The sequence below is a fragment of the Melanotaenia boesemani genome, chromosome 5 (assembly GCF_017639745.1).
Source record: "Melanotaenia boesemani isolate fMelBoe1 chromosome 5, fMelBoe1.pri, whole genome shotgun sequence".
NCBI classification, from domain to species: Eukaryota; Metazoa; Chordata; class Actinopteri; order Atheriniformes; family Melanotaeniidae; genus Melanotaenia; species Melanotaenia boesemani.
The window spans coordinates 37,520,845-37,592,933 of record NC_055686.1 but is presented as its reverse complement, the minus strand read 5'-3'; the positions used below and the strand labels follow the sequence as shown (position 1 = coordinate 37,592,933).

The window sequence follows — 72,089 nt, the reverse complement described above, 5'->3', positions numbered from 1 at the left end:
TCTTTATGAAAAAATGATATGAGCTTATCAGATGAAGCAGTCACTAAAATCTGTGACTGCATTAAAGATTCCGATTTGTTCTCAGCCTGTCATCAGGGACATTTAAGAACAACACACTCCAGAAATCAGACATTCAGAAAAATTTTGAAATACACCAAACCTCAAAAGTGTCTCTGGGATCGAATGAAAACATGACACAAAAACATGCTTACTACATACCAGTGGCAGAAACACTGAAGAACGTTTTACAGTCACATTTATGGAAGAACACACAGTCACAGCAGTTTGGAGATCCTGATGTGGAGGTTTTTACGGATTTATATGATGGACAAACTTTCAAATGTCACCCGTTCTTTAATGAAAACCCCGACAGCCTTAAACTGATTTTGTACCAAGACACATGTGAAATTGTGAATCCCCTGGGTTCTGCTAAAAAGACACACAAAATTCTTGCAGTCTATCTTTCATTAGCAAACTTACCCATTCATTTACGTTCAAATACTGATAATATGTTTTTAGTCTTGTTGTGTCTTGAGAGTGACTTTAAGCATTTTGGAAAAACCAAAGTTTTCTCAGAGTTGTTGGCAGATGTGAAATCCTTGGAGACAGATGAATGAATGTAGATGGAGAAACAGTAAAAGGAGGTCTTTACTGCATTGTGGGGATAACTTGGGTTCTCATTTCATAGGCTGGTTTACAGAGAACTTCAGTCGCTCTCAATATTTTTGCAGGTACTTCAGTTTGAGGCTGATCCAGATGCTGCGGTCCTCCACGCACCACAGAGACGTATGACGCAGCTGTTGCTGATCTCCAGGCTGATAACATCCAAGACGTTAGAGGAATAAAGGTGAACTCTATCTTTAATATCCTTGAGTCTTTTCACGTATCCCAGCCTGGCCTCCCACCTTGTTTAGGTCATGACCTCTTTGAGGGAGTCTTGTCATATGATGTAGCACTGTACCTGAAGACCTTTATAAAAAAGAAAAAATGGTTCACATACTCACTCTTAAACAGGCGCATCAAACAGTTTAAGTATAAAGGATCTGAAGCTCTCACAAAGCCATGTGCTGTCAACCCTGACGGAGTCAAGTTATCAGGACAAGCTGTTCAAAACTGGAACCTTTGGAGAACGCTACCAGTTTTGATTGGTGACAAAGTGCAGAACCATGAGGATGAAGTATGGCAGTTAGCTCTTCAGCTGAAAGACATTGTCCATCTTATTTGTGCTCAAAAGATTTCCTTGTCCCAGATCGCACATCTTGACACTTTGATCCAAGAACATTTGGAGTTGAGAAAGAAGCTCAAACCCAAGCACCACTTTTTAGCTCCATTATTCAGCACTGTTGTTGAAATTTGGTCCACTGATGAGGTTATGGACGCTTGGTTTGAAAGTAAACACAGTTATTTTAAAAGATGTGCTAGTGTCACGGCCCCTTCTTCTCGGTGGCCGTGCTGGTTAATTATGTGTGTGTGCAGGTGAAGCTGGAGTGGACCTGGAGGTGCGTGCGTGCGTCAAGGGCCCGACGCACTGTGCGTATAAAAGACCCGCCTACGGCCGGCATCGGGTCTTTCTTTTCCTCTCTCCGCTCCCAGGCCGGACCTGCGCCCGTTGCGCCCTGTTTCTTATTTTATTTTTAGTTAGCGTTATTCCATCCAACACGGCACTCATTACATTCTACACACAACCATGCACGCACTTACACTTCTGATTCTACAGACAGTCACACTCTATGGTTATCTTGTTTTGCTTTTGATTTTGGTTAAATCTTTCATTAATAAATATTCTTAAATTGGCCTTCTTCGCTGTTTGGCGTTGTTGTGTTGTAGCCGTGAGCCGGGTTATAACAGCTAGACACTTGAAAAACTTGAAAAATATTTGTCAGACCTTGTCAGAGCGTCATCAGATGTATCAGGCATATCTTTTAGCTGGGCAGGAAGGCAGTAAAGTGCTGCAAGTGAAGGACAGCTGTGTGTTTTATCCCAACCTTTACAGTGATACTATTAAACATACAGTCAAGGAGTTAGCCTTTTCAGAAAGAAATACCACAGTTACAACAGACATTCAGTACAAAAGCACTGCATATAAAAAAGGACAGTTTCTTGTGTACAGTAATGATGAGTATGTGGAGTTTGGTGAACTTCTTCTTATTATTATTAAAAATGACACATGTGTGTGTGTTTTGATAGATATCCACAAAGGCATCTTCCTCACAGAACACCATCTGTATTGTGTGACCAAGGACAGTCTTGGGTTACAGTGTGTTAACATTCATGACCTGCACGATTTCTATCCTTTGGTATCGTACGTTCTTAAAGGATACCAAGTCATTCCACTGAAACACAGTATTGTGGCAAAATAAAGTCCAAGTGAACTTACTTAGTTCTCACTGTAAATACTTTGATATTAAGTGTTACTTGATGCATATTCCAGCTCTGTTAAATCCATGGACTGTATATTTCTGCTGTTCGGGTTGAAGGTGGCATTTCTTCATTGCAGATATGAGTGACTCAGAGCAAACCTTCCTAGATGTTTCCATCATTGAAGTCCTACCAGAACTTCCAGCAGTAAACATCCTGGTAGGGCTCTTGCAGTCCATTGGAGTTGAGACGTATGATGATCTACGCTTGGTAACGGAGGCCGATGTGATGACAGCATTAAAGCCTGTACAAGCTAGAAAGCTTCTTCCTGCTTGGAAATGGAAATGTAAGTAAAATGCCACACAATGTATTTCAACATATAAACATATGTAATCTATTCAAAATCAAAAGCCGACATGGATATTTTGTAATAGTGGACAGTGGGAATCATAATATTATTTTGTTCTTTCAAGACCAAACTCCTGAGAACAGCTCACCATCATCTGTGGAAGCCTTACCGACCCAATCTCTGTCATCGCTCTCGGTTTCACCCCAAAGTTCATCGTCAGCCTCTGCCAGCAGCCCAGGACTGGACACACAGTGGGACGACAGCTTTGAAATTCCATGGAGTAAATTTCCTGAGGAAGTGATGCATGCTTTGGAGAGAGGAAAAAGGCCAGGCCCGGAACTGAGGAGGCAAATGGTCCGGATTGTTGTGGCTGAGGTGATGGGAAAATGCCCTCATGGAGGTAAAAAGCACTCGACTGATGTTGCAAAAAAAAATGGTTGCAAAATATCCCATTTCTCTGCAAGATGCTATAGAGGACGATGTTGTTGGAACAGGCTACCATTCTCTTGGTAAACAGTTGCAAAACATAACTGAAAATGTGAGGCGCATTTCAACACCCAAAATCAGAAAAAGAAACCATCAGACTGAAGAGTCAGACCACACAGATGAGACGCCATTAGAACAGAGAGCAAGCCATGCAGGACACTCTACGGATGCTTTAAATGGAACGTAAAATTTCTGCCCCGTGAAGAAACTCCAGACAGCCAGCAGCAAAAGATGGAAAGACTCAAAGTGATGTTCCAACATTCTGCTGCCAATCCAGAGGAGGTAAAATGTCTAATGAAGTCCACGTTTTACACACAGCGCCAACATGTTTATATGTTGAAATGCAAATTTACTTGTTAAAAAACTTTTGATGCTGCCTGTTGAATAATTTTTTAAAAAGTGATATTTTCCCCTTTTTCTTTTCTGAAGATGTATTTTTGCATACTTTGGTGTAGTAGTAGTATTCATTTGGTAGGGTTATAGTAAATTTTCTATTATAGACTTGATTATTAAAACAAATACAGCATATTTATAAATAGATTTTGTGTAATATACAGAAAACCTTCCATTCACATGCAGATTAAATTAGTTTGTTAGATATTTTCCCGTTAAATTTACCATTTATTGATGCATAATAAGCAATTAATACTTGTAAAAAAATACAGGAAATGGTCTGTTTATATACAACACCATTATGCAAAATGAACACATTTATTTGGTAGACTTAACAGTTTTCTAATGTGATTCAGAGGGTGATTGTATATCAATTTACATATTTGGTCAGTAAAATGATCTACTATGCTGCTGTATTTTTTACAGGTATTCTCTGGTAACCACAGCTGCTTACAGTGTATGATACGTCATGGAACAGTATCATGGGACATGTAGTGATAAAACTACCAGAAACAACTGAAGTGATTTTATTCATTCACCAGTTGACAGTCACCTACCAAACTATCCACTAGCTTTTCATTTATACAGGCCAAAATTAAATGTAAACCTCTATTTGGGTTGACAGGTGTTAAGTTAGAGCTCTGGCACTTAATATAGAAGGAACTGACAAGTTCATTATTTAAACATGAAGGAGTCCCCCACATCCAGTTAGATTTGATTTTCAGCCACCTAAGGACATTCGTAACCTTCTTAAAGCACATCAATCTGCTGTCTGTGTTCAGTTTGCAGAGAAATATGGAAAGTTTTCAGCCTTCGTCTCTGTGGTGGAGGATTGTGATCATTAATGGCTACAAGCATGTGAAAGAGGCCTTGATCCAACGAGGAGAAGACTTTGCAGACCGTCCCAGCATACCGTTCTTTGAAGCCTTACAGGGGAATAAAGGTGTTGCTCTTTTCAGTTTATATCAGGAGTTCAGCAACATTTCAGTGTCGGACTGACACCATACAAAGAAGATTTGCAGCATGTTGTGACTTTTTTCATCTCCAGTTACTCAATCCAATGTTGCTCTGTGTTTTAACAAGGCATCGTGCCTTCCAATGGTTACCAGTGGAAACAGCAGAGGAGATTTGCTCTTCACACGATGAGGAACTTTGGTCTGGGAAAGAAGACTCTGGAGCTAGCCATCCAGCATGAGAGCCAGTACCTCAGAGATGTTTTTGCAGATCAGCAAGGCATGGAAACAAAAAGTGCTATTTTAGCATCACACGTGATTATTAGTATTAACTGTGCTTTTATGATATGGTGTCATTTTTGTTCCCTCCTCTAACAAAAAGACACATTGACATCATATCAATATAACAACCATCATGTTATTAAAGAACTATTTTCTTTTTAAGAATTAAAGTAATTGATCATGTCAGAAAATAATGAAAAATCATGCTAAGTTATGATAAGTGTTAATTAAAAAGTTACAACAATAAGCATATTTAATTTGTTTTGACATGTCACCCTTCATTTGTCATACCAACATTTCCACTTTATTTTACAGGCCATCCCTTTGACGCCCACTGGATTAGAAACAACGCTGTATCCAACATCATTTGCTGTTTAGTGTTTGGGTGTCGATTTGAATACACTGACAAGCAGTTCCAGACTATTCTTAAGAACTTCAGTGAGTCAGTGCACTTAGAGGGAACCATGTCCGTACAGGTAAGCCTCTGTAAACACACTGCAGCCTGCAATAACTCTATTACATCAGGGTTACTGTATACAGAACACTGTAGTGTAAAGTCTCAATATTTTTTTATATAATGACACTTTATACACACATATATATAAAATCAGGGTCGAAGGTGTGGACCCAAATGCAAGCTTACAAGGTGGGAGGCAGACGGGTGCAGGAACAAGGTATTAATAAAAAAAAAAAAACTAAACTACACAGATGAAACATTGCATTTAGACTCGAAGGAACTAAATGTGACATGAAGACTACAATGAACTGGCAAGGTGAGAAGAAAACAAAAGGATACAGAAGGAATAACGAGGAGGAAAAGATGAAGTAAACGAACAAATCAAACCAGGTGAACTAATGAACAGGAAATAAAGCAAAACTGTCAGGAAACTGTGGGCTTGAGGACCCAAGCGAAGGCAGACGAGGCAGGAGGCAGACCGGTGCAGGTAAAAAGGTTTTAATAACAAGAAAAAAACAAAACTTACAAAACAAAACTCTGGAGTCAAAAACACTGACATGGCATGGACTAAGATCTAACAGAAACAAAGACGGCATGGACTACACTAACAAACAGAAAGCAACCAAACAGAAGGCAGTGAACTGGCAAGGAAGAACTGAAACCCATGGACTTAAATAAACAGCAGGCAAACTAGACATAGGTGCAGTACATGAACAATCAGACCAGAGGGGTATTGCACGAAACCAAGATAAGGGATTAAGCCGGGATATGTTGGTTATCCTGGCTGAATTTAGCCCTAAGTCGGTTGCATGAAAGCAGCTCAAACTAAACCCGGCCAAGTTACTGTGGTGATTTATCCGCTGCAGCTAGCCTGCTCCAGACCAGGCTAACTGCCGGAAGATTAATCCTAGCGAGTCACCTGCATGTCCAACGTCAATTCTATGAGGAATTAATGTGTTTTACAGCATGTCCATGGTCTTCCTAAGTATGGCGCGTCATTTTAATCATCCAGTATTAAAATATTACATATACAGTCACTGTACATTTAATCCAAATCTGTTCGTAATCGCAACAGCCTTTTTATATGGATTCGAGTTGCAGTATTATTACTCAGGCCAAGTGTTATATTGCTATGCTAATGAAGACTGCTCGTCAAATTGCTGTCAGAGGTTTTATAAATATGTTTTATTGCATTAATTGAGATTACAAAACACAGCGGATGAGGATACAAAGGTGTATTCAAAGAAATCCGTGACGAGGGCAATGTAGAATATATAGGTCCAACTCCCCTTCACCTGTTCCCTCTTCATAATGGCTTTCCCTTTTTCGGAGGATGTGCTGGACGAGGAAGCCCGCATCCTCAGAAGAGCATTCAGACGTGAACGAGTCTTCAGGGACAGCTCACATCCCCTGGCCTTTGGAGATGACTGTGTCATTGAGAGATACAGATTTTCGGTTACTGGATTTCCAGGTCCAGTTTTCTGAGTGTCCGGCGTTTAATCTCTAGATCCAGCTCTATTTCTTGGAGCTTGCTCTTTTTGAGTCAGCTTTTAACATCTGCCAGCTCTCTCTCTCTCTCCAGGTGTTATGCGCGTGTTGTCGGAGGTGCGGACCCACTTGCAGGCAGTCAAGGCAGGAGACAGGTCGGTGCAGGTGAAAATGAGTTTATTAAACGCAAACTCAGGAGCAGGAAACACACGGTACAGGTGCATGAGCCACACACACAAGGATCTGACAAGGAATAACAGAAAACCAGGAGTACTTATACACAGAGGGAACAACAAGACACAGGTGAAGTGGATGACTAATCAGACCAGGTGAACTAACGAGGCAGGAACAGAAAACCACAGAACATCAGGGAAAAAACTAACTGAATATAACCAGAAAACCAAGAACATGAACATAACACACACCAACACCCAGAAACCATGACAGAACCCCCCCCTCAAGGGCCGGATACCAGACGGCCCAACCAAGTCCAGAAAAAAGAAAAACCCCAAGCAGTCCAGCCAGGGCGGGCGGAGGGGGTCCGGAGGAGGGACCAGACCAAAACAAGACAGGCCCCTCAACAAAGTTCAGGGAGGGCCACCAGGAGGCTGAACAGACGGTAGGATCAGATCAGGAGGCCGGCCAGGGGGCCGGACGGACCGGCGCAGAACCTCCGGCGGACGACCCGGAGGCTGTGCAGACAGCAGGAACAGGTCAGGAGGCCGGCCGGGGGGCCGGATGGACTGAGGCAGGACCTCTGGAGAACGACCCGGAGGACGCACAGACAGTAGGTTCTCAGGTGGACGGGCAGGCTGGATATCTGGCGGCGGACGGGCAGGCTGGATCTCTGGCGGCGGACGGGCAGGCTGGATCTCTGGCGGCGGACGGGCAGGCTGGATCTCTGGCGGCGGACGGGCAGGCTGGATCTCTGGCGGCGGACGGGCAGGCTGGATCTCTGCAGGCAGAGCAGGTTGGACCTCTGCAGGCTGGATCTCTGGGAGGCTCACTGACTGGAATGGACTTTCTGGAGGGTTCAGCAGGCACCATAATGCGACGAGCCCTGGAACCAGAGAACACAGCACAGTCAATTCGTCAACCACTGGCGGCGAAGAAGGGGCAATCTCCTCGGCGCCGGGGACCAGAAGAGGAGGAGGAGCGTCTTGACCAGGGACCTCCTCAGGAACAGGAACCAGAAGAGAGACGTCACCACTGGAGACCCCCTCAGGGACAGGGACCAGAAGAGAGGCGTCACCACTGGAGACCCCCTCAGGGACAGGGACCAGAAGAGGAGCGTCACAACCGTTGACCCCCTCAGGAACAGGAATCAGAAGAGGAGCGTCACAAATGTTGACCCCCTCAGGAACAGGAATCAGAAGAGAGGAGTCACGACTGTTGACCCCCTCAGGAACTGGGACCAGAAGAGAGGTGCCACACCCAGAGACCCCCTCAAGGACAGGGACCAGAAGAGAGGCGTCATCATTGGAGACCCCCTCAGGGACAGGGACCAGAAGAGGAGCGTCACAACCAGAGACCCCCTCAGGGACAGGAACCAGAAGAGAGGGGTTACAACTGGGGACCCCCTCAGGGACAGGGACCAGAAGAGGGGCGTCACCACGGGAGACCCCCTCGGGGACAGGAACCAGAAGAGACGGGCAGGACCTGGGCGCTGGCATAGGCCGCCGAAGAGCTGGGCAGGACCTCGGAGCTGGCGTCAGACGCTGAAAAACTGGAGTAGACCTGGGAGCCGGCGTGGGGTGCTGAGGCACTGGGGCTGGAGGCGACCTCCGTGACGGGAGGTGTGGAGCCGGCGGACAGAGTTCAGCCCTCGCCCTTCGAACAGTGGACTCCAACCCTAGGTCAGCTGCTCCAGGAAAGGTGAGGTACTGAGTCCACAAATTTATCAACCTGGTAGCGGTTGCCTCCCGTACAAGGGGTGGATAAAGCCCCTCCAAACTCCTGATGTAGGAGTCCTCGGCCAGGAATAAACAGTCCTCCAAATGGTCACGTTCCGAGATGTCCCTGTATGGCCAGCTCATTCTGCCTGCTGAGTCCGGTTCTGGTCAGATCCTTCTGTTATGCGCGTGTTGTCGGAGGTGCGGACCCACTTGCAGGCAGTCAAGGCAGGAGACAGGTCGGTGCAGGTGAAAATGAGTTTATTAAACGCAAACTCAGGTGCAGGAAACACACGGTACAGGTGCATGAGCCACACACACAAGGATCTGACAAGGAATAACAGAAAACCAGGAGTACTTATACACAGAGGGAACAACAAGACACAGGTGAAGTGGATGACTAATCAGACCAGGTGAACTAACGAGGCAGGAACAGAAAACCACAGAACATCAGGGAAAAAACTAACTGAATATAACCAGAAAACCAAGAACATGAACATAACACACACCAACACCCAGAAACCATGACACCAGGTGCCCTGAATAAAGCGTTCTGACAGTTTGTGAAGTCTGTAAAGGAAATGTCAGTTAGCACAGCAGGATTTGTGCATAACGTAGATGTACTTTAGCCAATACTCACAATGTTACCAGGCCGCTTAGGAGACTGTGCAGCATCCGGGTCCTGCTACACATTTCTATTAGCACCACATCACTGACTTCATATCCTTCATGGAATAAATAAGCAGGCCAATCCCATAAAACTGACATGTCTCAAACCTTCTGGACTCCACTGACACAGTCTCCTCATCTGCAGACGTGCATTCTGCAGCTGCAGATGTGCCTTCCTCCTGCCGTATACATGCAGCGAGAGGACTCAGATTAAGATTTCACAGAACATACCAAGCCTGTGATTTGGAGACACTGTACTAACCGGATCATCTTCTGGTGGCTCCAAAAGTGTAATTGTGTTCCCAGACACTGCAAGGTTATCCAAAGTCAGACACTATATTATATTTGATTGTGTTCCATGTGCAGTAGAATTGCAGTACTTTGTGTACCTTGTATGAAGCGGACAGTTTCTGTGGCTGGGACAGAGTCAGTTATTGTCCCTCCCTGGATCCCCTCCATCACTGGCCTCCCTTTATTTAAATGGAGGCCAGTTCCTCTGCTGGAGTCACATCCTGGCTTGGTGGGCCGCCCCCTGTGCCAGTTCTATAGGCCTTTTTTTAACTGCTACAATCATACAGACATCGAATATGTCAGCAGACACCTCATCTATTCACCTCATTTGTTCACGGTTATCTACTTTGGAGTCACTTACCAGCCTGCAAAATGTTCTTATATTTAATTTTTTCTTGCTGCCAGGTCCTTTTATGGCCAGACAGGTTTGTCCTTTATGAAGGACAGAAAGATAAAATAGATAAAAACGTTACATGAGGAAAATAGATTAAATGACACATTGTGGATAATTGTTTGCACCTAATCATACTCTACATTTCCTGAGTAACATGCACCTGCTTGTCACTCTTAAAGTATACAACAGTTAGTGGATTTGAAAGTAACTCCTTTAATTGCAGCCTAATTATGACAGTTCCAGTGGAGCACTGTTTATTAATTGTACAGTTTTTGACTACTTACGCATTGAGCCGGTCGGCTATTGTCTGCCAGACTCTCTCGCGTTCTTCACTTATGGCATTGGTATTGCCTTTTTTCCTTATAATATCCTTAACTTCGTCAGAGAACTCTGTCAGGAGCTGTTGTTCAGCGGCCGTGAAGTAGGACGCGCGACTTTTATCCATTTCCCCATCGGTGATTCTGTGAGCGATCGCGAGGTCTGCTTCAGTATGCCGTGCACACGCACTTATCCCAACTATCTTCACCTGGCTTAACCTAGCCGCACCTTCTCATCCTGGCTCAGCAAACGTGCAACCAGTTAAGCCAGGATAGGCCGCGCAAGCTAGGTCAAGCTGGGCTTGTTTAATTATCCTGGATTTCTTTATTCTGGTTTCGTACAATACCCCTCTGGAGTAAACACCTTCATGTGCTGGTGTAAACACCATCATGTGCTGGAGTAAACACCTTCATGTGCTGGAGTAAACACCTGGAGTAAACACCTTCATGTGCTGGATTAACACCTTCATGTGCTGGATTAACACCATCATGTGTTGGAGTAAACACCTTCATGTGCTGGAGTAAACACCATCATGTGTTGGAGTAAACACCTTCATGTGCTGGAGTAAACACCTTCATGTGCAGGAGTAAACACCATCATGTGTTGGAGTAAACACCTTCATGTGCTGGAGTAAACACCATCATGTGCTGGAGTAAACACCTTCATGTGCTGGAGTAAACACCATCATGTGCTGGAGTAAACACCTTCATGTGCTGGAGTAAACACCATCATGTGCTGGAGTAAACACCTTCATGTGCTGGAGTAAATTTAAGTTTATTATAGTGTCAATAACAACACGGTTGTGTAAAGACGCTTCACATGAGCCCCCAGAGCCAGGGGGGCAAGGAAAACTTCAACTGGTGGCATTTTTCATGAAAATGGACAGATCGGGACAAGACATATGCCTGGGGTCAGACAAGGAGCCAGCAGTTTGGTTAACAGGTGGTTAACAGTTCAAGTCAAACTGTTATTCACCTGTTAACTGTTAACTTTAAACCCTATCACCGACAGGGTTTAAAGTCTGCAGTCGAAATCTTATAAAGTATCATCAGGGTCAGCTGTCGAGGTATGCGGTGCTGAATGCTCCTGGTCAGGTGGCCATGACCGGTAGACCCCAGTGGAGGTCAGGAATGGTCACCAGGACAGCGCCAGGACCCCAAAGTGGACCCATAGAGGCATGCAATGACTGAAGAACCGTAACCTCACCGTCATATTGTGGCAGTTTGCTGTACAAACTTTGGTCCCTGGTCAGGTGATACGTGGTAAATAGCTATGAAAAAAGGACTTACGTTGCTGGTAGTTGGCCTGGGCGTCTCCATGTTTTCACTAAAAGTGTTCAAATTATTATTTGAAATTATTTTAAATTATTGGGAGAAAAATGAGTCATTCTAAGTCTTGACCTTAACACTGATGACCAGCCATGGTTTTCCACGAATTTGAGTTTTCCCGCTTTTACACAAAAAGGAAAAGTTTGGTATTTGTGATAAATTCAAAACTTAGGCAAAACAAACTGCAGCCTTCTGTGTTGAACTGATAAACAAGTTCTCAACAGCAACTCTTTTTTTTACCATACAATGCACACGCACTGAAAACTTTCTAATAATGATTTCACATGTTGCACAGCGGTTTAAAAGAGTCTACATGCTAACCACGTTAGCTGTAGCATGAAAGGTCATGAAGTTAGTGTGTTTATAATCATACTGGGGAGGAGGCGGAGAGAGCGACAACCCGTCATTTTTACCTATCAGCTGATTACCGTGAGCGTGTTCCCGTGTCTGCTGGACGCTGGGTTGCTTCAGCACATCTGTTGGGTGGCGGAGGCGTGGCGGAGGAGAGGGCTACGTGGGAACTGGACCTGCTGAACTAAAGGCCTTCATACGCTCCTCCTAGCTGTACTTGTGGATGTGGATGATTTGTGGTCAAATGAATGGGGGCTCCCGTTCTTCACGGAGCTACCTGAATCCCCTCCTCCACATGTTATTCATCTATGCAGAGGCCTGGTAAGGGGGCATTCATGTCATTCTGGTGTGCTGGAGAAGGGATGCATCTAAATGCTGCAGGAGAAGAGATCACAGTGTGGCCCAGGGAAGCAGCTGACATGTTACAGGATTGTTTTGAACGCACAAACTGGCAGCTTTTTAAAGATGCAGCAACATACAATGGAGCAGTTAATCTGGAGGAATATGCATCTACTGTTATGAGCTTTATCAGTGAATGTGCTGATGATGTTTCTGTTCCCAGAACTGTTACCACCTACCCCAACCAAAAACCGTGGTTAGATAAAAATGTTCGTGTACTCCTGAAGGCGCGGGATGCTGCTGTTCGGTCAGGGGACAAAAATGCATTGAAGGCTGCCAGAAGGGATCTGGATGCGGGAATTACAAAAGCCAAAGCCAACTTTGCAAGGGATGTACAGGGAACCTGTACAGACCCCAGAGCCAGTGGGGCAAGGAAAACTCCACCGCAGAAGGTGAAGGTGTCCTCAGCAGACCCTTCCTTACCTGATTCCCTGAACACTTTTTATGCACGCTTTGAGGATCCTAACACCCCCCCTGCACCAGGCTCACCCTACCATCGGGTGAATCTCCACTCAGCGTGTCTCCTGATGAGGTGAGAAAGCTTCTGCTGCGGATAGACCCACGGAAAGCAGCTGGTCCTGATGGTGTTTCTGGGCGAGTCTTAAGGGACGCAGCATACCAGCTGACACCTGCGCTGACAGACATGTTTAACATCTCCCTCCTCCAGGCTGCAGTACCATCATGCCTCAAGACAGCCACCATTATTCCTGTACCCAAGACCTCTACTGTGACCTGCATGAATGACTACCGCCCTGTGGCGTTAACACCCATAGTCATGAAATGCTTTGAGAGGCTGGTAATGACACACATCAGGGACACCATCAGTATTAGTGTGGACCCACACCAGTATGTGTACAGGAATAACAGGAGTACGTCTGATGCAGTAGCAACTGTCATTCATCAGGCTCTCACCCGCCTGGAGAAGAGGGACAAGTATGCCAGGCTCCTCTTTCTGGACTTTAGCTCGGCTTTTAATACCATCATGCCACAAACTCTTGTAAACAAACTGGCTCTGCTTGGACTGAAACCATCACTGTGTAACTGGATACTGGATTTCCTCACAAACAGGAAACAGTCTGTAAGTAAGTAAGTAAGTAAATGTTTATTTATATAGCACCTTTCAAGATAAAAATCACAAAGTGCTTAACAATAAGATAAAACACTAAATAACAGTAATACAGAGAGAATAAAAACAAATAAAACTAAGTAAAAGCAAGTTTAAAAAGATGTGCTTTTAGCTGCTTTTTAAAAGAGATCATGGAGTCCACAGATCTCAGGCTTAGAGGAAGGAGTTCCAGAGGACAGGAGCCACTGCTGCAAAGGCTCTGTCCCCCTTAGTTTTCAGCCGTGTTGGCTTAACAACCAGCAGATCTTGATGACTCGATCTCAGGGACCTGCTGGGCACGTAGAGCTGTAGGAGATCCCTGATGTGTTCAGGTGCCTGGTCATGTAGGGCTCGATAGGTAAAAACCAGAATTTTAAAATGCACCCTGTAATAAATGGGCAGCCAGTGCAGCTGGATTAGTAGAGGAGTGACATGGGTGAATTTGGGGGATTTAGTTATCAGCCTTGCAGCAGCGTTCTGAACCAACTGGAGACGGTCAGTCTGTAAGGATCTCCTCCTCACCAGTGACTCTCCATACGGGCTCTCCTCAGGGATGTGTCCTGAGCCCCCTGCTGTACACGCTGCTGACGTATGACTGCTCGGCTACTCGCCCAGGTTGTCATATTGTGAAGTTTGCAGATGACACGGCTGTAGTGGGTTTAATCTCCCATGATGACGAGTCAGAATACAGACAGGAGGTACAACATCTGGAGGCATGGTGTAAGAAAAACAACCTTTGTCTAAATGTGGCAAAGACGAAGGAGCTGATCGTGGACTTTAGGAAGGGCAGCCACCCTCCTCCCCCACCTTACATTATGGGCTTAGCAGTGGAGATGGTGTCCAGCCTCAAATACCTCGGTTTACATATTACAGACAGCCTCACCTGGTCTACAAACACAGCCAGCATTATTAAGAAGGCCCACCAACGCCTCTACTTCTTGAGGAAACTCAAGGTTGCTGGACTTGGCCTCCAAGCCCTCATCTCTTTTTATAGATGTGGGGTGGAGAGTGTTTTGACACAGTCCATCATGGTGTGATATGGCAACTGCTCTGTCCAGGACAGGAAGCCCTGCAACGCATTGTCAAATCGGCTGGAAAAATCATTGGATGTAGTCTCACATCTGTTGGTGAGATCTACAACAATGGCTGCAGGAGCAGGGCTTCTGGGATTATAAAAGACCCCTCCCACCCTGCCATGGACTGTTTGTCCCCCTGCCCTCGGGGAGAAGTCTGAGGAGCATTACAACCAGAACCTCACGGCTGAGGTCCAGCTTCTTCCCTGAGGCTGTTAGACTGATGAACACAATAACTGCTATTTTACTCTTTTATTTATTTATTACTGTTTTATTTATTATTTCTCTCCTGCACTTTTTTTTTTTTTTTTATTTCAATGGCCCTCGAGTTCTTAATTTCGTTCAGTCATGTTGATGCTGGAATGACAATAAAGCACCTTGAACCTTGAACCTTGATAGTGGACCTCGAGGACCAGACTTGGGCACCCCGGCTCTAAACTAAATGTCCAAAATGTTGGATAGAGCAAGGTATTCTGGGAAATTAAGTGCTGTCTTATAATTATCCACAATGTTAAAGTTTGTGTAATTATGTTTTGTAGAGTATGTTTTAATTTAAATAAATTTGTAGTTAAAAAAAAGCCTATTTACTCTCTTAAAGTATTAGAGCCATAGAATCTGTATGTCATACTCTGTATGAGATTCATCTTGTACACATACGTAATAAATACTTCTTTCGTAAATATACCTCAATTATGTGTCATGAATTTATTTGAATTTAATTGCAGTTCTGCTTCTTGTTTTTATCTAAATTCAAATTTAAAATTCAAATTCAAATCCAAGAATAGAAATTCTAAATTCCATTTGGGACTTTGTACAAGCCTGGTTGTTTCCATCACATCTTCACCCACCACCTGGATGTGAAATGGAAACTCAAACATTTTTCTACCATAAAACACCATGAGGAAATGTTTGAGATCAGGTAACCACGATGAGTCTATATGATCCAGATCTGCCATCAAAGAATCAGATCATATAGAAAGTGTCTCTGTTGTCGTGCTGTTTGATCAATAAGTTTCAGCTTCAACATCTTCAAGAATAACATTTAATTATCATTTCAGATAATTACAACAAAACTAGGTTGGCACAATAGCTCCACTTTTAAACATTAAATAATAAATAGAAACCCAATAAGAACGAGTAGAATACATGATGGTACTTTAAAAGCATTTCATACACACATGTAAACACAAGTTAAGTTAAATGCACAGCATTAAAAACAAGTTAAAGTAACATGAAACCATTTTAAAATGAGCAGTTTTACACACATGATGTTAAACACAGACGTTAAGCTGAGTTTTAACATGTTTTTACTAAATTCTCTGTTTTTTTTACAGTTCTGACTGTTGTGTAAAAGATGTGGCGGTCCTGGTTTGGATTGTTCGGTAACGTCGGCCTGACCGCAGTTCAAGCGCACGGTGAGCAGATGAGTCCTCCAGGATCTTCCTCACCGTTCTGAGGCGGCGTGAGGTGAAGGTCTCATCCAGAGCAGTGTCTCTGTAAAGCCTGCTGATGTCTGCAGATGGAGGCCAGCAGATGTTCAGAGGGTCTTTGTGCTTCATGTGTGCAGCTGTGCTCTTCATCATGGCGGCGGGTTGAAACCCTGGTTTAGGGTCTGGGAGCAGGTTTGGTGCAGGGGTGTGTTCAGGGGACGGCGGTGCTGCTGAAGCTTCCTGGGATGTGTTGACGTCCACCATCAGGAGCTCTGAGGAAAGTGGAAATGAGAAGAAAGATGTAAATTCTCAGGATTTATAAAAACAGAGTTTACAAACTTTTAACCAACATAATGTTGAATTTAACTTCAATACAACTTTATTTTAGTTTGGCATCTTTTTGGTTTAAACAGGAGTTTGTTTCCTCACCGTTTTATCCAGCTGGAGTCTGGTGGATGTCCAGTCAGAGTCATAACCTAAAGTCCAAAAACAGCCATGAATATTTTCAACAATGTCATAAAATGGTTTAAATAGACTTGATGGTGTTATCTTTAGCTCATGGTGACTTTGGACTTACTTCATGCTCTTTCTTTGTCTTAACAGCTGCTGTCATCTGGCTGGAAGCTCTTCATCGCCATGGAAACCTTGGATGTACAACAGGAAGTTGGGTCTCTGTGGTCCACCTTGCTTGTCCTTCAGGCCGACGGCTGTGTGTCATCTCAGTCATGATCACCTCAGTGAAACGAAGAAGTCAAAGAAGAAAAACTGTGTCAGTGACTCTGACAGTAAATGAACAACATTTCCAGCTAGCATACACACTTTCTCTACAGTTTAATCTGAGATTATTGTAGGACACGTTCCGGACAGAATGGCTAACTCACCTTTTTCGCACATCGTGTGAATCCTGGTTCCACCTTCTGTCATGTGGACGGATGTAAAGGAGACAGACTGGAACCAGGATTCACACGTTGGTGGAACCATTTCTGGTCCTCTGGACTGGATCACATGGGTCACCAACTCAAGCTCTGTGGATGTCCACTCAGAATCATGACCTAAAGCAAAAAACAGCCATGAATATTTTCTACAGTGTCACATAAAATGGTTTAAATAGACTTGGTGGTGTTATCTTTAGCTCATGGTGACTTTGGACTTACTTCATGCTCTTTGTCTTAACAGCTGCTGTCATCTGGCTGGGAGCTCTTCATCGCCATGGAAACCTTGGATGTACAACAGGAAGTTGGGTGTCTGTGGTCCACCTTGCTTGTCCTTCCGGCCGACGGCTGTGCGTCATCTCAGTCATGATCACCTCAGTGAAACGAAGGAGTCAAAGAAGAAAAACTGTGTCAGTGACTCTGACAGTAAATGAACAACATTTCCAGCTAGCATACACACTTTCTCTACAGTTTAATCTGAGATTATTGTAGGACACTTTCAGGACAGAATGGCTAACTCACCTTTTTCGCACATCGTGTGAATCCTGGTTCCACCTTCTGTCATGTGGACGGATGTAAAGGAGACAGACTGGAACCAGGATTCACACGTCGGTGGAACCATTTCTGGTCCTCTGGACTGGATCACATGGGTCACCAACTCAAGCTCTGTGGACGTCCACTCAGAATCATGACCTAAAGTCCAAAAACAGCCATGAATATTTTCTACAGTGTCACATAAAATGGTTTTAATAAAGTTTGTAATGTTAAACCAGAAGGCCTTACTTCACACGGTGTCTCTGTCCCTCTTTGGGTCTGGACTTCTCTCTTCTTCCAGCAAAGAGGCTCAACAAAGAGTCTTTTACTGGCCTTTTTGCACATTTTGTGTCCAGCAGTAACTCAGGTGGTAAAGCTGGTCCTCTGTTCATGTCTGGGTTGAGGAGGAATCAGGTCTAGATCATCAGGTCATGCCTCCTCAGCGTAGCATTGGGTCCTCTTCCTACTACACTCACGTCATCAGTAGATTTTACATTATAACATCAACAGGCCTGGTGCAAGGCTCAGGCTCTGACAACCCTTACAGATGCAAGTTTTCAAAAGTTGATCCAGGGACCAGATGAAGGAAAGCCCTGCTGCAAGACCTACCTGAGGCTCACCAGTCCTGAAAGACTCAAAAGGTTAAACATAGAAATATACATGTATACAAATGAAGAAATAATTATCTCCAGATGGAAAACAGTCACATCTGGAGAAGCAACATTCAGCCCCTTCCTGTTGCTGAAGTTCATGACTGATGGTTTATGCAACTAAAGTTGTCTGATCTAAAGTTGTCAGATCCTGCAGCATGAAGGAGTTGACAAGTTTAGTCAGAGTTGCTGCCATCGTCCCACCTCGTTCTCTTCACAGTGAGGTCAATGACGTCACACCTGCTCTTCAAGCCAGAGGTTGAGGGAGTCGAGTCTGGAAAGGACTGCTCCTCTCCAGGGCTCTCCTCACAGCTCTCCCTCGGCCTCTTTGCAGAGGGCCGATCCCCGTCGCTGTCCTCCCTGCTCCTCTTTTGGGAGGAGCTAGGGACGGAAGCTGAGGAATCAGAGTCCTCTGCAAAGCTCTCCTGAAGATCCCAGAGGCCAAATGGAGAGATCCTTCCTAAATAAGCCTCAAACTGTGGCCGGGCAGGAAGGTCTCCCTCTGGGGGTGCAATGAGCTGTTGAGGAGGATGAGGAGGAAACTCATGTGGAATATGGTCGTCATCTTTCTCAGAGTACATGCTGCTGTACCCAGAGTCCTCAGAAACACTTTCATTACTACCTGTCCACTTCTGAACTATAAGCCACCTCATCATACTCCTCAGCATCAGATTGCTCAGCATCCGACTGCTCAGCATCAGATTGCTCAGCATCGGATTGCTCAGCATCGGATTGCTCAACATCCGATTGCTCAACATCGGATTGCTCAGCATCGGATTGCTCAGCATCCGATTGCTCAGCATCCGATTGCTCAGCATCAGATTGCTCAGCATCCGATTGCTCAGCATCAGATTGCTCAGCATCCGATTGCTCAGCATCCGATTGCTCAGCATCCGATTGCTCAACATCCGATTGCTCAGCATCAGATTGCTCAGCATCAGATTGCTCAGCATCCGATTGCTCAGCATCCGATTGCTCAACATCCGATTGCTCAGCATCAGATTGCTCAACATCGGATTGCTCAGCATCAGATTGCTCAGCATCGGATTGCTCAGCATCAGATTGCTCAGCATCCAATTGCTCAACATCAGATTGCTCACTAGTTGAGAATAGGGGGACACCATCACGATCAAGAAACCGAGCAAAAGCAAAGGGGTTACCTTCATGTCCACGGACGATCACCAGCACAGGGACTCCGAGGATGTAGTCTGTGAGGAAGAAAGTCCAGGTATGGAAGTTTCTCTCTCAAATTACAGGTTTTAAAGTCATACATTTCTTTTACTAAAACATGAAATGCAAAACTACTTAATACTAGACTGACTTGTTAAAATCAACTGTTTACAACTAACTCATGTAATTAGTCACCCCAACTAGAATTTCATTAATGGAGACCCAACCACAACCAACCCACTACATCCATCAGTTAATCCCAACCAGTGGTGGCGAAAGCAGTTTTACTACATGATCCACGCAGTTACAAATACTTCTAGGGATAGAAAAGTTGATCCATTTAAGGAGAATGGCTCATTTTTCATCTTAAAGTTTACCGTGATTACGCTTTCGCCACAATAACACTATTTTTTTCTCCAAACAGGGTGTAAATCATATGAGAGACAGAAACAACATGAATTTGTAGCTTTAAACAAAGCGCACATAACCTTTGTAAACTCAGCTGATTGGTGGTTGGAGTTGACGTTCAGAACTTTAGGCTCCGTTCAAAACGTCACGTTCTGAATTTTAAACTTTTAAAAAATCCCATTGTTTCTATGGTGACCAAAAAATGTGTCTTCACTGCATTTTTACACACACTAAATAAATAAAAACAAGAAAGACTGAACACAGTTCACGCTCTCTTTTCAAAACAACTGACTTTTAAATTACTACAATATCCAGACAACGCGATCAAAATTCCCGGGAAATACCATTTTTACCCAGGAAATCATCATTAATTTCCCGCGAATTTTAATATGCACAAACCAACCCTTCATTTATACACCCAAAACAAACTGTCATCAATTTGTTGTTTCTATAACACTAAAGAAAATTTACCCCATCTTTAAATTTAACGGTTTAACATATTTTGGTTAAGAATAAACAATTTTAAACAAACTATTATTGCAAAGAAAAATCAAACATGATTTACTTACCTTCCAGGAGGCGGTCCTCCCGGGAAGACGACATCCTTTCTCGCTTCGGTTCCTGTCACAGGTCCACCAGGTACAGCCGGTCTCTCTGATCCACCAGTTGCAGCTGGTCCGCCGGTCCCTGTGATCCACCAGGTACAGCCGGTCTGCCGGTCTCTCTGATCCACCAGTTGCAGCCGGTCCGCCGGTCCCTGTGATCCACCAGGTACAGCCGGTCTGCCGGTCTCTCTGATCCACCAGTTGCAGCCGGTCCGCCGGTTCCTCTGATCCACCAGCTATTCAAACGGTCCGCCGGTCCTCTTTGATCCACCAAGTCTTCCAGCAGGTCCGGCCTCTCTCTCTTGTCTCGCGCTGATATCAGGGTGCTCTTAAGTTCTCAGGTTTTGTCCACTCTCACCTCAAGTGAAAAGGGGGAATTAAAACTGCCCGCGCGCCTTTTATAGCAGCTGGAACGTTCCGTTTCCATGACGATCTGCTTTTAAATAATATTGATGAACGCTGCGTAAGTAGGCTGCTTGATAACAGCGCCACGAATGAACAAATAAATAACTATAACAGCAATAACTATCCAGGAAACACAGCTCTGCACCTGAAGCGTGAAACACAGGTAGCAGCCAGCGCGTGCCCCACCATCTTCAGTCAGACCTTGAAGGTGTTAAAACAAAGTTACATAATAATATAATAACAATAATAATAATAATATAATAATGATAATAATAATAATAATAATAATAATATTAATAATAATAATATAATAATAATAATAATAATAATAATAATAATAATAATAATAATAATAAAAATAATAATAATGCAGAAACCACGAGCCATGAGAACATTTCCCTGTATGCGGGCAAACATATCTTAATGTTGTAGTCTTTTCACTGCTTTTGGTTTGATGGTGTCGCTTAGGAAACAAAATGGCAATGGGCCATCTTTTGTAAAGTGCTCTGAAGACATAGTTTTGGTTACCATAGAAACAGTAGAATCACTCAAAGTAGCATTAGGAGCGAGACGTTTTCAGCGTACAGGCGTCGTGGACGTACAGATACGGAAGCCGATGGGCTCAAAACTCGGGTTGGCTAAGTGGTTATTTTTATTTTTTCTTTTTAAAACTTTAAGCCCGACGGAGCCGGTGGGTCCAACATGGTTCGGACCATGGACCGGACCACTATAATGACTGGTCCCTGCCAAGGTTCTTACAAAACTAACGAAAAAACGAAAACTAACTGAAACTGTATCGTGTGTTTACAAAACTAAAATTTTAGCAAAAATGTCCTTCGTTTTCGTTTTTTGTAAATTTATTTCATACATAAGCCCTCTGGGTTGATATTAAATCTATTTACTTTGCTGGATTTACGCCAGGTGTCTGCGTCGTACGACACCTGAAGCTCCGTGACGTCACGTGTCAACAGCGTGTCCGCGCGCCGGCTAGCGTGATGCTACGGAGAAAGTTAGGAGAAAGGGAGGAGAGACCATCGTTATGACCATGTCAAAGATAAAGTGCCTTGTAGAAGAAGCAGGTGGTAAAATATGTGGAAGGAAAAACCACGAATCTGAAAATCCATTTGAAAAGCTGCACGAGAAGGTTAACCAGGAGCACCTGGACCAGGTAGCTTTTCTGCCCGCCTCCACGGAAAAAGAAGCTTCAGCCAGGCCGAGCAGCATGGGGAGGGAACGTGAGTCACACACACACTGTCAGTTACACACACACACAGAGTCTCGGACACGCACACACACGCACACGCAAACAGACCTACACACAGTCTCACACAAAATCTTGAAAAGCTGAATTTGAGAGGCTTAAATTAGTTTTTGTTTACAATGTTTACAATGCTGGACAGCAGGTTATGTACGTTTAACATAGAAGGCAGTTTATCTGTACAACACATTGCATGTACAGGACAATTCAGAGTACTTTACATAAAACAAAAACATTACAGATATTAAGAAATATAAAAAAGGCAGCAACACATAATCACAATAAATAAAAAATTACATTAAAAGGATTAAAAGCAAGTTAAAAGGTTAACATGCAGATTTCATGCAGAGACATGAGAAAAGAAATGTTTTTAACCTGGATTTAAAAATGTCTGCATGTTTAGTCTGGACTCTGGTCTGGACTCTGGGCTGGACTCTGGTCTGGACTCTGGGCTGGACTCTGGTCTGGACTCTGGTCTGGACTAGTTGACCAGAGTCTTTGGATCTAAGAGCTCTGCTAGGTTTATATTCTCTGAACATAACAGATGGGCCTAAACCGTTCTGGGATGTAAACAATCAGAAGGGTTTTAAAATCTATTCTGTGACTGGAAACCAGTATAAACTAGAAACCAGTATAAACTGGAAACCAGTGTAAAGATGTTATAACTGGTGTGATGTGTTCAGATCTCTTAGTCCTGGTTAAAACTCTAGCAGCAGCATCTGGATGAGCTGCAGATGTTTACTGGTCTTACTGGGAAGTCCTGTTAAAGACCAGTACAGTAATCCAGCCTACTGGAGATGGATCATGGAGGAGTTTCTACTGGTCTTACTGGGAGACTAAACTTTTAATTGTGAAAAGAAATGAAAAGCACATCATCATCCAGCTGAGATCCATCAGTACGTTAACCAGCTGCTGGTTCTGTGTTCTAACAAACACGTGTACTTTCAGTGTGTAAAATAAGATCATGTCCAGTAAAACATGTTCTGTTAATCAGCTGCAGTTATTTGTACTAAAGCTGCTGAACCTCTAGTTCAATTCTTTATGTACTTAATTATTAATAGTTTCAATAAACGAATTAAAGCTCTGGTCTAGAGTTTGTTGGGTTGTTGTTCATGATGAGTCAGATTGAGCTCCTTTAGACTCCTGAGGGGTTTTGCACGAAACCAAGATAAGGGATTAAGCCGGGATATGTTGGTTATCCTGGCTGAATTTAGCCCTAAGTCGGTTGCATGAAAGCAGCTCAAACTAAACCCGGCCAAGTTACTGTGGTGATTTATCCGCTGCAGCTAGCCTGCTCCAGACCAGGCTAACTGCCGGAAGATTAATCCTAGCGAGTCACCTGCATGTCCAACGTCAATTCTGTGAGGAATTAATGTGTTTTACAGCATGTCCATGGTCTTCCTAAGTATGGCGCGTCATTTTAATCATCCAGTATTAAAATATTACATATACAGTCACTGTACATTTAATCCAAATCTGTTCGTAATCGCAACAGCCTTTTTATATGGATTCGAGTTGTAGTATTATTACTCAGGCCAAGTGTTATATTGCTATGCTAATGAAGACTGCTCGTCAAATTGCTGTCAGAGGTTTTATAAATATGTTTTATTGCATTAATTGATATTACAAAACACAGCGGATGAGGATACAAAGGTGTATTCAAAGAAATCCGTGACGAGGGCAATGTAGAATATATAGGTCCAACTCCCCTTCACCTGTTCCCTCTTCATAATGGCTTTCCCTTTTTCGGAGGATGTGCTGGACGAGGAAGCCCGCATCCTCAGAAGAGCATTCAGACGTGAACGAGTCTTCAGGGACAGCTCACATCCCCTGGCCTTTGGAGATGACTGTGTCATTGAGAGATACAGATTTTCGGTTACTGGATTTCCAGGTCCAGTTTTCTGAGTGTCCGGCGTTTAATCTCAAGATCCAGCTCCATTCCTTGCAGCTTGCTCTTTTTGAGTCAGCTTTTAACATCTGCCAGCTCTCTCTCTCTCTCCAGGTGCCCTGAATAAAGCGTTCTGACAGTTTGTGAAGTCTGTAAAGGAAATGTCAGTTAGCACAGCAGGATTTGTGCATAACGTAGATGTACTTTAGCCAATACTCACAATGTTACCAGGCCGCTTAGGAGACTGTGCAGCATCCGGGTCCTGCTACACATTTTCTATTAGCACCACATCACTGACTTCATATCCTTCATGGAATAAATAAGCAGGCCAATCCCATAAAACTGACATGTCTCAAACCTTCTGGACTCCACTGACACAGTCTCCTCATCTGCAGACGTGCATTCTGCAGCTGCAGATGTGCCTTCCTCCTGCCGTATACATGCAGCGAGAGGACTCAGATTAAGATTTCACAGAACATACCAAGCCTGTGATTTGGAGACACTGTACTAACCGGATCATCTTCTGGTGGCTCCAAAAGTGTAATTGTGTTCCCAGACACTGCAAGGTTATCCAAAGTCAGACACTATATTATATTTGATTGTGTTCCATGTGCAGTAGAATTGCAGTACTTTGTGTACCTTGTATGAAGCGGACAGTTTCTGTGGCTGGGACAGAGTCAGTTATTGTCCCTCCCTGGATCCCCTCCATCACTGGCCTCCCTTTATTTAAATGGAGGCCAGTTCCTCTGCTGGAGTCACATCCTGGCTTGGTGGGCCGCCCCCTGTGCCAGTTCTATAGGCCTTTTTTTAACTGCTACAATCATACAGACATTGAACATGTCAGCAGACACCTCATCTATTCACCTCATTTGTTCACGGTTATCTACTTTGGAGTCACTTACCAGCCTGCAAAATGTTCTTATATTTAATTTTTTCTTGCTGCCAGGTCCTTTTATGGCCAGACAGGTTTGTCCTTTATGAAGGACAGAAAGATAAAATAGATAAAAACGTTACATGAGGAAAATAGATTAAATGACACATTGTGGATGATTGTTTGCACCTAATCATACTCTACATTTCCTGAGTAACATGCACCTGCTTGTCACTCTTAAAGTATACAACAGTTAGTGGATTTGAAAAGTAACTCCTTTAATTGTAGCCTAATTATGACAGTTCCAGTGGAGCACTGTTTATTAATTGTACAGTTTTTGACCACTTACACATTGAGCCGGTCGGCTATTGTCTGCCAGGCTCTCTCGCGTTCTTTACTTATGGCATTGGTTTTGCCTTTTTTCCTTATAATATCCTTAACTTCGTCAGAGAACTCCGTCAGGAGCTGTTGTTCAGCGGCCGTGACGTAGGACGCGCGACTTTTATCCATTTCCCCATCGGTGATTCTGTGAGCGATCGCGAGGTCTGCTTCAGTATGCCGTGCACACGCACTTATCCCAACTATCTTCACCTGGCTTAACCTAGCCGCACCTTCTCATCCTGGCTCAGCAAGCGTGCAACCAGTTAAGCCAGGATAGGCCGCGCAAGCTAGGTCAAGCTGGGCTTGTTTAATTATCCTGGATTTCTTTATTCTGGTTTCGTACAATACCCCTCTGGCCTGTTTCATAAGTTTTGTTTTTGTTTTGATTTGTTTGTTTTGTTTGTTTGTTTGTTTTTTAAATATTTCTGTTGAAACATGGTTGAAAAACAATGTCTGACTTTCATTGGTTAAATTTCATAGAATTTTTATTTATTATTACTTTAGTCAGATTCAAGTTATTTCTGTGACCATTGTGGGCTTTTCTTTCATTAGCTGAAGGGTACCAACAATTTTGTCCACGTCTGTACCTTTGAAGTGTTTCAGACGGTATTCCTTGAGCTGGATGGTCTGAAAGCTATCCCAAAGGTCAATTCTCTAAAAAACAAACTGCTGCAATAAAATGTAGAAGATGAGATTCAGCAGGAAACTTTACAGGTTTTATTGTTCATGCGGTTATATTTCCAGTTTGAATGTTGTTAAAATTAGTCTTATGTTTCATACTGTTTAAAGGTTTATCAGGAAGTTGAACCAGATCTGTACTCAGTATCTGAAAGATTTGCTCCATGTTCTTCAGGGAGGAAATGCCAAATGTTTTTGGGCATTTCAGCAAAAGTTTTTATGTATTTGTGTTCACATACACTATTTTTTTTTTTATTTATTTCTGAGAGGACTGGATTTAGTGCAGACGATTGTCCCACCAATATCCAGATAATTCATTTGAATACTGTATGTTAAGAGAATTTACCTGGATTCTTATCTTTTGGAGCTCCTCAACACAGCAAGATTTCTTTTGTGATTATATTCAAAATGTTTTCTTTTTGTTTTTGTGTTTTGATTTTTTCTTTGTTTGTGCACATGGGGTAAAACAGTTTAAATTCATTGTTACTGTGACTTTATAATGAAGTGAGCAAAAGAATAAACTTGTTTTTTTATTTAAGTTAAATAAGTTCATAGTACTAAAGAAAACTGAAGTAACAGTTTGCAGTGACAATAACTTAAATAAGTGATTTGATAACTCAAAATCACCTAAATTTTAGAAGGAAAATTAATTTAAATCAGCACAATTAAGCTTTTTTGAGACCAGTTCAAATCATGTTGACCATGCTGATCAAACTGAGTTAGTAGAACTATGAAAGTCTCTGGATATATACTTAAAAAGTTGCAAGTAAGGTGCATGCAAATTGTTACCTCAATTTTTTAAAGTTAAGTCAGTGTATTATCTTTTAGAGTGTAGCCACATATTTTCATAAGATCATGGCACATCGATATGGCCTCCTCTTCCGTGGCCACAGACTTAAGTCAGTCGTCCACATAAAAATTCTGTAGGACTCTTTACAACCTCAGTTCTGTTTTGTTTACTCTGATCTTCAGCACACTTTCTCAGGGCAAAGCTGACACAGCTGGGTGAGGATGTGGCTCCAAACAGATACACAGTCATCTTGTGTTCCACCAGTGGTTGAGTGGAATCTCCACCTGGCCACCACAGAAATAGGGCTGCATGATTATGACCAAAATAATGATCACGATTATTTTGATCAATATTGTAATCACGATTATTAATCATGATTATTCACCGTGTTTGGAAAAACATGTATTTTTATTGCACCAATTATAAACAAACTATAATTGTTTTGTTAAAACTTAAACTTTAAATTAGAATAGATGATAAATAATGCAACAAATACATTTACCATTCATTTTTGAGAAGTTAATCTAAATTATGGGGCTACAAAAGGAGCTAAATCAAGAGTCGTTTGGGAGCCAAAAGAGCCGACTCTCTGAAAAGAGCCGAACATCACATCACTAGCATAGTTGTAATGGATGCTACAGTGGAGGGGGATGTTGTGAGAAAGGCAAAAACTGAAGAAAAGACAACCTAAAAATGTTTTGAAAAGCAAAAAAAAGTCTTCAGTCAATATTTTCTTTGTTTTTTAAGTTTAATTTTATTAAGTTAATGTTTTTTTTATTAGGAGTCTGCAACATGTCACAATACTTTTAACTTTTTTAAATGCTTATGTCCACACTCTTTATTGATAAACATTAATGTCTGACAGTAAGCCAGCGCGGGATCATCCAGCAGCAGTTATGTATGTTTAATTATTGCAGTCTGCCTCCCCGGCCCCAGTCAGCTCATGCTCGTCAGACTGAGCACAAACAAACGCGCTCAAAACCATCACATTGACCATCACTGTTCTCTGCCCATGTTTCTGCATCTGCAACTAAGCCCTTTCTCTTAATGTGCAGAAGTGTAGGATGTGTTAAAGTACACACCTCACAGTTCACTTTAATTTAGCAAAGTTTACTCATGTGACCATGCTTGAGGCAGCTAAAACAAAGTCCCTTGCTCCTCAAGAACTCCAGTTTCTTTTTGTGTGATTTACTTTTAAGTTTGTTACTAGTCTCTAAGATATTCTCGCCTTTACAGAAGAGACAGGCCAGTGTTGTGGTAGTTGGAGCTGTGTGTTCAGCTGGATCTGCATCTTTCTTTTGTTTATCCAACTGCACGGCACTTGTGGTGAAGGACTTCCTGTCTATACCTTTTTTCAGCTCTTTGTGATTACTTTGCTTGGTTGTGAACGTTTTAGATGCAGTGCCATCTTTTATGTCACCAAAGACTGGATGAAGAGCAACTTTGGCTTGTTTGCTGATGAACTCAGCCAAATCCTTAAGCTTCTATCACTATCCTCTTGTATGTTGCACACAACATTTCTCCATCTTTCACGCAGCTTGAATGGAAGTTTTGCCACTGTGGCTTTCAGATTTACAACATTGTCCAACTCCTCCATATAACTCACCTCAGTCATGGTGTTGCAGCAGGCTGTCAGGAAGAGTGAAAAGGCATTCAAAGCCTCTGCATCCTCTGGTTTGATGGGCGTCAATATCTTGTTTTTGTTTAAGAACAGCAGCCTTTGCTAGCAATGCAGCTCTTTCTACTTCAGCTTTGAGACGTGCAGCTCAAGCAGTGGACACTCTGCTCCCGACATCTGATGCAGGCTGTCTGCTCCTACAGCTATGGGCACCTGATGCCAATGATACACTGTCTGCCGGGTGCACCTCTGCAGCACATTCCTCAGCTTGTTTAGCACGTTCTTCAGCTGTCTCTATCCACGTTTCCACTTGTCGCATAAATTCACGAATGTGCATTAGCTTCGGCTCAAACCACAAACTTTGATCTTTTTCCAGCTCTTCTCCACACAGCAAGTGTGATAAAGCATCATTAGTCTTCCAAGATTCTCCTAGGGAGTCTTGATAATCTCAAGGTATGTCCCAATCCGCACACTTCTATACTTCGAACACTACATTTAAGTGCTTAGTGCGCTGACACAGAAATTTCAGTAAAAAGTCAGTGCACTGAAAGTACCCGGATGCTGCCCAAAACTCGGCCAAAAATCTAGTACGAAACGATGGACACTACACGCACTAAACGGACGCCATCTTGCTGACGTAGCGGAAGGGGAGGGACTTTCAACCAGTTTTTCAGAGCTGAATAATGGCAGCCACCGACTCAGCGGTACCGATGCAGGTGGAGGCTATTTTCTACTGTTGTAAGTATGAAGTTATTTGATCATAATTCTAATATAAACTGCAGCATGCTTCTGATCTCTTCTATGGATCTGATCATTTGTTGGAGGCTGCAGTAGAGTTAGCAACGTAAATGTTAGCAGTTTTATAGCCGATTTCGTGGATGTAGATGGGCTATAAGTGTTAAAAATGATTAATGCTATAGGTTCTGTATGTTTATTCATGATTGTTGAACCTCCAGATTAAGCACTGCGGGGTCTCTGGCGTAAACGAAATGGTCCTTGATCTGAAAACTGATTAAGAAACACCGCTGGTTAGAGAACCGGCCTGTTTCCATGGTACCGCTGACTAAGCCGTAGCTGATTGTACATCACTTTAGATAAGCGTCTGCAAAGTACCTATAAAGTACATATATATATATTAATGTTTGCTTTTATATAAACTGCCATTGTGTGTTCACCGTAGGTCACTGTGGCATCAAACCACCGAGCCAGCAGTAGCTCTGAAGCGTTTACCACCTGCGGGCTAGGACGCTGCTGTGGAGAAGAAGAGGCGACAAGAGAGAAATGTTTTAATAAAAAGTTTAAATAAAATGTTTTCTGCATCCCTGTTTTAGCGTCTTCATTACTGCGTTTCATATTTTAAATGATGGTTTCTAGTAGAATCGGTTTCCTGTTGCAGACGTGAAGGTATCAGTGTAAACACCAATAAAACACATGTATAATGTAAAGTACTTTAATTCAGTGAAGATATCTTTGCTTATTTAAAAGCTATTTTATTAGTGTTTTAAATTGCACTTTATACTAACAGGTATGGGGGAGACATGCAAAGACACATGAACGTGTGCTGATGGTTTCTATTGTTATCTACTTAGATAGATTAATACAGTGGAGGCCACGGTTCTTTGTTTCACTAATGAGGCCTTTTAAAAGACATTTAATAGTATAAAAGTATGATGACATGTAAACACGTATGTTAACGTGATTTTGGATTTTGGAAGAACTTGGACGGATTGTCCTAAAAAAAAGTATATTAATGGAGTGGCGCTGCTATTAGGCAGCATGTAGGAGGTCATAGACCTTAAAATAAATAAGCATACGTTCTAATTCATGTGCAGCCTGAGGAGGATCCTGCGTTGGATGCGACAAAGTTTACAGGTGGGGTTAAGTAAGGAGTAAACAAAGTAAAATCAAGAGTTGGAAATTCATTCTGTAAATTAAGGCAGCAGAAGAATCACCGTCAAAAGCTGATACGTCACTACCAGTAAGTTCAAAACGTTAGAGCTCAATTTGGTTCAGCACTTACCCACGATGGTGTTACTACAGAAGGTAGAGCTTAGTGCAAACTACACACTACCTTCCAGTGCACTCATGTAAGTGTGCGGTTTGAGACACACTCTCAGTGTAACTTCTGCTTCACTGTGTTTACGTTAGCATCTTCTTCCATTAGCCGTTAGATCACATTAGCCTGGCCAGTTAGATGACCCAATTTAGCTTTTTTTGATTGAATTAATCAGGAAATCTTTTCTTCGACAGCCTTCTTTGTCATTTTCTGTTCTCTTTTTCCACGAGCTAGCTCATTACGGACTTCTTCCATACCATGAAGTTCTCAGATTTAACACAGGTAACTCGCTCTGCTTACCATGTGTCTCCACTTTTCTCTATTCCCTGCCGCAGGAGTCCAAAATCCAAATGTTTTTCATAACGAGCTGCCACAACACCGCTGCAGATGCAGTCCACAGTTTCCATAAATGTTTTCCACCATTGGGAAGAAAGAAGGGTTTTTCTGACTTTAATGTAGGTTCTCCATTAAAACCTATCTCCATAAAAATGTGTCTTCCACAAAAAACTGTCTTTTTTGTTGTTTATTAAACGATGCATTAACATGCACAGAACTTCAGTATTTTACCACAACTTAACTCATATTAACACGGTCAGAAAAACCGTGAGCTCTCCTACCTAAACAGTTACAATAACTTATACGTGCAATAGTGAACTGGGAATCTGTACCACCTCTACTGTGTGCAATGCTTGTTTATATTATTTTATTTAACTTATCTTATTATTATTTATTGCATTCTATTTATACTTTCTTGCACCTTATTGCCTCTATTTTACTTTATACCTGTATATATTATATCTTGTGCTTATCCTGCTTTACTGTTGGTGTTGTATTGCTGCTGGTACCCAAATTTCCCTGAGGACTCTCCAAAGGGATTAATAAAGTATTTCTATTCTATTCTATTCTATTCTACCCCTCATGTTTTCCAGCCCAAATTAATAACAACACTTTACGCTGACCTGTCGTAAGCGGCTGTAAACCTTAAAGGTACAGGCTCCCATTATCTGTTCCTCTTATTCCAACACTTATCTGACTCAACACAAATATCTGAACCAAAGTTAAACGATAGTGCAAATAAAACCCCAGCAACAAATATTACTGAGTTATTCTTAAATGTAACCAAATATTGAAACTAGGATTAACTTAGACATACTTGTTAACTGAAATTATAGCAAAGCACATAGGTGATGTATGTGGCACCCATATGTGCGTGTATATATATATATATATATATATATATATATAAATATATAAAAGACATGATAGAAGAAGAAAATTGGTTTAAAAATGTCTCTAAAAAGAAAAGTTATTTTAAAAATTCATGCCACTAGCACTAACACATCAGAAATGATCATCTAGGAAAAAAATAAAATAAAAGTTGAAAAAAATGGACAAAAATGTCCAGAGCAGCCACCAGGGTGGTTTTCATACTTCTCTTTTTATCTGACCTGCTGTCAAATTACGAGTTATCACAGACCCTGAGGTCTTCTGGTACTGGCATTTTAATTGTTCTCATAGTCAGAACTAAAACCTATGACGAGGCCTTGTTCTATCACTACAGCCCTCGTCTGAGGAACAGCCTGCTGGAGAGCCTCAGAGCTGCAGAGACGATTGATATATTAAAGAATATCAGTAGCACCTGAATTAGATTGATGGGTCAACATGATTGGGCAGAACTTGACAACAAGATGTTGAGGAGGATTGTTTAATTTGAATCAGGTGTGTTGTAACGGAAAAGTCGAAACACCTGCAGGACTGCAGCCCATGAGGACCAGAGTTGCTCTTTCCTGCTCAAGACCTAGCTTTTTAGCTTAGCATATAACTGAATTATTTTATTTTAGTCTTTTTCTTCTTAGTTAATTAATTATGTACTTGTTTATTTTAAATGCTACCTGTTTATGCATCCTTTACAATTCTGTTTTTACACAAGCACATTGATTTTATAAGCTCATTTATAGACTTTTATACTTGTTTCTCTTATTTTTTATTATTGTTTTTAGGTATGCTTGTTTTTGTTGTTTTTAGCTCTTTTTTTAACTCTAGTGTTGTACTCATGCACATCCTCCACACCAGGAGCCATGCACAGGATAGTTGCCGTAGTGATTGGGGGTCCCCCAGACTGCATCCCTAGGATGCGTACAAATTGAAAATCATTGTTACGTAAATATCATAAAATACCCCATAAGACTGGAAACTCCAGCCTTAATCTTTTGTGCATTTATTCAGTGAAATGTCTTATTCTCAACATTTCATAATTAGAATTATTTAAAATGACACAGATTAGGACTATACTTCATTGCAGCTGTAAGCAGACTGCTATTTGCTAAAGTTAGTGAATTTTAGACTCCATGTATGGACGGGCTGATAGGCTTCTGGTAGAATCTAAACATAGCATTATGTAAGACACATTCTATTGGGCACAGTCAGGTCTTGACTATATGAAAGAGGAGATATTTGTCTTTTTTGGGCCTCATACACAGGTTATGAGGACACATATGAATGTAAGAAAAACATTAGACAGAGAATTTTGCATAAAATAGGACCTTTAACATTATCACATTCAGCTACCAGAATGTGCAACAGTTGTATTTTAAGGATTTTATAGAAACTAAAAAAGGAAAAAGTCTGAGAAATTACTTATATTTTATATATATTTTTATTTTTATTGCAAGACTGGAGAGAAGTCAGTGCCGTAGTTGGTGTTGGCACAGCCGTCCCAGTATGAATTTGGATCATACAACAGGAAATCTGGAGGGTTGCTGCAACAGTCTTGAGAGAAGACAGTGCCGTAGTTGGTGTTGGCACAGCCGTCCCAGTATGAATTTGGATCATACAACGGGAAATTTGGAGGGTTGCTGCAACAGTCTTGAGAGAAGACAGTGCCGTAGTTGGTGTTGGCACAGCCGTCCCAGTATGAATTTGTCTCATACAACGGGAAATCTGGAGGGTTGCTGCAACAGTCTTGAGAGAAGAAAGTGCCGTAGTTGGTGTTGGCACAGCCGTCCCAGTATGAATTTGGATCATACAACAGGAAATCTGGAGGGTTGCTGCAACAGTCTTGAGAGAAGACAGTGCCGTAGTTGGTGTTGGCACAGCCGTCCCAGTATGAATTTGGATCATACAACGGGAAATTTGGAGGGTTGCTGCAACAGTCTTGAGAGAAGACAGTGCCGTAGTTGGTGTTGGCACAGCCGTCCCAGTATGAATTTGTCTCATACAACGGGAAATTTGGAGGGTTGGTGTAACTGTTTGCAGAGAAGACAGTGCTGTAGTTGGTGTTGGCACAGCCGTCCCAGTATGAATTTGTATCATACAACGGGAAATTATGAGGGTTGCTGTAACAGTCTTGAGAGAAGACAGTGCCGTAGTTGGTTTTGGCACATCCGTCCTAGTATGAATTTGCATCATACAACAGGAAATTTGGAGGGTTGCTGTAACAGTCTTGAGAGAAGAAAGTGCCGTAGTTGGTGTAGGCACAGCCGTCCCAGTATGAATTTGTATCATACAACAGGAAATTTGGAGGGTTGCTTTAACAGTCTTGAGAGAAGAAGGTGCCGTAGTTGATATAGGCACAGCTGTCCCAGTATGAATTTGGATCATACAACGGGAAATTTGGAGGGTTGGTGTAACTGTTTGCATAGGAGAAAGTGCCGTAGTTGGTGTTGGCACAGCCATCCCAGTATGAATTTGTATCATACAATGGGAAATGTGGAGGGTTGCTGTAACAGTCTTGAGAGAAGACAGTGCCGTAGTTGGTGTTGGCACAGCCGTCCCAGTATGAATTTGTATCATACAACGGGAAATTTGAAGGGTTGCTGTAACAGTCTTGAGAGAAGACAGTGCCGTAGTTGGTGTTGGCACAGCCATCCCAGTATGAATTTGTATCATACAACGGGAAATGTGGAGGGTTGCTGTAACAGTCTTGAGAGAAGACAGTGCCGTAGTTGGTGTTGGCACAGCCGTCCCAGTATGAATTTGCATCATACAACGGGAAATTTGGAGGGTTGCTGCAACAGTCTTGAGAGAAGACAGTGCCATAGTTGATGTTGGCACAGCCGTCCCAGTATGAATTTGTCTCATACAACGGGAAATCTGGACGGTTGCTTTAACAGTCTTGAGAGAAGAAAGTGCCATAGTTGATGTTGGTACAGCCGTCCCAGTATGAATTTGGATCATACAATGGGAAATTTGGAGGGTTGCTGTAACAGTCTAGAGAGAAGAAAGTGCTGTAGTTGGTGTTGGCACAGCCGTCCCAGTATGAATTTGGATCATACAATGGGAAATCTGGAGGGTTGCTGCAACAGTCTTGAGAGAAGACAGTGCCATAGTTGGTGTTGGCACAGCCATCCCAGTATGAATTTGCATCATACAACATGAAATTTGGAGGGCTGCTGTAACTGTTTGCAGAGGAGAAAGTGCCGTAGTTGCTTTTGCCAAAGCCGTCCCAGTATGAATTTGTATCATACAACGGGAAATTTGGAGGGGTGCTGCAACAGTCTTGAGAGAAGAAAGTGCCGTAGTTGATGTTGGCACAGCCGTCCCAGTATGAATTTGGATCATACAACGGGAAATTTGGAGGGTTGGTGTAACTGTTTGCAGAGAAGACAGTGCTGTAGTTGGTGTTGGCACAGCCATCCCAGTATGAATTTGTATCATACAACGGGAAATCTGGAGGGTTGCTGCAACAGTCTTGAGAGAAGACAGTGCCGTAGTTGGTGTTGGCACAGCCGTCCCAGTATGAATTTGCATCATACAACGGGAAATTTGGAGGGTTGCTGCAACAGTCTTGAGAGAAGACAGTGCCATAGTTGATGTTGGCACAGCCGTCCCAGTATGAATTTGTCTCATACATCGGGAAATCTGGACGGTTGCTGTAACAGTCTTGAGAGAAGAAAGTGCCATAGTTGATGTTGGTACAGCCGTCCCAGTATGAATTTGGATCATACAATGGGAAATTTGGAGGGTTACTGTAACAGTCTTGAGAGAAGACAGTGCTGTAGTTGGTGTTGGCACAGCCGTCCCAGTATGAATTTGGATCATACAATGGGAAATCTGGAGGGTTGCTGCAACAGTCTTGAGAGAAGACAGTGCCATAGTTGGTGTTGGCACAGCCATCCCAGTATGAATTTGTATCATACAACATGAAATTTGGAGGGCTGCTGTAACTGTTTGCAGAGGAGAAAGTGCCGTAGTTGCTTTTGCCAAAGCCGTCCCAGTATGAATTTGTATCATACAACGGGAAATTTGGAGGGTTGCTGCAACAGTCTTGAGAGAAGACAGTGCCATAGTTGGTGTTGGCACAGCCATCCCAGTATGAATTTGTATCATACAACATGAAATTTGGAGGGCTGCTGTAACTGTTTGCAGAGGAGAAAGTGCCGTAGTTGCTTTTGCCAAAGCCGTCCCAGTATGAATTTGTATCATACAACGGGAAATTTGGAGGGGTGCTGCAACAGTCTTGAGAGAAGAAAGTGCCGTAGTTGATGTTGGCACAGCCGTCCCAGTATGAATTTGGATCATACAACGGGAAATTTGGAGGGTTGGTGTAACTGTTTGCAGAGAAGACAGTGCTGTAGTTGGTGTTGGCACAGCCGTCCCAGTATGAATTTGTATCATACAACGGGAAATTATGAGGGTTGGTGTAACAGTCTTGAGAGAAGAAAGTGCCGTAGTTGGTGTAGGCACAGCCGTCCCAGTATGAATTTGTATCATACAACAGGAAATTTGGAGGGTTGCTTTAACAGTCTTGAGAGAAGAAGGTGCCGTAGTTGATATAGGCACAGCTGTCCCAGTATGAATTTGGATCATACAACGGGAAATTTGGAGGGTTGGTGTAACTGTTTGCATAGGAGAAAGTGCCGTAGTTGGTGTTGGCACAGCCGTCCCAGTATGAATTTGGATCATACAACGGGAAATTTGGAGGGTTGGTGTAACTGTTTGCAGAGAAGACAGTGCTGTAGTTGGTGTTGGCACAGCCATCCCAGTATGAATTTGTATCGTACAACGGGAAATTTGGAGGGTTGCTGTAACAGTCTTGAGAGAAGACAGTGCCGTGGTTTGTGTTGGCACAGCCGTCCCAGTATGAATTTGCATCATACAACAGGAAATTTGGAGGGTTGCTGTAACAGTCTTGAGAGAAGAAAGTGCCATAGTTTGTGTTGGCACAGCCGTCCCAGTATGAATTTGTATCATACAACGGGAAATCTGGAGGGTTGCTGCAACAGTCTTGAGAGAAGACAGTGCCGTAGTTGGTGTTGGCACAGCCGTCCCAGTATGAATTTGCATCATACAACGGGAAATTTGGAGGGTTGCTGCAACAGTCTTGAGAGAAGACAGTGCCATAGTTGATGTTGGCACAGCCGTCCCAGTATGAATTTGTCTCATACAACGGGAAATCTGGACGGTTGCTGTAACAGTCTTGAGAGAAGAAAGTGCCATAGTTGATGTTGGTACAGCCGTCCCAGTATGAATTTGGATCATACAACGGGAAATTTGGAGGGTTGGTGTAACTGTTTGCAGAGAAGACAGTGCTGTAGTTGGTGTTGGCACAGCCGTCCCAGTATGAATTTGTATCATACAACGGGAAATTATGAGGGTTGCTGTAACAGTCTTGAGAGAAGACAGTGCCGTAGTTGGTTTTGGCACATCCGTCCTAGTATGAATTTGCATCATACAACGGGAAATTTGGAGGGTTGCTGTAACAGTCTTGAGAGAAGAAAGTGCCGTAGTTGGTGTAGGCACAGCCGTCCCAGTATGAATTTGTATCATACAACAGTAAATTTGGAGGGTTGCTTTAACAGTCTTGAGAGAAGAAGGTGCCGTAGTTGATATAGGCACAGCTGTCCCAGTATGAATTTGGATCATACAACGGGAAATTTGGAGGGTTGGTGTAACTGTTTGCATAGGAGAAAGTGCCGTAGTTGGTGTTGGCACAGCCGTCCCAGTATGAATTTGCATCATACAACAGGAAATTTGGAGGGTTGCTGTAACAGTCTTGAGAGAAGAAAGTGCCGTAGTTGGTGTTGGCACAGCCGTCCCAGTATGAATTTGCATCATACAACAGGAAATTTGGAGGGTTGCTGTAACAGTCTTGAGAGAAGACAGTGCTGTAGTTTGTGTTTGCACAGCCGTCCCAGTATGAATTTGTATCATACAACGGGAAATTTGGAGGGTTGCTGTAACAGTCTAGAGAGAAGAAAGTGCCGTAGTTGGTGTTGGCACGGACGTCCCGGTACAAATTTGTATCATACAACGGGAAATTTGGAGGGTTGCTGTAACAGTCTTGAGAGAAGACAGTGCCGTAGTTGATGTTGGCACAGCTGTCCCGGTATGAATTTGGATCATACAACGGGAAATTTGGAGGGTTGCTGTAACAGTCTTGAGAGAAGAAAGTGCCATAGTTGGTGTTGGCACAGCCGTCCCAGCATGAATTTGGATCATACAATGGGAAATCTGGAGGGTTGCTGCAACAGTCTTGAGAGAAGACAGTGCCGTAGTTGGTGTAGGCACAGCCATCCCAGTATGAATTTGGATCATACAACATGAAATTTGGAGGGTTGCTGTAACTGTTTGCAGAGGAGAAAGTGCCGTAGTTGGTTTTGCCCCAGCCGTCCCAGTATGAATTTGTCTCATACAACGGGAAATCTGGAGGGTTGCTGCAACAGTCTTGAGAGAAGACAGTGCCGTAGTTGGTGTTGGCACAGCCGTCTCAGAATGAATTTGCATCATACAACGGGAAATTTGGAGGGTTGCTGTAACTGTTTGCAGAGAAGAAAGTGCCGTAGTTGGTGTTGGCACAGCCGTCACAGTATGAATTTGCATCATACAACGGGAAATTTGGAGGGTTGCTGTAACACCCCTGAGAGAAGAAACTGCCGTAGTTGGTGTTGGCACAGCCGTCCCAGTATGAATTTGTGTCATACAACGGGAAATCATGAGGATTACTGTTGCAGGGTGGACAGATGATGGTGTCTTTGGGAGGAATCTGGTTGGAGTTTGGTTGGACAACCGGATAATCAGTATAATCTACAACCAAGGGTGGAGTGAGGATGGTGTTATCAATGGCAGGTTCAGAGGAAGAAAGATGGGATGTCTCTGGATATAACTCAGAAATGTTGACAGGATAACAGAGTGTTTGAGCACTGAAGGTGGAGCAAAGTTGAGATTCCTCATGAGATGGATGTGAATCGAAAACTGAAAATTCACCCTGGTTCTCAGGGAGACTCAAGGGTTGAGCATGAATCAAATCCTGTGTTTCTTTTTCCTTTTCTATCACATGATTTAGCTCTGCTCCCAGTTTTTCCTGTTTAATCACTACTCTCTCCTCTTCAACGTGTTTTTCCAGCTGCTTCGCTTTTCTCTCTTCTTCCAGTTGATTTTTTTCCTGCTCCAGATGTTGTTTCTTCTCTAAGAGTTCATTTTTCTCCAGCTCCAACTCTTTCTTCTCCTCTTTTAGTTGAGTCCTACTGATTTCCACATGAGTTTGTACTCTCTTTTCCTCCTTCACCAAGTCTTTTCTCGCCTTTTCAAGCTGTTTCTTCTCCTGCTCCAGATGTTGTTTCTTCTCTAAGAGTTCAGTTTTCTCCAGCTCCAACTTTTTCTTCTCCTCTTTTAGTTGATTCAAGATTTCCACATGAGTTTCTGCTGTCTTTTCCTCCACCAAGTCTTTTCTCTCCTTTTCCAGCTGTTTCTTCTCTTCGGAGAGTTTATTGTTTTCCTTCAACAGCTGATTATTTTTCTTTTCTGCTTTTTTGAGCTCACCTTCCATCATTTTAAATCTTCTGCTCCAAACTTGTTGTCTCTCCCTATATTTTCTTTTCTCAAGCTCAAGTTTTCCATTACTCTTGCCCTCTTCATTCATTTCCACTTCAGGGTGTATTTTCCCACCTTGCTGCTCCTGGACTTGCTTTTCCAGCTGTTTACTTTTCTGCAGAATAGATGTTTTCTCTTGCCTCAACTGATCTCTCAGCAGCTCCAATTCCTCTCTCTCCTTTTCCAGTTTTTTTGCCTCCATGTTCTGTTCTTTTTCTTTCCTGCTCCAGAGAGATTTTTTCTTGCTGAGTTTAATTTTCTGTTGGTCAATCTCTCCTCCTCTCTCCTCCACTTTGCTAATTTGATCCTCTAGGTGTTTCCTCTCTTTTTCTAAATCAGCCTTCATTGCCTGAATTTCTCTCCTTTCATCATCAAAAATTTTCATCTTGTTCGTCAGAGCTTTGTTCTCTTGTGACATTTCTTTGATCAGATTTTTCATCGTTAGCCAAATTTCTACCTGTGTTAATTTTTCCTGATCAGTGGCTCCAAATGCTTCCTCCATTTCCTTCCTTTCTCGTTCAAACATCTTCTGTTTTTCAGTTTTGCTTCTCTCTTTCAGACGAAAAGCCTTAGTGTTTGTCTGTTCCAAATCTTTTACTTCTCTCTGGGTTTGTGAGTTTTCACCCTCCACTTGTTTCCCCTCTTTCAGAGCTGATTCTGTTTCTGGTGAAGATACCTTCACAATTTGACTGAGGTATTTCCATGTCGGAGATTTGGCTTTTTCCTCCCACAGTTTCCGTTTATGTTCTTTCTGGAAAGCTATCTCTTGGGCTAATTTCTGACTTCTTGATGGTTTCTTCTCTGTCAGTTCACAGAGGTTGTTCTCCTCAGACTTCTGCAAATTTTCTTCATAGTTTTGGCTCTTGGTGGTACAACTCTTCTGGTTTTCATCAGAGTTTGAGCCTTTTATGTTACCGCAAAACTTGAAGCCGTTGCAGTCGGTTTTCAAGGAATTGCTGCTCTGACTAGATGGATTTATGTCAGATTTTGGTGTCTCGATGCTAAACCTGAAGCTGTTAACAAGGCTGGTTGTTTGAGCCTGTGAGGTTTTGCTAGCACCGTTAGAAAAACTGAATGGTCTGTTTCCTGATGCCATCTTAACAGATATTCAATAGTATTTCTTGTCAACTTATCTGTAGAGAAACAGAAAAGTTTTGAAGAAAAATGCTATATTCTCACCAGTGTAAAATTCTTCCAAAGTGTCGAGGACGTGTGCACGCGATCGAAGGTTTGGATGATCTGAGAATCTTTAGAATTTTTCAGATATACTGAATGTTTGACATCATCAGTCATGTGACCAACATCAAAGAATTCTAGAATTTTATTACACAAATCTTTTGTTTAAGCTCCTCCAACAAACGTGGGAACAGGCCACGCCCACAAATAACCTGCCCGTTTAACTAAGAATTTAAAAAGCCGTCTAACTATTGCAATTATTTTATTAGATACTGTTTCTACAATAAACACTTAAAAAGTAAAAATGACTAAAATGTGTCAAACTACAAGGTTATAAAACATGAATGTGTTTTGGTCATACACATTTAATTTATATCCTAATATTTATATATTTACTTTGCTTCAGCATTTAAAGCATTGTATTTGTACATTTTTGGCTTTTTTAAGAATGAACATGAACATGGTTTGTTGTGAAATTGAGTTGCAGGGAAGATCCTGGGCGAAGCACAGTTAGCAGGATGTGAACTAATACTGATCTCCTCCAGGTCTTACATTCACATTGTTTTAGTTGAAACTAAAACAATATGAATGAATGAATGAATGAATGAATGAATGAATGAATGAAACTTTATTGTCATTGCAACAGGTGCAACAATTTTTTTTTCTAGTACAAACCAGTCAAAGAGTAGACAACAGCAACATATAAACAAACAGGATCAGGCAGACTGAGGCAGCCACCGAGCAGTGCACCATTTTCACAGATCATATTTAGTGATGTGATGTATGTAGTATGTTTGGTTGTTTTTGGCAGAAAGAAGTGACATAAAGACATACCCTATTAACATATTACAAATATATAGAGGACTAAGAGAAAAAAAAGTAGATGGAAAAACATGTTTTTTAAGGTACATATATGCCAGTGAGATTGCTGTTATATTATCAATCTCTTCTATCAACATATACTGATTTTATTTGTTTTTGCTTGACTAAGCAGCATCCAGTGACTGAACAAAACGCTGTCGTTGCCTGGTTCTGTTGCTGAGAAACAGCAACTCATTACTTTCCAACTTTCCTCTCTACCTACCTTCCTACCTACCTACCTACCTTCCTACCTACCTAACTACCTACCTACCTACCTACTGTATATTAAAGGCCACAAAGAAATTAAATATAAAAAAAAATCCATCTTTGTTCATCTTAATTAATGTGAAAACTAATTAAAAAAATTATTTGGGCCCTTTTACAGGAGAACATTGTTTTGAAAGTCTGTACATATCTCTCGGCCAGACCGTTAGTTGCCGGGTGTCCAGGAGCGCAAGTGGTGTGTAGAATACCGTTCGGTTTGACAAAGGACTGAAACTCCTCTGACATGAAGGTGGTGGCATTATCAGTCACCAGCTGTGCTGGAAGGCCAAAAGCAGCAAACAGTCTTTTGAGTCTGGTAATGGTTGCTTTAGACATCACCTGTGACATGCTAAACACCTCTAACCACTTGGTCTGAGAGTCCACAACAATCATGTTGTTCAGAAACAGTCCTGCAAAGTCTATGTGTAGCCTTTTCGAGGATTCCCCCAGAAACTCCCACGGGTGCAACATGACTTGTTGTGGCATGTTTTGGTCAAACTGACAGACCTAGCATACTTTACAAATCTGCTCCACATCCAAGGTTGGGCCACCACACATAGTTGCGGGCTAAGGTTTTTGTTCTGACGATGCCTTGGTGCCCTGTGTGAATTTCATTTAGTAATGTCTCAGTTTTGAAGGTACGATGACTCTGGTTCCCCACAACACACAGCCTCTCTCTGTGGATAGCTCATTTCTTTTTGTGTGGAAAACTTTCAGATTTTCAGATCTTCAACCTGTGCCGGCCATCCCTCCATAATATACTTATGAACACGCGACAACTCCTTGTCCGTGCGTGTCGATGTGGCAACTTGTGTGGCGTTTAGCGGTGCTGCCTGGAAGTGTTCGGTCATCGATGAGCGGATTATAGCTGAAGTCACGGCTGTCCCCGTGTCACTGGTTTCTGGCAACAGACGTCTGGAAAGTCAGTTTGCATTACTGTGTTCCTCAGATTTGCGGTAAGTTATATGATAGTCATAAGCTGATAAGATAATTGCCCACCGTTAGATCAGTGCTGCCGCGAGCATAGGCAAACTCTTATGTTCTCCAAACAGCGTTAACAGGGGGCCGTGGTCCGTGACCAAAAAGAAAATGTCTGCCCCATAGGTGCTGATGGAACTTCTTAACCCTGTAAATCAGTGCCAGTGCATCTTTTTCGATCTGAGAACATTTTTTCTCGGCAGGGACCAGCGTTCTTGAAGCACAAGCAATCGGACGTTCCTCGCCGTTCGGTAGGGTGTGTTGAATGACTGCACCGTTTCCACAAGCAGATGCGTCACAAGCTAAGGTGAGCGATAAACTGGGGTCATAGTGCACTAGTACCTGATCACTAGTCAACAGCTGTTTACACTTATCAAAAGCATCTTGCTCCACCCCGTCCACATCCATGTTCCCTGTTTCTTTAACAGTTTGTACAGTGGTGCCAACACTGTGCTTTGCTGGGGAACAAATCTTCCATAACAATAATTCACTAGCCCCAAAAAAGCCTGAAGCTCTTTGACATTTGTGGGGGCTGGTGCTTCCTGTATGGCTCTCAGTTTGTCTTTTGACGGGTGGACACCCCGCTCATCCAACACATGTCCCAAATACTGAATTTGAATTTTTCTGAACTCACATTTTGCGCATTTCTGCTGTCCACTTTCCTGGAGGCGTCACATAACACTTTCAGCATTGTGAAGGTGCCCCTCCTCAGAACAACCCATAACCAGCACGTCATCCAGGAACACAACCACAGGCAAGTCTTTCATCAAATTTTCATTAATCTTCTGGAAAGTTGCAGGTGCAGAACTGATTCCAAAGGGAAATCTGTTGTAAACAAACTGCCCCTTGTGTGTGTTAATGGTGGTGTATTTCCTTGATTCGTCATCCAGTAACACTTGCTGATAAGCTGCCGCCATGTCGATTTTTGAGAAGATTTTCCTTCCACTGAGGGTTGCTAACAGTTCTTCTAAACAAGGTAGGGGGTAGCTATCTGTTTCAACAGCTTGATTTACGGATACCTTGTAATCCCCACATAAGTGCAGTGATATATCTTTTTTTTCCACAGGCACTATTGGTGCTGCCCATTCACTGTGCTTTACAGAAGAAATGATGTTCGGTACCTCCGGACTCCTTAGCTCCTCCTCCACTCGCTTCTTCATGGAAAAGGAAAGGAGTCTGTGTTTGCAAAATTTGGGAGTTATTTCAGGTTTAACAATGATGGAGGCTTTAATATCTTTTAGAGTTCCCAACTCTTCTGTGAATACTTCAGAGTGTGTCTCCAGCACATCGTTAAGTGTTTTCCTCTCATGCAAATACTTGATCTGTTGCCAGTTTAAGTTGAGGTATTCAAGCCAATTTAGACCACAAAGAGTCGCTCTATTTCCTTTAACAACTAACAGTGGCAAATCTTTTGACTGTCCGTCATGCACTACTACACTACTACAGTTCCATCACCGTAAGTGGAGCTGAATATATTTAATCCTTTAATTAGGAAATATAAATTATATAATGTTTAAATTGAACAAGAAAATTACTAAATTACTCTTTTTATATATATATGTATATATATATATACAAGGCCTGAAAGAAGAACTTGAGAAGGCCTGGAAAGTGAAGGCAACAGTGGTGCCCGTGGTCATCGGAGCACTTGGGGCAGTAACCCCCAAACTGGAAGAGTGGCTACAGCAGATCCCAGGACAAACCTCAGACATCTCGGTCCAGAAGAGAGCAGTCCTAGGAACAGCAAAGATACTGCACAGAACCCTCAAGCTCCCAAGCCTCTGGTAGAGGACCCGAGCTTGAATGGATGAGAGACCGCCCACGGAGGGCGAGGGGACAATTTTACATTATATTATATATGTATATATATATTGTTTGTTTTTGTTTTTTTTTCTTTTTTTTTGGTCCAAAGCATAATTTTTTCCACTTTAAATGCAGCATGAGGTAAATAAGTGAACAACTAAGAGACTCTTCTTGTAAAATTTTGTCTGCTTTTAAATGACGAACCTGGTTATTTACAGAATGTAACATCTTGTCTTTTTATCTCCATAAACTGCACAAGTCTCACTCTCATGGTGACTTTTGACCATTTAATTTCAGGATTTGTAGAGAGAGTTGATCTCCCAAAACTCTGACCAGACATTTAGAATTTTTTTCAGTCACAGATCCATTTGCTGGTGTGTTACACAGCGCCATAAAGCAAAATGCAACGGACATGTGATGGTCTGTGCTGGAAGAAAAAATAAAAAAATATATAGTTAAGTGCAGTTTCTCGGCCTTGGGACACTGGAGGACAATGACAGCCCCAGGAGTCTGCATAATGAATAACATTTTGTCATCAAAACGACAGCGAAGCGTGAGGTCAGGAAGTTAGTTAGTGTTGCTTTAAATGCAATACTGGTTTGTGCTTGTCTTACAGAAACTTGTCCAACACTGCCCCCCTGTGGAAATTTAGGGTGCATTTTGATGCAAAGTCCACATTTATTGGTTACTTTTGTTGTGTTTTTTATATTTTGTGTGTGTGTTTAATTATTGAACAATGACAATGGACTGGGTCCAAGAACGATGGTAAAACTGCCCAGCTTACTTGTTGGTCCTGGACTGAGATGGTTAACAGCTGGTCAGTGTCATACTGAACCACTTCCTGGAGTAAAAAGGCCAGTAAGAGACCCTGCCATTTGGTGAGAAGACATTAGGCTGCCACCACCCCTAAAACCACTGCCAGTGGGTCAGTGAGTGGCTCACTGGCAGTAGAGGAGTCAGATTTTACTGCAGCTGGATTGTAAAATCTAACTGTTTAATAGTTATAAATTTAATTTGTTATATATAAAAGGTGAAAACGCTCCTCATTTCCTGTCATTGCTCCTGTCATTTCTCATTCATTCATTTTCTTTAATGCTTGTTCCAGTTCAGGGTTGTGTCAGAGTTCATCCTGGACAAGTTGTCATTTTACAGCAGGACCAACACAGAGAGACAAACAACCATTCATGCTTACACTCACTCCTCATCATCTCTCAGTCTTTAAATAAAGTTAGGGGGAAAACATGTATTTCCTCCATCGTCTTTTCAAAATCATGTTTAAATGATAAGTCTTTGTGAGACAAAAGTTGATAATGATCTATAGTCTACTTCTCTCCCTTTTAAATGGCTGGGGAGTGGTGTTTAGAATAAAGGGTAGAATTACAATTAAGATCCAGACTAAAATTAGATGTAATCAAATGTTACAAAATATGTGATCAAACTATTCTTGGGATCTATATAATTTACTCTTCATTGGACACTATTCTGCATGGATGCTGCATGGATACTTATCCTGTTACTTGCTTTGGTAAAATAATCATTTATTGAAAGCAGTTGGAGTCAAGATATATAAACGTTGCACAAAAAGTAAAGAAATTTGTTGTTGGTTGATTATTTCTCTTCTGTAATAAAACCAATTGCTGTTTAATTATAAATCATTAGAAAGCATGATTAGTCACCTTTACAACAAAGTATAACTGGTAAGGACTGTTTCTGTGGTATGAACACTGTTAAACATGTGGGTACTACCCCACCAAAAATGTGCCAAAATCCCCTGTAATATTCTCACGTTGGTGATCTTGTTTTAATTTAACTGGTGGATTTGATAATTGTACTCTCCCACTGCAATACAGAAACGAACAACACATTATGGTCAGTTTTTGCATTATGTCACCAGCCTGATCACACGTTGCTGTAGGATGGTGTCCCATTCCTCTAACAGGAGTTGTTGGAGGTCAACCAGTGTGGTTGTGTTGGTCACTGTAGGAGCGACAGCTCGCCCTTGCTGATCCCACAAGTGTTAGTTTGGGTTAATCTCTGGACTAACGGTGTTGCTCATTCCACAGGAGCACGGTCCTTGCAAGTTATACCTGTAAAGGTTGCAAGGTGACTAACCAGGCGTTTCAATAATGTATAATAAAATAATTGGCATGATTAAAGGGGAGAAATAATCGGCCAAGCCTTAATTTCCTTACTTGCTGTGCTAAGTTTAGATGATGTCAGTGAGCTTTATCACTTCATGTAAGACTTCAGAGGAGCAACAACAAACTAGTAATGAATCAAGTTTCCATAACTCTGTGCAAGAAATGTCATGGATTGTGGAAGCTGAAGATGAGGAAGTGAGACCAAAATGCTGGACTGAAACACCAGAAGCAGATGGAGGTTTAACTAAACCAAAGCCACAACTGTAGACGAGACCACACAACTAACACACAATTAGCTGAATAAAAGTACCACCTGGAGCATATATACAGAAGGACTAATTACAAAAGAAGAAGCAAGTGTGTGTGAGTAATTAGTGACGGGAAGCAGGAAACAAGAAGTAAAGCTCAAAGAATACACATGAGAAAAACAAAATAAAACAGGAAGACAGAAATAATAAAATGACAAAAAAAAAAACAAATAAAAGTTGAAAACATAATAAACGGCTACAGAAGAAAACCGGCAGGTCATGACTAGAAATCTGTCACTTAAAGGGAAGTTATGAGACCAGGCTGCAACTATTTGCCAGATTAGCTGCAGAATGAGATCATGGGCTGTGTGGGGGTCATGTTCTTCATTTTCTGGTTGTACTTTTGGGTTGTGGTTCTGGTTTCTGTCATTAGTTTCTGTTATGAGATCATGGTTTGGGTTTTTGGTTTTTGTTAGTTTTTTTCTTGTGTGCTCTGTGGTTTCTGTTTCTGCCTCGTTAGAACACCTGGTCTAATTACTCATCCAGTTCACCTGTTCCCCATTACTCCCTCCGTGTATATATGTCCTTGGTTTTCAGTCAATCCTTGTCAGATCCTCTTATGTGGTCATATGCGGTACATGTTGTATGGATTATCCCTGTCTTGTGTGGTTCCCTGTCTTGAGTTTTGGGAAATAAACCTTTCACCGATTCTGCCTCCTGTCCTGACTGCTTGTAATTGGGTCCTCACCGCCACCACAGTTACAGCAAAGACATGGAGGCAATATGCAACGTTCTCGGCTTGGAATGGATAGACAGCAGGAGTATTTAAATATTTGTCTTTGTTTTTCTGTTTGAGTGATATTTTGAGGAACAGACAGCCAAGAAACTTGGACCCTGGGCTTTACCTTTTTATAGGCGACCTTCATCGCATGCAACCTGCCCTTCAGCTAGTGCTCAAAGTAGAGATGGGATTTATGGCTCTTTGAAGGGAGCCGGATCTTGAGGAGTTGTTCTTTTCAAAGAGCCATTCAAAAGACCGGTTTGTTCTTACAATATCTTACAAAATTTCACAATATATGAGAATGACAAACAATCAAAACATGTGCCTATATAAAATCTACAAGATTTTTAAAAATTATAGGAAAATATAGATTTTAAAAAAAGGACAAACCTGAGCAGTCAGTGCAAATTCTAGTAAATCTTTTAGATAGAACTCACAGTATTTGTTTCCGAACAATACTCTCTGCCCATAGATGCTACTGCAAACAGTAGCTTTTCAAAGCCAAATCCAAAATGGCTGCCATCCCAGAACAACTAGCAAGCGTTTGGGTCTGAAATCTTGGTTGAAATTAACGAAGTTACAGTAAGAGTACTATTTATTTTGTAGCTTATATTTCCAAATGAATATTTACTGTATTGAAGCATATCAAAGTTTATAGTAAAACTACGTCAAAAATGTGTAAATCTAATATGATACTGCAGGTTTAGAAAGTAATTGTAAATCCCTCAGTTATTGTTTGCATTTCATGATGCAGTCTGCATTATGCCAAACCCAATACCAAATTAAATGTTTTCATTATTTAATTAAGCTAATTAAAGACTGAAATGTCATCATTAATATACATTTGGTGTGTTTATGTTTTAGGTTTATACAACTTGCTCTCATCACTTGGATCTTCCAATGACTTCCCTGCTAATTATTGACATAGCTCATCAGTTTTCACACAAAACATTAATTGGCTATTATAAGGTGTGTTATCATCTTCAATTCTGAGAGGAAATTAAGGCAATTTCTACCACAAGGCAATATAATACAATGACCAATACGCTTGTAAACAGGTTACTGTTTGAAAAAAATAACAAATCAAACCAATTGAAATGTTTAAAATATTGTAAATGCAGTGGACCCCATTTGTTTTAGTTTCTAAAAGAAATATTCTTGTTGCATAATTACCATAAATGCCTGACGTATCAAATATGATTGATACAGTGGTATAAATTTATAGCTGTCATTGTTTTTGTATAACCCCAACAGAACTATAGGGTAAGATATTTTTTTTATCCCAAATTCATATATAATCATTCTTATTTCTGCACATGCTGCAGCTGATTATAATCCACAATTCAGCTGTCAATGCTTGTTAGACAGAGTTTACTTATGTCCTTAATAATGTTACTTGTCCATTTCAGTGTATAGCTTATGCATGTGACAGGAAATAAGTCAGTGTGTGTTCACCTCAATAGTGATGATGTTGTGGTTGTGTTGTCTGTAGTTGAGTACAATAGTTCTTGCCTTTTGGCTGTACTGAGTCAAAGGTTTATTTCCCTTCTTTAGTGTGGTTTACTTGTTCATGGTGTGGTGTTTATATAGTCGTATGCAACACACATGTTATTATCATGGGTGGTTATGTTATGTAGGAGGTCAGATTTCCCATTAAATTGTTTTCGTTCAGACCATGATGAAGCAGCAGAACACTAACTGTGTATTTCCTCTGTACAACATATTGTCCTTTTGGATTATCATGGGGCGATTAAAGAAAGGACAAAGAGCAGAAACAGATCTCTGGAAAAAAGCAGGAGGGATAAATGTAGTGATACAGGCATTTGTTGCACATGGCTTTGGAGAAAAGAAAATTACAACTAATTCGGAAACATGGTCTTTTTTAGCTCAGCAGCTTTTTAATGCTGATTCAGAAAAACTTTGTAAATGGTTGTGTGGTATATGGATCCAAAACAGAAGAGAGATTAGAGGACAGGTATTGATGAAACAAGGAGAGAAGCAGCAAGAGAAAGAAATGACTGGTAGAAGAACGAAAGAGAGATGCTCTCCTACCCCTGCTGAAAGTGACACACAAGTAAAAGAGGAGAATCTACCAGGTGATACAGAAGAAGAGATAGACAACGTCAGAGGGAGAAGAAAGGATGACAGAGGCTCTCTGAAATCGGTAGAGTTTAGAGCAACAAAACCTGGACCTAAGGTTTTCAACATTGTTATTAAAAGAAGGGCATGGAATAAAATAAAACCTTTGCCAGGCACAACAAGCCTTAGGCCACCATGGACAGACATACTGTCCAAAGAGTTCATGCAAATCAACCCTTGCTGTAATCTCACCCTTCCTACATGTATCTGCAGTGTGCACATTTAAGAGATGCAAAGCGTTGTATGTGTTCATAAGAAAACAAAAGCCTGGAACTATGAAAGAAAACATAACAATCAAAGTGCTCAGATATGGTGAAGTCACCCATCCAAAAAATGAAAGGAAATTCCGTCCTGCAAGCTACAGAAGACGAGGGGAAATTACCAGAGCTCTTCAAAAAGGTGTGAGCAACTACCATTATCACCAGCTCAGCAAAACACACAAGGATGAAATTTCTGCAGGCAATATCACAAGGAGTCTAACTAAGGATGTCTTGAAAATGATATCATCTGAACTGAAAAAAAGTATGCGACTCCCTGATGATGTTTTGCTGGAACTAATGCTAACACAGTAACAGTGCAGTACCAACATTTCCTCAGGTGGTTACATACAGAACCTGCAGGTGGACCCATTTGGCCTTCATATATACATGGATGCAAGTATACAGATTTTAGTGGAGCATCTCAAACTCACGCCAGTTACCCTCCACCTTGATGCTACTGGCGGAGTTGTTTCAAAGATTCCTAATAAAAAAAAGAGTACTCTACTATGCTCTTGTACTGCCAGGGAAGGACAAAGATAGGCCACCTCTCCCCATCTCTGAGTTAGTATCCAATGAACATGCCATCCCAACTCTTACGTATTGGTTGATGGAAACAGTCAGAGACCTTTCCAAGTATACATCACGTAGGGTAAGGCAGGTAGAGACAGATTACAGCTGGGCACTAATGAATAGTGATGCTACTGTCTTTCAACAAGGAGAGTATTTTTGCCTATCTTGAAAGAGCCCATGATGTGGTAGCAATGAAAAAGTGCAGCAGTGATCTTCACAAGTTCACTGTATGACATCTTTGCTCTGCCCACATTCTTAAAGCTGTCTCTCATGGGTTTGAAAAAAGACAGCAGACAAAGGACTGCAGGAGTACGCCACACATTGCTTTGCTGTGCTGTTGAACAGTACCAGCATGGATCAAAAACATGTGTGTGCTTTTCACTGCAGCCGAGGACAGTGATCTGGTCAAACATGCCAAGAGAGGTCTGGACATGTGGATAGGCCATATCAAAGACTTTAAAGACGGGCATGTGGAAGGAACCAATGATGACCATGAATGTGAAACAAACAGAAATGCAAAGACAGTATCTGGACAATCTCCATTTACCAGCGACTTTCAGGCTGTTTATCACCAGACAAAATGTCAGATTGAATTGCAGTCAGAAACGGGGATCAAAAACTGTTATGCCTGTCCTGGAATACTGGATGTTCTTTTTGACCACTATCTAGGCATATTTCCACTGTGGAGTGGGGTATTACTTGGCAATCTGTCTAGATATGCCAAAGATAGAGTCAGCAATGGAACAACAGAAACCCAGAAGACCCTAGAAACAAACTGACATGTTGAGATGTGGTTCAGGATTGTGAAACATTCCATCCTGCAGAAGAAAAAGTACCTCCGTCCAGCTGATTTCATACATAAAATGTATGGCTCTCTGCAAGGCAGATACAAAGAACACATAATCCAATTGTCTTTTTACATCAATAGTAGAGATAATTAATCCAAGCATTCAACACAAGTTTTTTGTATTAGGCTAAACATTTTTTACAGTATCTGCATGCACCAAGCAGCCAGGTATTTGTTGTGGATCCTACTGGACAAAATGAAAAGCTTGATTCAGATCATGCCGCAACCAGATTCAGGTAAAAGTAAATTTATGCATTTTTTATGTTGTATTATATGTATTTAATTATTTCTTCAAAATATTAATACCCATACATCATTTGTACAAACTTTTCTAAGCTCTGGAATTTAATATCATCTTAAATACTTTTAAGACATATCTATGCCACTCAACATGACAGCAATGGCCATTGTTTCAAATGAAAAGCTCATCATAAAAAAAGATTATTTATTACATTTTGTATAAGGAAAGATTTAAATTGTGCTATTGTATTTAGATTTAGATTTTCTTTTGGATATATTTTAACACTGAAATTGTAATTGGTACAGATAGTTGTGCTAGCACACTATGTGACAGCTTCCCATCATTGGTGTGGGAATGGGTGAATGAGAGGCCAAATTATTAGGTCTTTGGATAAAAGTGCTGTATACGTGCATTCCATTTACTATTTACCATTACTATCATACAAACATAAAGTAATCTGGGGCAAACATATCTTTTCTTAATTAGAGAATACTTCAAGATGCGAAGGACATGCCACAGCAAAAGTGACTGGGTGGACAAAAAGTGGACAGGTGGGGTTATAAACCAGACCAGGACATAACATAACAGGACACCTTCAGCTGTGGAGTATTGGTGATGCAGGTGAGTATTTTATGTATTATAGTACTCTGTCAACACATGATCTTTCAGTTTAATGCAGGATTTTTTATTAAAATCACAACATGTTCTGCATGATGGTCCAGATGGCCATGAAGGTGGTGGAAAACCACCCTTATGTCCCCGAAGACATGAACATTGACACATCAAAAGAATCAATGTCATCCAAGCGACTGGAGATGGCAGCTGAGATTCTGGAGAGCTCTGGTGTGTTAATGAAAGAAAAGTTAAATCAATTTAATAGAAATTTAACTTTTATATTGAAATATACTGTACATGCTTTTTGTTGCAGTTTTTGATGAAGAGAGAAACAGACACGCCCCCTGGAGGTGGCCCAAAGACGTGTAGGTCAGTTATTTTATTTTATACAACACAGCTGTAGAAGGTGATTACCACAAGATTGCTTCCTAAAACACATGTTTTTACAATGCAATCAGCATGAGCTAAGCATATCTATACATTATCAGTATTTTGTATATTTTGAAATATGTCACAAGTTGCCAGATGAGTAAAATGGTGTGAATGTGAGTTTTAAAATGGCCTTGATCTACCATGTCACATTTGCAAAGAATAATGTGAGTCCTTTATTATCAGATAATGAGTAAAGATTTTATAATTTAAGATCAGATTATCTGAACTCAGGCAGTTAAGTCCATGTATAAGATTTTGTTGTTTTGATTGTTTGTTAATTACCTTTTAGCTTCAGTGTGACTCATGCAAACGATGGTTCCACCAGCTGTGCCTTGGCATGACTACAGCACTCCTCAACAGGTTTAAGAAAGGAAAATGGAAGTGCTGTCTCTGTTGCTGATGTACTTTTGTAAGTTGTAAAAATGTATCTTATTTTTATATAAACACAATAGAATATTTTACTTTGGACAACTGAGACAAATACCATAAAAATGCATGTGAAAATCTAAAATGTTGATAAATCTATTTTTCAGAAAATCAAAGAAGTTGCCTCGTGGCGGGGGGTGAGGCCACTGGTGACGCCTGGGTTGGGCGGCCGGGCTATTACGGGGCGGGCTGGGCACTGCGGTCAAGCCAGCCGCTGTTTGCTAGTGCTTGGTCAAATCAGCCGCCCCTGTATCTCGAATGCGCATTACAACTAACATTTACGGTACACACGGAGCTGCTGTCAAAGTACCCATCATTGTTCGAATTGATGTATTTCTGTCCAACTTTGAGGAAAGATTAAACATCTTCTGTCCATAAGTAGTCAATGATTTTGATATTTTCAGATACAGTACTTAGTTTACTACCACCACAAGTCATATGAAGGTCTTCTACTGTGTACTTTCAGAGTAATCAGCTGTCAAAGTACCCATCATTGTTCGAATTGATGTATTTCTGTCCAACTTTGAGGAAAGATTAAACATCTTCTGTCCATAAGTAGTCAATGATTTTGATATTTTCAGATACAGTACTTAGTTTACTACCACCACAAGTCATATGAAGGTCTTCTACTGTGTACTTTCAGAGTAATCAGCTGTCAAAGTACCTATCATTGATGAACTAACTGCATGCTTCAATTACTGGAATTCCTTTAATACAATAAAAACACACACAAACACTTAACAAATTTCAAAATATAACTTAATCTGAGCTTTGTTGGATTTCTGTAAACAAGAAGATTAATGTAACCCACAAATTAGCCTGTAGCCGGTACTAAAGGGTCTGTCTCTCCAAATTTTTTATTTGCTCCATGTTGGGATCTGCATGACTGTTCACTGAGCGCCCATGAATGCAGTGGCCAGAGCTCTACACTAAATGCAGACCGAGCAGCTCCAGTCACTTGCCCTGGCCTTTAGGAGTTGCTTTTCGTCCATCCCAAGGCACTGTTCATGATACCACCGTTCACAGGTATCACACTGTATCTGTAAAATAAAATAAATTTTAAAATAAAAACTATATTTAATTAAATTAAATTTTATTTATACAGTATCTTTCACAATTGAAATTGTCTCCAGACACTTTACAGAAAGACAGAGCCTGACCCCTGAGCAAGCAGTTAAGGCGGCAGCAGGACCTGGCTCATAAAGGTGACCTAAAACTCACAAGCAATCATACATTCCTATTTCTTCTATATACCCTATGTTGAAAATTATTCCGTATTGTATCTAATTTGATTAAATCATTGATCACTCTAAATCTCCCAACACCTAGAATGATGACTCTTGACTAAAAAAATTTAAAACACATTATCAATATCAACTTAAAGTTTTCATTGTGTATATAATTAGAAAAGTCTGTTTCCTTAAATTAAAATGTGTGATCACAACTTATATTCTATTCTTTATATGTGTACATTTTAAAGCCATTACCATGCACTTGAGAAATTGTTACTTTTGTATCTTTACAGTATATCGTAGTATCATTATCCCAGAATCTTCCATGAAGATTAATAGAAGAGCAATTGTCCAAAAAATGTAACTGTCCACATATACCAAATTGATTTGCACATTTTAATAGATAGCATACATGTTCTACTTATTGTGGTAATATATGGTGAACCCTAATTATAAATGCTCAATCAAAAGTGTACAAGCACCCACCCAATCAGTGGTGGGAGGTCCTTTTCCTGGGGGCTTTGAGACAGCGCACATTGCGCAATTATTCTCCATATCAAACACTGCAAGAAAAGAACAAACTGTATGTCAGTAAGTAGAGTTAGCTTTATACTGGCAGCAGAACTACAGTTCAATAATACATGGATTTTCAAATATATTACTTAAATTCAATCAACTCTGGTAATAATTGGAGGACTGGGATGGGGTTAGAAGTGACATGATAAGATACCAGATACCATAAAAAAAAAAAGTTTCTTCATTTTCAATAAATCAAAACTAAAGTGTTCCAGTCTGCTTGGAACACTGTATTTGTTTTGAAATTCCTCTTCTCCTAATACAAACTATGATATATATTGATTCTTAGATTTACCAAAGAAATAACCGATACACTAAATATTTTCATTATGCGTTTATGTAAGATTAGAGGTTTGGATTGGGGCTTATGTATATAGACAGTGATGCTGTAGGCTGCCAATGCCAGAGGATGTGGCTGTTTCAAAGGTAGTTCCTTTTGTTTTCAAGTATTGGATTGTATTAAATGAATAATTCATTAATTATTGCAAGTTAGTCTCCCTAACTACTCACTGATGACTTTTTTACATTATATAACATAAGAACAAGAGACTTACAAACCTGAACCATTAAGTATAGACAAAGCCAACTTTCTCCTCTCACAAGCCATCTCTTTCCTGGATGTCCCAAAAGACAGTACAGGCAAAGCAGGAAAGGCCTCCATCACTGCCTTTGCCATCTAACAAACACATATATTGAAAAAATTTAATCTGTGCTGAGTTATTTGCATTTAGAAGCAAATTACAAGCCAGAAAGAAGATATCTCTGAAGCTTGCTCAAGTAACATATATAGAAATAAATAGACGATATCATAGTTGAAGAAGTAAAGTACAGAGTTACCATGGTGACAATGACTCCACAACTGCTACTGTCACATTGAACTGGATGCTGCATGGTTGTGCCTTTCCACTTGATAGTCCCCCAGTTCTCCTTGCCATAGCAAACTGTTCTCATCTTGAAGAAGTCCCTTGAAACAAAGTGGAAGAGTCTCTTATTTTACAACATGTAGGGAGAATAAAATACCGTTTAGACCACAAAGCACAGAATAACTTTTACAGCACTACAGGATTGGAGATGTCTGCCTTTGCCTTACTGTTATTTTAAGAAAAGGAGAAAATTTTACTCTCATCTCCGAAAATTTCTATACAATGCTTGTTGTTTCAGTCAACTCTTAGTACTGTGTGTAACGTCATTGCTTGTGTTGTGTTCAGTGAGGCTCCACAATTTTGGATTTTGAATGTATGTATGAAGCAATTTTCTTTTACAAAATTGAATTAAATAATGATGAAAAAATGTTATGGCAAGAGCATACATTTTTATTAAAAAATAATAAAAGTTGTAAAAGATTTTTTGTTAGCAGTTGAAAACTATAAGCGCAATAATTTTTTTCTGTTAAAATACTTTCATAAGTTGAAGATTATTTACTTTAATGGTGTGCTTATAAAGCAGCTAAAATACTGTTTGTATTTGAAAAATTAATATTAAACAATCTTATTTGTATTATTTTGGAGGTTTTCACCTACTTCTACTGCTTCAGTAACACAATAACACAAATCTAAATGACCATTGTGAGTGTAATCCAGTTTTTCCTTCACTTCTCATCAGAGAGTCATCCTGACAAGTGGGGAACACTGCACAACAACCATGTAGCACATGTTGTATCTTTCAGTTGCTGACTTACTGCACTCTTTTAGCAGCTTCTTCAGACTGTTGCTGTTCTTTTGAATTAGCTGCTGGGTCCACCAGAAAGACTGAGCTTGTGGCTGGCAGTATGTACTGCAACAAATGTGATGTTATTTCAGAGCAATTTCAAACAAAGAAAGAATAAAAAAAATAAAGGATCTTAATACAAGTTTCCCAACAATCACTAACCAGCAACTTCCAATGGACTCCCTCAGTGTTGACAAAGGAGAGTATAGCTTGATAATCATCAAATTTTGTCTATTTAAACAATAGAAAAAGTTTAATCATTTGAGTGAAATCTTGCTAGTATTAAACACACACACACATACACACAAAAGTACCTTTGGCATGGCATGTCGTCTGAGCTGATCTCTTTTTCCAAAGAGTATCACACCTGCTGTGTAATGGTTAAGAATGTATATGGAGTCTCCAGTTTTGTACTGGTGAGCAGAGAGGTGTAAGATGCCCTCAATAACCTAAAGACAATCATTCAGATGAAGATATGACACAAAATTAGCCAACAAAAACACAAATAACATGACAAAAAAAAAATGAATAAAATGTTATGGCTGGATTTGTATTTTGTGTATACCTCGCCTGTCAGCCACTGGTGAGGTCTCAGTGTTCGTAGGTCAGTGTGGTGGATCACCAGGTTGTTCCCCCTTATATGGCTGGGGAGCACAGCGACCACCACTTCTGTGTTCTTCCGTTTCCACAGTGATGTAAGCTGCAAAGAGAAATTAACAATTTTACAACTTATTAAATGATCAGCTTTAACATATTTGTAATAAATTATATATAACTTTTATTTACAAAAGCTGTAAAATTAAATGTTAAAAACATTTAAGTAGTCTATAAAGAAGGAAGACAGGAATAAGACATGAAGTGATGTATACAACAATATATTTGAAATTGTTTGAAGTTTTATGGAATAACATGAAGCTTATCTAAATATGTACACTTAAAAGTACTTAAACTTAAAAGTAACATTATTACTTAGGAAGATGATCATTACCTTCTCTTCTTGATCAATTGGAAGTTTCTTCTGGTCACTGGGCATTGTTGCAAAGCCAGGTCCTTCTTTATCAAACTGAACACATTATATGCATTAGACAAAGGCAAACTGGCATGTATTTGAAAAGTCTAATTCAAATAAAAAATAAATAAAACTCAAACTAATTCAAATAAACAGATTATTCAAGTCAACTGCATAACATTTTTTTTTAAAAAAAAAGATTTTTGTTGGAGATTTGTTGGCATTTTTAACTCCACAGTGCATTATAAACATTAATAAATGTAATTTTCCTACACAGAAAAATAAAGTACATCATAATCTTAACTCACCTGTGAAGGCACGTGTTGAGGGGAGGGTTGCTGTTCATGCACATCAGGAATGGTTGACTGCTGAGAAGTTGTGAAGAAAGTGATACAGACAAGTGCACAAAATTCAAACACCCAGTGAAAGATAGAATGTGTCACTCTGAAGAAATTTAGATCATGTTCTTTCCTTACCTTCATATCTTTTTTTTGGAAATGGAAGGGCTTGGAGATAGGTGAAACATATACACCTCTCCTTCTCTGCTTCTTCTGTTTCCACCGTTCCACATCTACCCTATGAGTCTGGATAATAACAAAAACTGCACTAAGTCTTGTTAATATGAATGCTATATAGTAAATTCCATTGTCTGATTATATAAATATATTAAGGTGTGCAAGTACTAGTATGTTGTTAATGCATGTGACAACTTTTTGGTTACGGTTGTTAGGAGTGTTAGTAATTCTAGACTTAAAATGGTTCTGATGCACATTAAGAATACCACATTAATATGTTTAAATAGAAGCACACCATGTAAATACTGCTTTAAATGGAAACTCTTGCTTTTAACAAATAACAAAGCCATCCAGGTTCTTATTCATACCTTGCTCTTTATTTTCTGAGAGTCTTGGTAATCTCTGAGTAGTGCACTATGCATGACCTTGTATGTCTGTACAAAGTCATCCAGTCTGGTCATCCTCTTCTGTTGAAACCTAATCTTTTTTAGGTCCCATTGGCTCTTCTCCATTATGCCCTGGGTTTTATTGTCTGCGGTGTAATTCTGTTCAATAATGTCGTTAGTGAAATTAGTATTAGTATTAGTATAAAGTGCAATTTTCCCTCGAGAATCAGCAAAGTATATAAATCATGTTAGTATGCATTAACATGCTATATCTTAAAGTGGTGGTTAGCTTATGCCTAAGACTACATTTACCTGTGCAGATGTCTGGGAAGCTCTCTGGAAACGCTTTGATAGCTTTTCATAGAGCTGACCTCTCCCATGGCACCCAAGGTCCCCTGCAGTAAAAACACACAACATTAATAAAAATAAGAATAATAATACATGCTTTAAAAAAAATGTTAACTCACCCAGCAGTAAGCCAGACCACAGCACAGCCTGTGGGAGAAAGTGCTTTTGCAACTTGGGGATGAAGTTGGGACAGAAGTAGGCATTTGGTTCACCAACTTCGTCCAGTGGGGATCCCTGGATCACAATTTTAAAGTGTTCATCAAATGGTGTAGGGCCCAAATCACTCTGTAAATGATAGAATCACATTCATGCCATTAATAAAGGTTACTTACAATGCAATATTTGTGTGTCCATGCAGTTGTGCCTGGGAATATTAGATGGATTAATATTCTATGTGCATGGAGGAATTTCCTTATGAAAAGAGAAATATTCATTTTGTGTCCTCATCTTACTCAAGAACACATAACATGTGTTTTCGCATTTACACAAATGATGACCTACCACAAACTCATCCTCAGCAACATCCGGGTCTTTAGTGTCTGGTTGTGCAGCTGCTGTCAGAAGCACCTGCAGATTTTGAAAATGTTTCTCAACATTTTTACCACTGCATCGGCTTGACAGCAGTACAGTAGCACTAATCAGCACTTCATCGAATTCTTTCAGAGTTGTTACCTGGGTCAACAACCCAAAGATGTGCATGCAGAGTTTATAGTGTGCAGGAGCACTAGTGAGGAGGACAGGAAAAATACAGAATTAATATAATCAACATGCCATTATATTTTAATATGACAAAATAATATGCTCTTATTAAACACATCACTCACTGTTTTTGCAGAGGTCCTTAGCATTCTTCATCACATGACTCAGGCACCTATGAAGTATGGGCAATGCAAGTGCATATTCCTTTCCTTGTCCCGTCACAATATTGTAATACTGTGCCAACAGTTCATTTAGGCTACGGCCACATAGGTTCTGAGCAATTGACTGCATTAAAACTGCAGAGCCATCACAAACGTACATGACAGCTCTTTTTCGAACCTTTGGGCCATGCTGTTTAATGCAGTCAGTGATAAAAGATGCAAGAAAGAATGACACTGATGCCGTGGTGTGTTCACAGGTAACATAAGTGGCAACTGGAAGAGGAGAGCATCCTTTGACAGGATTTCTTACTACAAGTTCGTAGATGTAAAAAGGTGTGCTCTCCCCTTTTGCCTTCTTGATTATGCTCCCTGTGGCATCAAAATAAACAATGTCTTCCTTGGACCTCTGAAAAAATACACGAATGGTCTTCTTAGACCACAGCATGATCCCTTTTGGCTGCAAGAGGATTTTCTGGATCAGCTGGTCATCCATGGCTTGCTCCTCTTCGTGCATCAGTTGGAGACTGAGCATCTCATTGTTATGCAGTCTTTTCTTTTTTCTTTCTTCCCAGGACAATGTCTTTAAGACAGCAGTTGAAGGGACTTCATCCCTGTTCCCAGAGTGCAGGACAGTCTCCTCTAATTTATCTAAGCTCTCCAAATAGAGAGTTTTTGGGAGTTTAGAGCTGATTGTCTTTGCTGTGGATTTTCTGTCATCTGCTCTGATTGGCCTCCTTTTCAACTGCTGCTTACTGTGACATACAATGTCCCCCTGAAAAGTTACAACTGCCTTAAGGGAGGACTCACTGTCCACCTTCACATATGCCTGTACATGACAGTTGTCAAAACGGCAGTACAAGTAAAAACAGGCGTGTCTTGGATAGAGCCAAGCGTCCTCACAGTGTGCCTCTTGAACCCAAAACTGCAATAAGGATTGACACTTCTGAGCCCTTTGGCTATAACGTTAGTCCATTGCAAACTGCTGAACTGCCGTTTGTGTTGAGTTTGTCTTAGTTTGCGCCAATCCTTGGGTGGAATAAAAAAATAACATGGTTCCTCAGGCAACTTGTGTGTGAAGAAATCCTGATGACCATCCTCACTTAACGACGATCTGGTGCTGATGGTGTTCTGCAAATTTAAATATTAAAAGTAATCAACTTATCTGAGTTATGTAATGTTGAAGTACCTAGATAATGTTCAGTCCTAACTAAGTACACATAAGATAAGACAGTTTAGACATTAGTTGGAAAGAGGCTGTGTCTTTAAACGCACGGTCTTGTGTGACACTGTAGAAAACTGTTAATACCACAAATAAATCATCACATACCTACATTACTGCTGTTTCTGTGGTGTTGCCATTTTAAAACTGACACATGCAGTGGAACAAGGGAGAATCAACTGATGTGCATCAAAGGAGCCACTCCAAGTATCTTTTTTTTTTTTTTTTTTTTTACTGCATTTTGTCATTTATGTAGATTTGATAAAAAAAAATTTTTTTAAATAGATTAATATTTTAATTTAATTTGACTCTTTAGGGAGTTATTCTAACATTACCTCTTCTTGGCTGTCATGTACAGAAGATGATGTTGATTTTGTAGGAGGCACATGTCTGGCTGCTTCTTCTTCTTCAGTGCTCTCCTCTGATTTGTTTTCAGGTGACCTCCTTTGCATGTCCTGATGACAGGGACTAAGGCTCTGCAATATTCACACAAACCCCAAGCAAAATAAGTCACGATTTATATATAATATTACGGTAATAATTTGATATGGGTTACTACTACAAAAGCTTGACATGTTCAGAAGTTCAGAAAAAAACAACTAAATTTCCGAGGCCGTGCTTCTTCAGTACACTGAAGTGTTATAAAACTTGGTAAAATAAAGTCTACCTTTACCTCTGGAATGTCATGCGTGGCTGAATCTTCTTCAGCTTCAGCAGCAACACTGTCTTCTGGTATCTTATCCAGAGGAGCAGAGGAAGAAAAACTCTGCAATATCCCCACAACCATTAAAAAGTTAAAATTATAGTGAATTATTATTTTGAATATTTACAGAACTATTTCTATTAATAAGCAGAGCTACAAACTTAAAAAATTGCAACAAAATTATAAATAAATAGTCAAATATTGACACTGACAAATTGTGAATCGTCATTACCTGGTGATGCTTAATGTAGGCATTTTTTATTCTTGTCCTATTAGCTAAGACATTTGAAATCTCTAACTCCCTGCACACAACTCCCCATAAACTGCTCTCAGGGTAAGAGCTTATCTTTGGCAGTGGCACATCTTCCTTGTCCTGTAGCTTTTGTATGCAGGACAGGATGTCTGTTGCTGTCTTAAGCAATTTTCGTGACTGTAACAACAAGGAGGAAAATAAAAAATAAGGATTTGTTTACATATTTATTTAAGTAATCAATAGATATGCCAATAACTTTTCGACTTACCTTCCCAAATGTTGTGAAAGAAAACAAGCTGTAAAGGAATATATTTAAAAAAAAATACATATTTTAATTTAACATGTAATTACATTACATATTTACCATTAACAATACTCCTATATATAATTTTAATAATATATTTCACAATCTTGTTACAGAAACAAATTAAGATGATGAACTTAATAACGCCCTGGTATTCTTTGCTTTCTTTCTTTAGTTTTTTTTTTTTTTTTTTTTGCCATATTATTAGGGCCCTTCATTTTAATCAATGGCATGCCTCGGGATCATTTTGTGTAAGTTTAACATGGCGAACTTTGTGATATGGGTTCCTTTCTGTTTTATGAATACATATCAAGTACAGGGCCAAAATCCATTTCTAACAATCAACATAAATGTTCATCAATGTAGGCTATATACGACCTTCAAATTGGTCGTTATTTGTAATGCTGATAAAGTCATAAGGATAATCAAACTACATATCGCTGGTGTCAGGTGCAAACCTATCTCATTTTAACAAAAATGAAAAAAAAAAAAAAAAAAAACGAAATGGTTTTGTAATACCTGGACATAATGTCATCAAACTTTGTATTGTGTTTTAACCATATATCTTTGATTAAATATTTGTAAAACAACATACAGACATAGAGGGTGACCAATAGTACTGATTTATGAAGGGAAAAAAAAAATCACGAATTTTGGACATACAAGGTTTTGGCCCGACAGCAGCGATATCTAATACTCCCTAACTTTGCTGCATGCATTTGAGTAATATACTTACCCATGACGGTCAGTCATGATTTTTGTAAGTGGGTGTGACAAACTTGTCTGAAAAAAATTCTGAACGTCGTTTGTTTTTCTGCGGGGATGCCGAACAACAAATACATGCCTAAAAAAAATGGATAATCACGTGTATGCAAATGTGTAAAACTAGTATAAACAACGATGTACTTGCTGATTGGTCAAATAAGGCTTGTTTGACCAATTTGTTTACCAATTTACCAATTTGTTTACCAAGATAAATAAGGCTCAAATAAGGCTTAATAAATCTTTGACACCCAAGTAAAAGTACTTATTTTCCATTAATGTGGATCAGGTTCATTTTGACTTTGCGTAATAACATACAGTTAAAGACGTTAATATATATACTTTTAAAAGGCTGGGGATTTATCAAAGTACACCCACAACGATGCTTTTTACAGGAAGGGGATGAGCCGACGATTCGATTTTCTGAGGAAGTTTTGATCTAGCAATGTCTGCTACTAAATGCTGAAGATCATCAAAAAAAGAACAATGATGGGTACTTTGACAGCTGATTACTCTGAAAGTACACAGTAGAAGACCTTCATATGACTTGTGGTGGTAGTAAACTAAGTACTGTATCTGAAAATATCAAAATCATTGACTACTTATGGACAGAAGATGTTTAATCTTTCCTCAAAGTTGGACAGAAATACATCAATTCGAACAATGATGGGTACTTTGACAGCTGATTACTCTGAAAGTACACAGTAGAAGACCTTCATATGACTTGTGGTGGTAGTAAACTAAGTACTGTATCTGAAAATATCAAAATCATTGACTACTTATGGACAGAAGATGTTTAATCTTTCCTCAAAGTTGGACAGAAATACATCAATTCGAACAATGATGGGTACTTTGACAGCAGCTCCGTGTGTACCGTAAATGTTAGTTGTAATGCGCATTCGAGATACAGGGGCGGCTGATTTGACCAAGCACTAGCAAACAGCTTGACCGCAGTGGCTGGGCGGGGGTTCTGGGCTCTGGTTCCCGGGGGTGGTCCTCCTCCCTCCGGGAGTTGATTACGATCTGCTTATAGGGCGGATCTTTCCGGGACAGGGGACAGCTCAGGGGTGCCCGCTCATTCCTGTAACTGAGGAACTATCATTGTCCTCAGAACCACCTACAGGTTCTACCGGGCGCAGGCTTCGGGTCCTCCACAGATCCCCAGGAGCGAACCGCCAACGGTAGTTGTGGCTGACTCCGTTCAGCCGGCCAGTGTAGAGGACGAGGTAGTCCGGAGGTCATTAAGACCAACAGCGGGCCATCATTCAAATGTCCACCACCATCCTAGGTCAGCCGGTGCTCACCCCTGCAGTTCGGCTTCGGTCGTTGCTTTCTTCAGGCCCTGGAGATGAGAGTATAGGGGAAGAGTAATTTATCGTCGGGCACCGAAAAAAAAAAACGGGGTAGATTGTGGCAGTATGAGGTGAGGAAGTGCAGTATTAACCAATCAGCGGAAGGGGGCGACGTATTTAAGCAGGCGAGAAGCCAGTCTTGGACATCCTGCTCCGAAGCTCATCCAGCTTGTTGTCCAACGACTGAACATTTGCCAGAAGAATACTCGGAAGAGGAGGCCGATTCCCCCTTTTCCTCAGCCGGACCAGGACTCCAGCTCGTGACTAACTTCTCCACCGCTCAGGTACAACATCAGGTAGGCGCCGGCATGGAGATTCCCCGCTGTTAGTTGGTGGCGATAAAAGGTTTTTTTCCACCACTGACCTGATGCAGAGTAATTTATCTCTATCATACTGTATGATAGGGCTCACTGTAGCAGGTTGCATAACTAAGAAAAGAATGAATAATAAGAAGAATAAATAAGGAATAAATAATGTTAGGGGAGAGAGCTTGAGATGCAGCAGCCATCCTCTGCGCCATCTTCAACGTTTTGCAATGAAACCAAAAGTATTAAATGAAATTAACTAATCAGAAATGACACCATTGACTAAATGAGTAAATATATCTTTTGTTTTTATAAACAAAAACAAGACATTATTAACTATATGAAAAAATCATACATAAAAAACAGAAAACAAAACTTGTTTAGAAATATTAAATAATCTGCAAAACCAATTGGACAGTCTAAATCTAAAAAAAGCTAAAGAGCATTTATAAGCTCAATAGCTCACTGGCTTGAGGAAGGTGATAAAAATACTCCCTATTTCTTCAGTCTAGAAAAACAAAGCAAAAGAAAAAAATTTTACAAAAAAAAGTGGCTGGCATGTATGAACACATCTGTTTCAGCCTTGTTTTAAATGGAGACATTTATCTCTGAAGAGAGTCGAGTCCTTCAACACTTTATTCATCACTTGCCTTCAATCTGTAATCTTTCCCCATTTATTTTAAAGACCAGCCATCTGAAATCATCCAGCTGAGGTTGTACTTTCCACCAAATTAAGACATTCATCAAAACTGCCAGATATCCACATTTCTTCTCTGGAGTTCTTCTGTCACCATTTTCCCCTCGATTCTCAGATGTCATTGCACACAAGTTGTTAATGACTAAAAAGCTTGAATTGATCCCTAAAATTAACTTAAAATTAACTTCAGTATTGCTGTGAATCACTTCTTCTGGACGTATTAAAACACATTGAAAGAACCTGTCCAGATGGCTGCATGTGAATAGCCGGAGACGTAGATCATTTTAGCTTAGTTCTTATACATGATAAGATTGGATGTACAATCATTTTTCCCTCCATGTTGCCACGTTTGAGCCGAACGTGCATTTATGATTCTGCACTACAGTTTAGAATAAGTTATAAGTTATGTGTGTATGATGACAATTGTGGAAGAGATTTTACTTATTATGCTTTAAATATTATAATCACACCTATAATTACTTTATGACATACATGCATCCATATTCAGGTATGATAAATAATAATATCAAATTAAACAATAAGGGCTCTTGTCCTCTTTTAGGTCACTGAAAATATTAAAAAGTTTCCTGCATTCTTTGTAAGCACTAGCTTTTTGTTATGAATCAACTAATGTCTTCAATTTGATTTTTGTCTTAACAGGCTTGCAGCTCTCTGATGATCACCACACCTACAATTACCAATATTCGAGGGCCAGGCGAGTTATTAAGAACGCATTTGGCATCCTTGCAGGAAGATGGAGAGTCTTTGGAAGGGCCATGGAGTGCTCCAGTCAAACAGCAGAGGATGTCACAAAGGCCTGCATCGCTCTTCACAACGTCCTGTGTGATTCAGATCATTTTCAACCAGAAGCTGGCAGATTTATCGACCCCATGCCGATGGACCTTATGGTGCACCAGGAGAATGAAGACAGGCAGTGGATGGAGACACCAATGTTTTGGACTCTCAGCATGTCACCAATGCTCAGTCAACTCCTGGTGGCATTGCTGTTACTGTTTGCCAGCTGTGGAGCTTATCTGACTGTGCATACAGATATTTGGGACCCACCTTCCAACTAAACATCAGTGGTGGGAATTATCTGGAGGACAGATCTTAATTTTTCAAGAGGATTTATCATCACCTACCAGGAGTATCCAGGTTAACCTAAAGATTCTCCATCAGCCACCAGGTCTATCTTCTGGATCAACAAAATGCCTCCCAAAAAAAAACTTGATAAGTGAGGAAGTTAAGAAGCTAAAAAGTCCCTTGAATTCCTCTCAGAAGATGTAACAGTGGTGAGAAAACAAAAACAAATCATGGATTTGGTGGAGGAAGTCAAATCCCTGAGGCTGAAAAATGATGAGAAAATCAAAAGGATTGCACAACTACAACATGGGGCGACTGACTTGGAACAACACACACGAATAAATGATATTGGCTAAACAGGTTCAGTCATTGTTTTGTTAATAAAGGAACTAAACCAGCAGAGCAAACAGATAGAGTGGAAGTACTGAGGATTATGGATACAGAAATCCTTGTTCAATGTTCTTAAAAGCTGTAGATAAAAAGGAAATGATAGATATTAACAGCTGTAAAAATAAAACATCTAAATATTGCAATGATATTGACATGACTCTAGTAAAAACAGTCATTAATGGTATTGTTAGACCATTAAAGTATCTCTTACAATTTGTCACTCAAACTGGGTAAATTTCCTTGAAAAAAGAAAACTGAAGAGTAATTCCTTTGTGTAACGCAGGAGATAAACATCAGATCTCCAACTACAGGCCTGAGACTTTGTTTTCCCAGTTCTTCAAAATACTTGAAAAACTGACAGATTCGACAGTTTCAACCACCAACATAATGTTATCGTGGACAGTTTTTAGAGGTTTTAGACCAACAGCAACGGCATTAATGCACCTGGTGGAAGAAACCGCTAGTTCTGTTGATAGAAGGATGCAATGAGCGTGTACATAGACTTAAAAAAACTTTCAATACAATCAATCATGACATATTACTAATAAAAAGAGGAACAATATGGTATAAGAGGGGTTGCTTTAAATTGGCTAAGAAGTCATATTAAAACACACAACAATTTGTGCAGATAGGTGACTTTAGAATAGATCAAGCAATGTAAACATTACCCATGGAGTCCCACAGGGGTCAGTGTTGGTCCCCAAGCTGCTCATCCTCCATATGAACGCATCAAATATTTTCAAACTGTTTTTGTACATGATACTAGTGTTCTCTGTGCAGGTGAGAATTTGCAGCAGTTGTTAGACATGGTCATGATAGAACTGAGTAAGCTGAAATTCTGTTTGATAAAAACAAATTATTTGTTATTAGCACTACTGTTTCCATAAGATTATCTAGTGCCTGGTAGTGGTTGTGATTATGTTAGAATATCCGAAGATTGTTGTAATTTACTGGGGTGGGATTATATAAGTCAATGCTTCCACCCAATCCTTTAAAACTTTTTTTATGCATTTCATTTTTGTTTTTATGTGTCATTATGTTCAAATGAACTTTTCTAATCTTTAATCTTTAAAATCATTCAATTCGGACAAAACTACATTCATGGTGTTTGGTAATCGCAATACAGTAATGATGTAATGACAGAAAGAGTATATGAAAATAAGCTTTTAGGTGTTATACTTGACCATAAACTGTGCTGGAAATCTCATATTAGACATGTGAGTTCTAAACCATCTAGTAAGTTAAACACTTTCTGAACTGCAATGCAATGTATACCAACTTCTGTTGCCATATTTCATTTATTGTATTGAGGTGTAGGGTAACACTTACAAAAGCACAAAGAGAGCATGAGGATGGTACAGAATGTAGGCTACCAAGATCAGACAAACTCACTCATTTTTCAAAGGCAGTAAAATTTGTGAATTTAGTAAAATATGACACATTGTAAATATTATACAAAGCAAGAAATAATTTACTACCTGATAACATACAGAAACTGTTCCTGGAGAGAGGGGCGGTGGATCATGAATTGGGAGGAAAATGCTATTTGCAACAACCTTGTGTGCACATGACAGTTAAAAGTATGTGCGTTCCTGTCTGACTATGGAAAGGATTAGATGAAAATATCAAACTGAGTAAAAATGTCTCAATTTTAAAAAATGTAAAAATTTTAAAGGTATCGACTTAAGGAAGATGAACATTGTGTTTATGGGGTTGGTTGCATATTTCTTTTTGTATATATTTGTTGTTATTTGTATGTTTTTTTGTTTGTTTTGACTGAGTTGAAGTGCTGAATATGAAGATGATGTCAAGTTGTTTTTGGTTGATTAGAGCAACAAGTGAAAAAAGCTTGAAAAGCTTTTGTTTCTTTCTACTCCTTTTCAGACACTAGTGAAAATTTAAAGAAAAGAAATTATTTTTGTTTTTTTATTGTATTTGCATTTTTTTATGTTTTTTTATATTCTTTTGCTTTTATTTGAAATAAAAGTTTGAATAAATAAATAAAAGAATGTTGGGGGGGGGGGGGGGGGGGGGGGACATGTATAATTAAATGCACTCAGCTGCATCTGGCCTATTCTCCCTAAAAAAAATTGGCCAGTGGAAATATTGATTGGTTGGTAACTTTAGGACATCACAATGGGTAGTGATAAAAAAAGGTAAATCTCAGCTGTGATAAGATGTGATTACAAAATGACCATCAACCCTTTTCCATGCATCTTTTTACTACATGTTTTTTTTCTTTCGTGCGCTGATATTTTGTACTTTTAAAGTATTTACAATCAGCTATAATCTAATACAACAAATAACAAGTGTCAAGTTATGTCTGAAAATGAAAATAGTGGTCCTCTATGGCTAATATAAGGCAAAGATAATGGTCTGAAAACCATCAAAAACAAAGTTAGAGGTGGTTTAGTGAGGATAGCTAATAAATAGCATAAACAGTTAAACTGCAAAAAAAAAAAAAAAAAAAAAGTTTCTGTTTCTGTTCAGTGTTTATTTCAATGTCAATAGTTTTCTCCTGAAAGCCAAGACTTGAGGAAATTATATGCCGATGAGGAAAGGCTGTGTTACTGTGGCTCTGTGTGTTATTTTTACAAAGTACTGTTAGTAATAAATTCTGTTTTTTGTTTTGGTTGGCCTTTGTGGTGCTTTACATCATTGAAGCCCCTATAAACTGAGGCTGTTCTAACAACATACGTATATCTGGATGTTGACTGTTCTGAAAAGGGATGAGGTTCTACATGCATTTTTACATTAAGAGAAAACAGGCAGCAAGAAATGGCTGGGATTTTAAGGGTTAAAAGCCATCACCAGTTTGCTCTCAGATTTACTTCATAAATCAGCAGCACATGGGGCTTTTGTTGGTATTGTAGTTCATTTGTCTGCAGCTCTTCACACATCTGATTGCACGGAGTTTGGGTTTGTTATGAGCTCATCAGAAGGAAGAGGTTGTATTTTGTGCATAGGAGTCTGGATTTTTGGTTTCCTTGTTTCAGCATTTTCTTGCATCATTTCTCTGGCTTTCGTGTCACATAACTGAACACAGCTTCCAAAGATACAACACTGAGTGTGTTAATACACACGGTATAACAAAGTTGCTGTGGATGAGGAGAAAGGTGGTTGGTATTGTGTTGAAGCTAGGTTTTCTTTGCAAGACTCAAATATTCTTGTGTTGAACTTGTGAACTGTAATGGAAAATGAAAAACACACTTTAACTACTGTAATCCATCAACCAGCCTTTTACTAAGAGTAGACAAAAAATAAAATACCTCCTCTTTCCCACTTTGACCAATTGTGGAATTACATCTGAGATCTGAGACTTTCTAGCCCTAATATCAATGTTTTGGGGTCAACATCTAACTTCCAGCCACCTATAGGATCTCCTGTTTATGTGAAGGAGCAGTAGAGGTCCTCTTAAACTGAAGTGCTCCATGACCCAGCGCCAAGCATGAGGACAGTCAGCCACAGAAACTTTATCTCAACTTATTCTTAAATCTGCAGCACCCATTCTGTGAGTCGTAGGCCATCAACAAGAGTCAAACAGAAACAGACTGATAAACTGATAGATCTGCTGTGGCTCAACTCTCTCTGGAAGATGGTGCCGGCTGCCTAAGGCTGGGCTTAAACCAGAAGACTTTTAAAAGATTTGCACAAGACTCTGAAAGACTACCAGCTCACATCTAAAGACCAGTGTTTAGAGTCTTAAGTCTCAGCCTAATCTCAGACTGAGATTTGACAAAGACTGTGAATCTATAGGGTCACAAATTACAAGACTGCAACAAGATTCTTTTAGCATTTTTTGTGGCATGTTGGACAGTTGATATGGAACAGGGCTGATCTGCACACAGTAAAGCAAACAAGGGGAGAGTTTCCCTCCAGGAGGGATTTACACATCATCATTATTAAGTGTGGCTTTACATCTCCACCAGGTGTTACACCGACTCATCAGAATCTGGAGGATGAATGAGTTTTAATTCTCTTATTTGTTAGATCATTATACTGTAACACATAAATGATCCACAGCAGACGTTTACTTCTAATAACCACCCGCTCCTCTTTCTGGATGCTCCACCGAAGACGTTTCATCACCGCTTCTTGTTCCTCTTCTTTTTTTTTTTTTTTTCCCCCGTCCTTTTTTGCCGGTGGTCTGAATGTCGGGATTCCTGTTTCTGCTTTTGTCAGAGCTCATCTGTTGGTTGTTGATCGTGTTTCGTTACTGCGACTTGCGATAATATCTAAGTGTTAGAAATTGTCGCAGATCCAAGACTGGAGAAAGATTGACGTTAAACAGCCAGATTACCAGCTCACACCTAACAACTGAGATGACGGGAGCGCTGTGACTCCAGCAAAACTCCTAAGATTTCCTAAAGACTTCCGTTTTTAGTCTGCAATCGTGAAAATCGTTTGGTGTGAGCCCAACATAAATAAACATATTTGTGGCTGGATTGTCAAACTCATGGACAGGATATAAATGCCTGGAAAACTTTCATAGGTCACCTAAAGTTTGAGATAATCACAATTTACCCCAGAGTTATACACTACTGTTCCTGAGAAATAGTTGACAGTATAAGTGATAGTGCTTGGGGATGCCGGTGATCTAGTGGCATTTTGGGGAATTAGTAAAAGGAAAAAAAGGGAGTCAGGAAAGTATCATAGCTGTAAGACCAAACAGACCAAAAATCAACACCATAACTTAGCTCTGCCTAACTAAATTATAGGGATGCATTTATTTTATTTTCTTTACAGTTCAGGCTCCAACAGTATATCAGAGGTCATAGTTTCAGCATCATACCTGCAGCTTCATCACAGAATTTAGACTTACATTTCACACAGCAGGAGTCAAAAATATATCAGAACTCAATTTAGCCCCAATATCAGCACACAGATACAATCACACAAATGACCAGGTGACCATGAAGTGTGAAGGAGTGAGCGGAGTTCCTTGGCTACAAGTCCAGTCGGGATAGAAAACATTCATTTCTATCTATCTACCATGAAGGTAGTGAAGGTCTGAAGGTAAAAAGCGTCATAAGAACAGTAATACACTGCTGTGCTTTGACATAGCAAAAACACTTAAGTACAGAAAGAAAATGATATTTGTTAAAACTACAAACACAAGCAAACCTGAGTTTAAAATGAGAGGAAATTAACTATGCAAATAAGATCTTGTCAGTTCTCCGTCTCCCACCACAGACACACAGTGCCAGCTTCAGTTCGCCAACAATCATTTATTTCCAACCTGAAATTAATGCTCACATAATCCATGCAAGGCTAAATGGCCAAACACACACTTTAACACACAAATATTATTTAGTATCTTATTTAAATGAAGCTGTGCCAGCTGGCACACGGTCTCATGTCGTTAGCTGGTTGTAGCTGGACTGTCCAGGACCTCAGCAGACCACGGCAGATGGGGAGGGAGGCTGGTTAATGATGCCCTACAGCTGTGCTCATTCATCACACTCACCTGACACAGTTTCTTGAATCTCTGCCTCCTCCCTTTCCTGCAGCTTTAGTAGAAATACACATTTCCCA

General features: G+C 40.5%; 2 protein-coding genes, 1 long non-coding RNA gene and 1 pseudogene across 3 annotated transcripts; 1 reads left to right on the top strand and 3 right to left on the bottom strand.

Annotated features, from left to right (window-relative positions):
- The first annotated feature begins 5,138 nt into the window (after window positions 1-5,138).
- Window positions 5,139-5,784, top strand: LOC121640372. Its single transcript, XR_006010444.1, has 2 exons — window positions 5,139-5,297; window positions 5,530-5,784. It is a non-coding gene; the product is annotated as an uncharacterized LOC121640372 (long non-coding RNA).
- Window positions 5,785-18,685: 12,901 nt separating this feature from the next.
- Window positions 18,686-21,337, bottom strand: LOC121639241 (cation channel sperm-associated protein 2-like). The gene is made up of 4 exons (XM_041984406.1): window positions 21,269-21,337; window positions 20,866-20,921; window positions 20,280-20,748; window positions 18,686-19,340 (listed from the first exon to the last, which is right to left on the bottom strand). The coding sequence occupies exons 3-4, from the start codon at window positions 20,311-20,313 to the stop codon at window positions 18,751-18,753; spliced, it is 624 nt and encodes a 207-aa protein (XP_041840340.1). The 5' UTR covers window positions 20,314-20,748; window positions 20,866-20,921; window positions 21,269-21,337; the 3' UTR covers window positions 18,686-18,750.
- Window positions 20,335-43,510, bottom strand: LOC121639346 (annotated as a pseudogene).
- Window positions 43,511-53,053: 9,543 nt separating this feature from the next.
- On the bottom strand, window positions 53,054-58,810 carry LOC121639345. The gene is made up of 14 exons (XM_041984506.1): window positions 58,746-58,810; window positions 58,591-58,673; window positions 58,261-58,437; window positions 57,854-57,961; window positions 57,686-57,745; window positions 57,357-57,431; window positions 56,934-57,068; window positions 56,683-56,817; window positions 56,531-56,599; window positions 56,340-56,434; window positions 55,499-55,625; window positions 55,220-55,337; window positions 54,572-54,648; window positions 53,054-53,893 (listed from the first exon to the last, which is right to left on the bottom strand). The coding sequence occupies exons 3-14, from the start codon at window positions 58,402-58,404 to the stop codon at window positions 53,783-53,785; spliced, it is 1,254 nt and encodes a 417-aa protein (XP_041840440.1). The 5' UTR covers window positions 58,405-58,437; window positions 58,591-58,673; window positions 58,746-58,810; the 3' UTR covers window positions 53,054-53,782.
- Between the last annotated feature and the right edge of the window lie 13,279 nt (window positions 58,811-72,089).

What these genes read in the sequence shown, in the direction of transcription:
- LOC121639241 (XM_041984406.1), bottom strand. Translation starts at nt 20,313, where the DNA reads ATGTCGTCTTCCCGGGAGGACCGCCTCCTGGAAG. An exon ending in GGAGGACCGCCTCCTGGAAG is followed by an intron (nt 19,341 to 20,279) that starts GTAAGTAAATCA and finishes TCTTCCTCACAG; the next exon opens with ACTACATCCTCGGAGTCCCT.
- LOC121639345 (XM_041984506.1), bottom strand. Translation starts at nt 58,404, where the DNA reads ATGGAGAAGAGCCAATGGGACCTAAAAAAGATTAGGTTTCAACAGAAG. An exon ending in CAATTGATCAAGAAGAGAAG is followed by an intron (nt 57,069 to 57,356) that starts GTAATGATCATC and finishes TTCTCTTTGCAG; the next exon opens with CTTACATCACTGTGGAAACG. An exon ending in GTGGAGTCATTGTCACCATG is followed by an intron (nt 55,338 to 55,498) that starts GTAACTCTGTAC and finishes TGTGTTTGTTAG; the next exon opens with ATGGCAAAGGCAGTGATGGA.